The following is a 72,089-nucleotide window of genomic DNA, read 5'->3' on the forward strand; positions in this document are numbered from 1 at the left end:
CCTCACTGCTCCATGTTGCATCCCTTCCAAAGCTGTACACTTGGTCGAAGATGACGAACTTCCCGGAATAGAAGAAGATCAGTCTTCGGTCATGAGTATAGCAGCAGCTGCCCTTCCCTGTTAGGACCTCCAAACAAGCTCTAAATTATTTTTATTTTATGTGTAAGGGAGCTTTGCCTGCATGGATGTGCCAAGTACCCCGGGAGGTCAGAAGGGAGCATCAGATACCTTGGGACTGGAGTTACAGACAGTTGTGAGCTGCCCTCTAGGTGCTAGGACTTGAACCTAGGTCTTCTGGAAGGGTAATAAGTGCTCTTAACCATGGAGCACCTCTCCAGCTCCTGAAGGCTTCACAAGATGACTACTAAATCACTAAAAAAGGATAAATGACATAAAAAGCGCAAAATGAAAACTTGCAAACATGAATCCCAGTGCCCATAAGCAAAGCCAATGCTAGGATTGACCATCGACGAACATCTACCCTAGCACCTGGAAGGCTGAGGCAGGAGGATTACAAGTGGAAGCCAGCCTGGGTTCCCACCGAGATGCTCTCCTGAAATCTGGAAAGGAAAAATCAGCAAAGCATGAGTCTAGCTAGAGGAAGCAGAGATTAATAAGGATCCGTGCAATTAAACGCATGTCTGGAAGAGTGAGGATTATGAAGAGAACTCAGTTTGAGAACGGAGTCCCAGTGATTTGGGAAAGCAGTTTCAACTAGATTTGAGTGTGCTCCTAGGCGGAAAAGGAACCGTGACTTCTAGAAGTTTTGATTGAGAAAACTTGAGAGTGGAAAATGAAGAGGTGAGGTTTGGAAATGATACATATGGCTGCATATGATTCTGGCAACTGTATTTATAGATAGAGGGCATTGGTGACCCTATCAGAACGCAGAAAGAGCAACAGCTCTCAGACCCAGTGACAACTGCGTCCCCACCTCCACATCGTCCAGTCACGTGGAGCCATTTACTTTTCTAATAGGAAAAAAAAAATCTTTGGACACATCTGTTTACCTCTGGTACACAGCACATGAATGGAATTCCTGGTAAATGCCGGGTCATCACACTCAGATAAGAGGCTCTCAACCTGTGAGTCATTAGCCTTTGGGGTCGGACAACCCTTTCACAAAGGTCGCATATCAGATATTTACATCATGGTTCATAACAGTAGCAAAATTACAGTTATGAAGGAGCAACGATAATCATTTCATGGTTGGGGGTCACCCCAGCATGAGGAACTGGACGAAAAGGTCGCAGCATTAGGAAGGTTGAGAACCACGGGTCTAGAGAGTGTTTAAAAACAAACGAGCGCACAAGCAAAAGGGGACTTTGAGCTCTGTATTACGGAACTTTGGTTTCCAGGGCTGTAATGAGACACGGAGGCTGGGCACTTACAAAGAAAAGCAGTTGACCTCGTGGTTTGGCATCTGAAGGACATAGAGCTGGCTCTGGTGAAGGTGGCGGAGACCGCCACGGTGATGGGAGCCAGTGTGGGGTCACAGGGCAAGACAGGACACCGGAGCATGGGGACGGCTAGCCAAGCTCTTTGAAGCAACTCTCCTCCGTGGGAACTAGCAGGTCCCACAAGAACGACTGAATTCCTCCTGAGGATGTCCGCAGTGACTCAGTGTCCTTGTACGGGGCCCCACCTTTTACAGACTCGCCCCCTCTTATCGTACTCAAGACCAAGCTTGCAACACACAGGCCCTTGGGGACAATAATAGATCCCACCCATATCACTTTCACTTATTTGCTTTGGTTGAAATCACCTTATTGGCACACAGGTGCTTAGTACTTGTCATGCATCCCAGATGGCTTCAAGGACAGCTAACTTTCCTGTGGTTCCTCACGGTGGCTCAGGAGCAAGAGGGGAGAAAGGCCTACCGTGCTTGTGATAAAACCACAGGCTCGGCCCTGGAGAGGCCTGCCAGGTGAGTGAGGAGGAACAACAATTGGGGAGAGAATTATTTGTGTCCAACCTAGGAATTCGAGGGAATATTTATTTTAAGAATAAATATTTAGCCGGGCAGCGGTGGTGGCGCACGCCTTTAATCCCAGCACTCGGGAGGCAGAGGCAGGCGGATCTCTTTGAGTTCGAGGCCAGCCTGGGCTACAGAGTGAGTTCCAGGAAAGGCGCAAAGCTACACAGAAAAACCCTGTCTCAAAACAAAACAAAAATAAATAAAAAGAATAAGTATTTATTTTAGAATAAATATTACGGGGCTGATGAAGTGGCTTTGCAGGGAAAGGCGTCAGCAGAAAGGCAGTGCGTGGACACTGTGCTGAGGCTGGTAAAAGCTACAGCGTCGGAAGATGGACAGTGCTCTGGGGAGCGGGGGACACGGGTAGAAATGATAGCGTCGGGATCACCTAGTTATTCTGTAACTAGGACTTAAAGTTAACCACCCGAGGGTTTTAACAGACACTTATCCATTCAGATCCACTTTAGAAAGGTATTTCTGAGCCGGGCGGTGGTGGCGCACGCCTTTAGTCCCAGCACTCGGGAGGCAGAGCCAGGCGGATCTCTGTGAGTTCGAGGCCAGCCTGGGCTACCAAGTGAGTTCCAGGAAAGGCGCAAAGCTACACAGAGGAACCCTGTCTCGAAAAACCAAAAAAAAAAAAAAAAAAAAAAAGAAAGGTATTTCTGGTAATAGCGAAGACAAGGGACTGAATAAAGTAAGGAATGAGACCTGCTACGCCACCGCTACCAGAGACAGGTAAGAGCCGGAGCTCCAGGCACCACCGTGGGATCCCAGGAGACCTTGAGAAAACTCAGGAACGGTGATGATGGACAATGATTAAACAAGGCAGAACCTGAGCTGGGATTGCGCTGGGCAGGTGGATACCCAGATCCATCAGCCTCAGTCACCCTGCTGCTCCAAGGTCATGTGACACTCCAGTTTGTTTGGTAAGAACGCAAATGTTTTTAGATACAAATCCAGTGCCAGCCACAGAGGCTCACTGGGCAAGAAAGAGTAGCGTGTGACCATGCCAGTTACATAACTGAGAAACTCCTTCTGTTCACTGATTAACCTGGGAAAAATACAGAACTATGTACATAAAGTTGGGCAAATGAGTGGGCTGCCAAATTTCAGCTCTGATCTGAAGACAGACCAAAAAGGCCATGTGTAGAAAAAAGGGACCGATCACTAATGGGCCCAGGGATGTAGCTCCCTGGGAAAGCACTCACCTAGCTCAGTTCAGTATTTCAAAACACACACACACACACACACACACACACACACACACACACACACCTAACCAAACAAGCAAATAAATAAAAAATAAACAAATACAACAAACAAAGTTACTCTGCAAAAACATGAAAAACAATAAAAAGTAAATAAACCAACTTCATGAAAACCATGGTAATAACCTTATTATGATGTTAGGTGCTTTCTTCAAACTGGACTTAAGACATTAAGCTAAATAAAACAAAGTCAGTCATGAAAGCCCAACAAAGATGCATGAAAAGGAGAAAAGAATCATAGACAAAACCTAAGAACTAGCTTGTAACAGTTGTGGATGACTTTCATTTTTAAGAATCTTTAATAATGTAAATGCAATAAAAAGCTGCATGAGTACCGGTTAAACTTTTTCTTCATTCGTGGATAGATGATATGGAATTTAAGATCAAGCATCAGATCCCTGGTATTAAGTGAAGTGAGTAGGAAAAAAAGTGAACCTGAAATTTTTACAGTAAGGATGGATTTGATCAATTATATTAAAAAAACATCAAAATATCAAAATCAATTATCAGAAAATGAAACTTTTTGCCAAAGATACTCTGTCCAATATCAAATTTCTTAAAGAATAAAAGAAAGACAGGTGACTCCAGATACTGGGATGATTCTGTAAATGCATGTGTACACACCCTCTAGTGAATCTATTAAAAGATTGTACCAATGGTTTTTAGGTCACATTTGAAATCTCCTGGAGCCCGTTACCATATCCTTGTGTGATGCAGATTTAATGAATGCCTTGCTAAGAAAGAAAAGTTGTGGTAACTAGATATTTCTGGAGTCATTCATGAAGGAGTGGTCCTCTCTTTGAAGACTGATTTTGTTTGGGAGGAACAGGGCACTGTGTTCTTCAGTGTGTTAAAAATTACAAGTTCCCAATTATCCTATTGCACAAGTCTCATCATTTCGGATCCTGAGATCAGGGGAGACAGAGGGCATATGCTGCCATGACATTCAGTTCTCAGATTCCGAGACATCGCATCACAGCACATCTGTGATACTGGCGTCCAGTCCTTTCTCTCCCATTACCGAGAGGGTGTGGAGACCAAGTCGCTTTCCATTTTCTACCAATATTCGAAAGGTACTGTCCAGCCCTGCTCTGAGAAATCATTTGTGCCTTTCTTCTGTAGGAAGACAATGAAAACCACACATCTAATTGTGGATGCTCTTGAGAGCTATCCCAAGATCTTACACAGGTCAAGATCACACATAATAAATCTCTTTAGCATCAAGAGTGGGATGGACAAAGAAACCGAAGTTCTGTGAACGTCTATGAAGATATGTTTGTATGAGAAAAAGCTATGCTGAAAGTTGAAGAATTCTACTTAGAAGTTAACCAAACCTTAGGATGGAGGTTCAGTTCAGTGATAAGGCACTTGACGGAGGCCCTAGGTTCGACCCCCAGCATCACAAAAATAAAATGGGCAGACCAAGGGATTTAAGATTCACCCTTACCTTTATATTATTTTAGAACTTAATATCTACATATTTGTTCATCCGATGGGAGGTATCAACACAGTGCACACTCTTTTCTTGCTGATTATCAGAGGAACTGAGTTCTCCTTTTTCTAGACAGATAAGATTCATATCCGATCCACAAGTTTGGCCAACCAGCATAGTAAAATTACGTTGAAGAACCCAGTTTTATCTTGTGTTAAGAAAGACTTCTTTTTATTTCCTGTGTGAGTTTGCCTACAAACACGTCTGTGCACTGTGTAAGTCTGGTGTTTGTAACACTAGAAGAGGGCATCAGACACCCCTGGAACTAGAGTTATAGACAGTCGTGAACCGCCATGCGGGTGCTGGGAACTGAATCTGGGCCCTCTGTGAAATCAACAAGGGTTCTATCCTGCTGAGCCGTCTGTTCACCCAATAATCCAGCATTTCAGCTTAAGGTGTTGACTTAAACTTTTCTACCAAATTTTGAAAAAAAAACAAAAAACAAAAAACAAAAAACTTCAAAAGAAGTTCATAATTAAGAAGCACATGTTCGGAGCATGTCGGGTTAACAATGTGGACAAATTCACAGTAAGGGTTCAAATTTTATCTGAGTTTGATAAGGACAAAGCACAGGAAATCAATTCTTCCACTGCTCGCTGGTTGTCCAGGGAGGGATGTACTTCCTGTCTTTGATTCCAAGGTCTAAATGAAAGGGGAAGCTTCCTGTGACCTAGGTTTGGGCTCCTGACTCTCAATAGAGAAGGACACCCAGCAGGAAGATCTTACCTCCACTGCGTCCTCGCAGAAGATCCCGCTTTCCCAAGTACTATTTTTAGTTTACTTAAAAAAAAAACTGCAAATGGCTGAAACCCACACGTCTTCAAGTTTTGATTTTTTTAAATTTGGTACTGCTACACTAACTCCCGGCATGGCAACTTATCTTGGGCCGGAGTGTTTTCTTTAAATGGCACGCACTAACTAGAGTCTCCTAAGGATAAAAGTCCAGTTTTATCCCCAGAGACGTCAAGTGTAGTAAGTTTTATCTGTTCTGTTGCTCTCAGTGAGGGTAGTGTTGAAAATCTCCCCTTCCTTCCTTCCTTCCTTCCTTCCTTCCTTCCTTCCTTCCTTCCTTCCTTCCTTCCTTCCTTCCTTCCTTCCTTCGTGATTGAGCTTGGGATATAGCGTTCTCCCTTCATACTGCTTGAGACAAAGACCTTAAAAGACTGTAAGTGTTGAGGTGACAGGTTCAATATCTTAAATTTCAGCGAAGTAGAGTTGGCATATGACAAAGTCAGTAAAATATGTTCATTAAAAAAAAAATAAAAATGCTTCAAAATACTTTAGAAGCACTGTGCACAGCCTGACCACGTCACTGTGTGTACACCAACCACAATCCCGTGGAGACTAGTAAGGGCAGGAAAGGGTGGGATGACATCCCACAACAACTGTGGGTGAAAGCTCACCTTCCCTGTGGCCCTTTCCACAGCAGAGACAGGAGATAAAGAGCCTTCTGGCTATAACACAAGCCATGGTGGGTGGGAACTCCTGCGACAGACATTAGGTACTGGGCCACAAGGCATTAGCATTATTAAGGAAACATGGATTGTGGAATCATTTGAGCGACAGTTGTGACCGGACGGCTGCATCCTCTTCTGTTTGTGACGTTAGGGATACGCTCCTGATGGCTGCAACTCCTTCTCCTGGAGCGTGCGTGGCTGCGAATCGCGTGACGTCAGTCTCGTAACCATCCACGGGGTGGGGTGGGCTGAATGGGTCCTCTGGCTGTACTTTAATACATTAACTTTTAATTCATTTGACACGTGATAACACAAATGAAATAGGTCCAAAACGCATTGAAAACGGTAAAATCTATTATTGTATAAATGGGGCTTGGCACCAAATGATACATTTTATTAAATGTAATGTGCAAAATAGAATGAAGTGGCCTCTATCCAAAAAAAAAAAAAGGGGGGGGGGTAAGGCAGGGTTATTTAAAAGGCTTCAGTACTCATTCTCAATAAAAAGAAATCTGGCTTTATAAAAATACATAAAATAGTCATGGACTTACGCCATTAATTTACATAAGATATTTTTCATATAAAACGAAGTTATAAAATACTTTTTAAAAACGCATTTTTATATGAAAGTTATTCCCAGTATAAAATTTTTATAACTTTTTGTAATTTTGGTTCATCTGTATAAATAAAGCTTTTTTTTTTCCTTTTTTTAAACTTTGTAAGTCCATTTTAAAAACATAGGATTCGATTCTGTGTCTCTTAAATAGAAGCCCAGATGAGGTAGTGTATCGATTCCCCTTGTTCCCGTCCAGTCTATGTGCCCGAGTCACAAGGCTGGCAGTCTGGAGTCCTGTAAGTGTCTGATATCTGTGGATAAGTACACCTGTGAGTCTCCTCCCGAAAATCTGTCCTGTCTTTCTCGTCCTCCTCTGACTCAGAGTCCAGCTCGGGAGAGGAAATTGCTTTCACATGAAAGGGCCTCGGCTGACCGTCCGGTGGCTTCACAAAGCTCGAAAATGCATCCAGGTGAGGTCTCCTCAGAGGTTTCCCAAAGGTACCTGCAAGGAAAGAAATTCCCATGAGCACGTGGGGCCTTTTGCCAGCATAGAAATGAACACACCGAACAAAGAGCGAGCATGCTTCCACGAACGTGAATAAGTTTGTTTTCCCAGAGTCCTATGCAGGTGTAGGTGTTGCTGTGGATACACTATTTACAGAATATTAGACTACCACAGAATACTATGCACAGAACACCCGCACACCTGCTTATTCAAAACCACCACATAAATCAATCCATTTTAATGTTTTCTCGTGACCCTTAGTAACATTAGTCACTGAACACTGAAGTTCTTGAAGTCTCTCAATTGAAAAATGGTCCCGGAGCCCTGGCTTGAGGATCTGTGAACCCATGAATCTCCAAGAAGGGCGATTGCACAATACTCAGCCAGTGTCTTTCCACAGACTCTTGTCTTACCCTTTTTTTTTCAACTGCAGCAAAACATCAACAAATCAACTAAAACTTCTACCCTAGTTCTACAAAACATGCTTTCATTTTTTTCCCCTCCCCTTCGGGAAGGTATATACGTAATCATACTGGAACAAGGGGTAAAATTTCTTAAACGCTGAAGGAAAATGGTTTGGAATTTTCCTTTTAAAAACAAGCCAAGGACACCAGAGCACACCGGGCATGTGGAGGCCTGTTTTCTGATTGCTTTGCTCAGTAAAAAGAGCATTCACTCTCAGTTCTTCCCTCCAACTGTTCCCACACACAAGACCAGGGTGGGGGTGGGGGTAATCACAATCTACCTGAGGTGCTAGTTGTTGTTTAATGGCCCTGGCTTTCTCTGTGAGCGTTGCGGGCCTCTCCCAAAGATTATCTCAACTGTCTGAAGCCAGGCGAGGTAGGGTGCCGCGTTCCCGGCTTCCACTGTGAGTTCAGTTAGAAGCCACCAGACGTACGAAACCACAACCATGCAGAGAATACAGCTCCACCCCTCAGGCTGCCGGGACCCAAAACCACTTTTTCCACATGGCTGACAAGCTCAGCTCCTAAGTCATTCCCCTAACTCTTGTCTCCTACATGCCACACACAGCATAACCCAGAAAGCTCCCGGGGCTTAGGTACAGATTAAATACATAACCACACACAATTCCCAGCCCCGAATGCACTTCAGAAACATCTGCAATCCAGAGGATACCACAGGAACATTAGAAATGAAACCATTGTCCAAAGCAGGATGGAGTTTTGAGTCAGAAGAAGCAAGGCGATTCCCAGCTTGATAAACTTACCCATGAAAGAGTTACTTGAAGTAACTGATCCCGGTTCCTGACTTGCACTAAAATCCAAAGAAGACTTGTTTAAACACAGGGTCTGAATGGCAGGTCCCTCATTCTGAGAGTACATGGAGTTCATGAGCTTTCTTGAGTGTGGCCACGGGATGCTATTGAGGCTCCGATCACAGGGCTCCTCTGAGGGATGAGCGCACGGGAAGCAGTCCTTCTTCATGTAGCTGGGCTCACAGTGGTCCATCAAGGCTATCCTGGGGTCAGAACTGCAACCTTTTCGAGTTGGGACCCACAACAGAAAGAGATACAGTTAGCATGCCTCCAAGTCTTTTCAGAGAACAGAACTCCAGTCAATCAAGAAAGTCATACCTGGAAGATAAACTTCAAATGGATCTGGGCCATAGACACTCCCCTTCAAGTACACAGGGCCTGTGGAGCCCACAAAGGGGCAGAGGAACGGATCGGGGGCAGCTTCCACATCGGCCTCACTGCTGTTGTCAATATGGCATGTCCCTTTAAGACACAAATCTCAGTCACTAAACTGTATTAAATGCCATTCAACCTTCTCTCTGGTTCTGATTTCCCAAATTTACAGAAGAAAACTTGGCTAGAATGTGATAAGAAAGAAAAAGTACACACATACATAAGATTTTCTTTCTTTCTTTCCTTTTTTTTTTTTAAGGCCCATGCAGCTGGGCTCAAAACGGTCCACTTAAGCTATCCTGGGGTCCAGATGGTAAATGTTTCAAATTGGGATCCACCCATCAGGGCTGCTAAAGTAAGTCCTGATAAGCCTTTGAGCTAGGTACGCCAACGCTAGCCCATTTGGATTCTAAGGGAAAAGGATCTATGTGTAGAGCCATAGTTTGAATGCTCAGCACTGCCGCCTTCCTGTAAAATGTTCCAGATGACCGGACTCAGGGATTGACATTTGACTAGTAATCTCTCAGTGTCCCACCTCAAAGCTGAGTCACAAAAACCAAGGTGAACCAAAATATCTCCTGCTCGTTCAATTAAACCACACGCCTTTAATCCCAGCACTCGGGAGGCAGAGCCAGGTGGATCTCTGTGAGTTCGAGGCCAGCCTGGTCTAGAGAATGAGATCCAGGACAGGCTCCAAAGCTACACAGAGAAACCCTGTCTGGAAAAACCAAACCAAACCAAACCAACAACATCATGGAACCATACAACAGTCAGCAGTGGATATAGCAGTCGGGAGGATTACAGACAGGGTCTCCTTCCAGTTGCCAAGGAGGCAGAGGATGGACGCCCTGTGGTCTAAGAGAGAAGTGCCCTGTGGCCCTTGGAGCTGCTCTGGGAGGGTGCCACCTTCCCAGGCCAGCTTGTCACTTCGGTACCTCAGCCCTGTCCCTTAAGGAGTTCTCAGTTAGCCTCCCTATACCTGACTGAGGTTGGGTCTCTGTTCTTGGCCAACCCTGACACTCACTCTGTGCTTGGGCCTGCTGCCTCTGCTCTGACTGTCTTTCCTAGAATATCTTCACAGTTGGCTTGTCTTTCTTTCTTTTATGTTCTTTGGGTTGAGTATCCATCTCACCAAGGACTAAATTCTGAAGCTGAAAAACACATATGCTTCCTTTCCAACTACGCAGTCTGGTACAGAGCAAATATAGACGCTCCATAAAGGACGGTGGTAAAAGATAAAATACTGAGAAAAGCCCCAGGAGCTTTTGCCATGCAGAGTCCAAGCACTGTGTATGCAGTATTTTTCCTTCAAACCACCTGTCTGGGAAGTGCTGCACCTGCCTGTGAACGCAGGGAACCGGTCTGGGCTGGGATGCTCCTGCATCCGGCCTCCTCCATCTTTAGTCTCAAATACATAAGGCACCATGTATGACACCCGCTTTCCCCAGTAGACTTGAAGCCACCTGGCCTCTGACACTATGTAAGAAACTCCCAACACAGGACATTCCGATGTAAAGAAAATATGACACCCTCAGGGAAATTAAATTTGACCTAATTTGCCTCCTCTTCTTTTACCATTTTAAAAAAGTGTTTTTCAAGAATTTAACAAAAGGATATAGAATGGGCGTGTATGTGTACATGTGTGCGTGCGTGTATGTGTACATGTGTGCGTGCACAGGAGCTTGCACATAAGAGAGCAGATTTCCCTGGAGCTGAAATTACAGGTAGTTGCGAGCCACTGGGAATCAAAGCTAAGTTCTCTGGAGGAGCAGTAAGTGCTCTCAACAGCTGAGCCATCTCTCCGGGGCCCTGACACTGGGATTTTGTGGGGCTACCATGCATCTGTAGATAGCTTCTCACAGTAGAGCAATTTTCCTCAATATTGATTCTTCCAACCCATGAGCACGGGAGGTATTTCCGTTTCCTACTATTTTCCTCGCTTCCTTTCTTCTGTGTTTTAACGCTTTGCTTGTATTGGTCTCATATTCCCTGAGCAGCTATAAAAGGACTCTGTTCCTACTCAGAGGGGGCGATTCCCTTTCTCTGAGAATTCACTCATGTGTGTCTTTCCACAGTATCTAGTCTTTAATAAAACCTTAATATCCACTCTGGAAAAGCAGAAAGTGGGGAGGAGGAGGGGGAAGAGAAGAAAAAGAGAAGGAGAGAAGGGGGAGGGGGAGAGAGAAGAGAAAAGAAAGAGAGGGAGGGGAACGGGGAAATGGGGGGAGAACTAATAGTTTTGCTACTAATCTTGAGCTAGGCCCTCATCACTGTTATCAGTTTCTTCTGAAATTACTATTACATCTAGGGACCCCCCCCCCCCCCGGGACTTCAACACAACTGTCCACGGACGTCTCAGACACTCACCAGCACCGTCATGTTGCGGTAGGAAAAATCCACCTCCTGAAGACGTCACGAATTGGTGGTGACTTCCGCTCTCTGAGGAGATGTACCCATCCTGTCTGTCAGCTAATGTTCCCTGAGATGACAGATAACTGGGGATATCGGCCGGCAAATTGGTCTCATCTGTGATCAAACAACAGCACTCGCATCAACAGCCTTGCCCCACAGCTTCCGGCGCTGGCAGGATGGAGACTACAGACTGCTCTGGTTTCTGTATCATCCATAAAGGAAGATCTACTCCTGGAAAAACCAGGGATGGCCCACGACTGCTTCTCAGCTCTGGGCCATGAGTTAATTTCGACTTTACTACCCACGAAATACACCCCTGCCCAAATTTGAAAACCACATGTTCAAAAGGTGATGCCTCAAAAACACTAACCCAGCTCTTGGATCATTCTCCATTTCATCAGTGGCAGAGTTTGCCGTCAACCCTCATTGCAAAATCCACTGCGTGTGCATGTGTACACAGGCCATAAAGAACTTCCACCGAGGGTGAGCCAGCCCCCTGGGGGCTCCTGCCTCCCTGTGACCATCCTGGAGGAGGGCTATTTCACTCTGCACTTCGGATTTTTCCCTCTCAGCCATCAGGATTTCCTGATGAGGTTTTAATAAAAAGACTGATCTCTGTGCATCAGCGGTATTCCAGGCTGGGTCTAGTTTTTAGCTACCCGTATCCCTGCAGCTTGTAGCCCATGAGTCACCCTTCTGAGACAGGCTCAGACTGGGACACAGCCGAGAAGGGAATGCTTACAAAGCCACAAACACACATGACTGCCGCACCCCGGGCCAAGCTTGTGTTTACACACCTGTGTTGGTAATACTGCAGTCCTCATTCCTGCGCCTTGTGTGGTAGATGATGACCACCCACACGAGGGATGTGCCTACCACACAGCAAACCACGGCTATGATCACGACGCCCACGGTGGCCCATCCGTCATCGTCTAAGGATGGGGCGGTCATGTGAGGGGAGTCGCAGGTCGGAGTAGGAATCACGCTGAGGCGCATGTGGCCTCTCTCGGTGCCCAGGGTATTGGACATTTCACACGTGTACTTTCCCGCATCGCTGACGTCCGAGTCCACGATAATCAGCAGCTGGTTGCCCGCCGCAAAAAAGTGCCTCTCGGTCACCACCAATGGGCTGTCATCTTTTGTCCAGTTCAGCCTCGGGGGTGGGCTCCCACCGGCGATACACTGCAGGACCGCTGTTTCTCCCTTGGTGACAGTTCTGTCTAACAGAGGCCGCAGAAATGATGGTGTCTCTGAAAGGACAAGGTTTGGATTTCCTAAGTGAAAACCGGGTTTCACAGAAGACCTAGCAGGTGAATTTATTTAAACTGTGTACTCCTACAGCTCCTCAGAGAAGCGTATTCAAGAGCCCCAAACAAGGTAACCTCGGATCACACCACTCATCCCACGACTTAAGGGTAAAAGTTATGAGTTTTTTTGTTTTTTTTTTCTTTTGGTTTTTCAAGACAGGGTTTCTCTGTGTAGCTTTGTGCCTTTCCTGGAACTCACTTGGTAGCCCAGGCTGGCCTCAAACTCACAGAGATCCGCCTGGCTCTGCCTCCCGAGGGCTGGGATTAAAGGCGTGCGCCACCACTGCCCGGCAAATTTATGAGTTTTTAAATCTCAATCTTCCTCATTCATGCCAAGGTTAGTGAATTGGTAGTAGGAAGATAAAACAGTTTTTAAAGTCTAGAAAATGTGTGAAAAAAAATTATTAAGTTCGTGCACAAGACTGTGTTGATATGTGGACAAAGGCAAAGAACGCTCTAGAGATTTATTTTTATGACTTTTAACTATGTGCACGATATGCACGTGTCTGTGTGTGGGAATGTGAACACAAGAGAGATTCCTGAGGAGGCCAGAGGCGGTGGGTTCCCCGGAGCTGGAGTTAGAGGCAGGTGTGAATTGACAGTGTGGATGCTGGGAACCAAATTCAGGTCGTCTATAAAGCAGCACACACTCTTTAACTACAGAGCCACCTCTCCAGGCCCGTGCCGATTTATTATTATTTTTTTTTAATTAAGTTTCTCATGCCCGATACCTAGGTCTGTACGGAAATCTTGGCAGGTCCTCCTCTCTGGCTCTCGGTAGGTTATTGTAACTCTCTCAAAGACACATGAATTATGAACGTGTTCCAAATCTGACCAACACCTCCTGTTTAGGTAGGCGGTAAGAACCGGGACTTCCGGGAGGTGGAGCCAAGAGAATGGGTCTTCCCTGTCTGTCTGTAGACATTTTCTGACATGTTCTTTACAGCACTGAGATGACCAATGGCTGTGAATAATCCCCGCCCACAAAGAGAACACTGGAGAATGTACTCCAGAGTGAAGGGGGCAGATTCACCTCCCTGGCCACAGGCCTGAATATGTCCAGTGACGCCTAGAGGTCAAAGCTCCCCAGAGGCTCTTTGTTCATTTGAAGGACCGAACTCTCTGGGTCTTCATCCGCCCCTTTTCCCCCAACAGCTGCTAACATGGAGGGTCTCTGGGTGAGTTGGGGGCCTTCAGGAGGGACTCGGAGCCTTAAGAAACCCCCGCCCGTCTCACCTAGCACGGTCAGGGTCGCGTTTGCAGAAACGCTCCCCGCACTGTTCTGAGCCGTGCAGCTGTATACCCCGATATCCTCAATCTTCACGTCCACTATGAAGAAGACGTCGTCCTCCGGCATCACGTGCATGCGCCTCTCCCGGGCAGCTGGGAAATCCGTGCCTCCATCCTTCTGCCAGGCTATCTGCGGGGCCGGGTGACCCCCGGCGGCACACTCCAGGCGGGCCATGGCCCCCGCACGGATGGTGAGGTCCATGGGGGTCTTGGTGAAGGAAGGTAACACTGCAATCACAAAGGGGGCATTGCAGGTGTGACCGGGGCGGCAAGGGTCCACCCGCGCTGCTCCTCCCCTTCTAGGTGTCTCGAGGAGACACGTGACTCACGTAAGGCAGGGTTATTGCTCTAAGACAGAGACACTAAGCTTGAGAAATGAAACAGCTCGCTCTGGGTTAACACCCGGCGCAGGTGTGATGGAATCAGAGCGGCACACGGGTCACAGGACCCAGCCTCTGGCCGAATCTTAGTTTTCTCAATAATTAAGTGTGAGATCTTGGGCAAATCAATAAATCTCTCTGTGCTATGACCATTCACTTCCTCTACCCTACCCCCCCCCTTGGTCCTGCAGGACCTAACATTTTGTGACTTTATCCCGTTCTGTACTCTAAACTCTTCTATGCGCCAGGCCTTAGCAATTGCCTGCTCAATGAAATTCATTAATAAATCATATTCCAAATCTTCTCCTACCAGGCAGACCTTAACTGTTAAAAGTGGAGAGAGCATCCAAAATGCAGTCTTAGAATTGTAGAATCGTATACCTGCCACACAAATGATGCTACGGCACTGCCGTTTAACATCGGCTGCTATGAATGCACTTCCTGACCACTACCCAAGCTCCACGCTGCTGCGCCAAGCCACTGACATACGCCCATTACCTTATTAATGGATCGTGACATTTCTAGGAAGTGGCACTTAGCATCTATCTCTTTATTTTATTTTTATGTGCACTGGTGTTTTGCCTGCATATGTGTGTCTGTGTGAAGGTGTCAGATCCCCTGGAACCGGAGTTACAGACAGTTCATGTGGGTGCTGGGAATTGAACCCGGGTCCTTTGGAAGAGCAGATGGTGCTCGTAACCGCTGAGCCATCCATCTCTCTAGCCCCCCCCCCCGCCCCCATCTCTAAGTGGAAGACAGAGGTACGAAGGTAAGACACTTGTTGAGAGTCATAACTATACATCTGGAGTGACAGTATTCACAACCAGAGCTGAGTTAAAGGCAGTATGCTGTGTGGCCCTACCTATCACAGTACCCCAGAGGGAGCACAAGTATCTGGCTCATGTTCATTCTGGTTCACCCTGCCACATTCAGAGAGGTGAATTCAGTAAATCACTGCTTTAGAGACAAATAATAAAGAGTAGTGATTTTGTGTAGCTAGGTGGGAAACTATGAGAAAGAAAAGCAGGGGTTGCTGGGAGAGAGGGGGTAAGGGGAACAACAGACAGACACTGCAGCTGTTTCTAAAGGGTATCCCGAGACACTGGAGGAAAGGGGATCGCGTACTGTTTACGGTGAGCTTGGCTTTGACGGAGTACGACGACCCGAAGTGGTTGGAGATGACACACTGGTATCTCCCTTCGCTGGTGAATTCCACACCGTGCAGCCTCAGGATGGTGGTGTACTCCATCACCTCGCCTCCCTGGGCCCGGAGGTGTGCGTAGTTCTCCATTTCAGCATCCTGCAGCAGCTCATTGTCTTTTTTCCACGCAAACGTCATCGGGGAGTCACTGCTGCTGGCAGCGGAGCAGGTGAAACTCACGTTGGAGCCTTTTATCGCCGATTGCGTTTCTGGTTGAACCGTGATCTGGGGTTTGGGGAAATCGTCTGTTTAAAAGGGAGGAGGAAGAGGAGGAGACAAAGTCACTTGAAGGCCCCAGAGAACACCCGCGCTCAAATGCCAACACCAGGCAACACAGTAGAGAGCTAGCTCAGGGTTGACCTCATGCCTGTGTTTTACAGACACCTCCGCTGTCCCAGAGTGGAACGACAAGCTGGGAGAATGCTCATAGGCAACCGACTGGAGTCCAGTGGAGACGGAGGCTCCGTCATGATCAACCTGAGAGAAGTGTTACCTTGAAACGATCCTAAGAGTTTACGCCACGTGTCTGGCATTTCGCGTAAGCGTAAGAAGAGCAGTTAGGAAGGCACAAGGGAAATTAGACCGCATTTAAACCCGAGTGATGGAGTGGGGTAACGCTGGCTGACGGCAATTAAGTGATTATTTTATAAGAGCCTGTAGAGAGGATCTGCAATCTTGCCAGCACAAAGAAATGACTGAAGTTTGAGGTGATGGACCTACCGGGTAGCCTGATCGGCTCACAGGACATCTTCTGCGTGTACTGGACTGTCACAGCATACCCACACACATGCATAATTACCATAATTACCACATTAATCACCATAAAGAGTAAGAAGAATTTTTTTTTTTAAGGAAGAGAGAAAAGCAGTTTAAAAACTTCCAGGCTCACAGATGATCCCTGAATGTTCTTCTCAGCAACTACAATCTTTTGCTTAGGCTCTCCATTAAAAATATCAAGTAAAACACTGTAGTGGGTAGCCATTCCAGCCTTGATCTGGAAGTTCCAACCCCCATAGAGGCTACGGTAACTGTCATGCCTACAAGGTGGGGCCAGGAGAGGACCCTGAAGACCCCAGATCCGGATGAGCCGGCTCTCTTGGTTCCTGGACCCTGGACGCTGGAGGTAGACGGAGCAGAGTTCTCCAGAGAGCTGGACTGCGCTACACCTTTCCCAGACCCTGTTAACTATCCCTTCACTTGTGAGTTACCCCACAAAATAAACCTCCCTTTTAACTACGTGGAGTTGCCTTAATTTCGCCAATAAAACATACACAAGCAAACATCAACGGCAAATAATCATAAACCCCTATCATCAAGACAGTAACAAGTGGCTGGAGACCTGGTTGCTCTTGCAGAGGACCTGGGATTGGTTCCCAGCATCACACTGCTCAGCTCGTAACTGCCTGTGACTGGAGTTCTGATTCCTCTTCTAGCCCTATGGATACTTGAATACACACGAAACACACAAGCAGACAGACAGACAGGCACACACACACACATAAATTAAGAAAAGATGGTAATGAGCAAAAAGCAAACCAACAAACAAAAAAGCCAAAAATAAATCAAGCAGATGAAAAAGCATGTGCGAGCTAGCACCCTGGCTGGGGCCTGAAGTGGGACAGTCCATCAATCAGGCGGCTGCACAGCCTGTCGGGCTACATTATAATTAGAGCTGGGCAACTCTCTCATTCCGGGCAGCTATTTTTAGTTCTCTGTTACTTTTTGGAAGTAGTTACCTTTTTTGAACTTCAGTTTCTCAGAGATGGCCGAAATAAACCCTGGAGGAAACTACCAGATCTCCCAACACGGGTTTCTGGATAACGGAGAATCTGAAAACACAAGCTTTCAGAAGGACCCTGAACGGAAGCAGGGTGCTGCTCTGACCACGGCCTGGCTGCCAGCTTCCGACCCTATGCCTGTGGGTTGTTCAACAGGAGTTTCTTCTGTGTGACTCTTTGAAATTTCCATCCCATAAATCAGTGTTCTGATTCACAATGGAGAAGGGGAAAAAAAACAAACAAACAAGCAGTACAGATGAAGCACTTGGGTTTGTCTCACAGTACCAGGGTTCGTATATCTGGGTGAGGGAACCGTGAGGTAAAGAGTGTGGAGAAGAAGCAGAGTAGGCCTTGGTGGCTGACTGCCAAGGTTCCCAAACCTACACCAGAGGTTTTATTTCCAAAAATTGCTGGCACCATTAAACTCTGCAACCTGATACACATACATACATCAAAAAAGCAAAGCAGTGTGTAGCCAGGTTTTAAATGCCAGGGTAAAATGCTGGCCTAGAGTTTCTTCTCACACGTGCCTTAACTTTCAGCAAATCTTGATTTTTGTGTTTTAGACACACATTTGTTTTTATGAAGGCTTCCCTGGCAGCTAAGAGTAAAGAGCTGCCTGGTATTATGACAGAAAACTGTATCGGTGATGGGAACTTTGTTTGTTAACCATGGTCTGTTCCTCACTAGTCAGAGGAATTCTGGGCAAGAGGATTTCAAATACGGAAACTCTTGTTTGCTAAGACAATGGATCTTAAAATGATTTCACAATAAACTCAAACTTGCCTTTCCTCCTAAGGCTTTACCCACCAACGCTTCATGTCTCAGCAGTCCTAATTCCTTGGCTACTGAATTTCCTCTCCTCCAAGCCTCTCAACAAACCCCAGAGTTTAAAGAGCGGAAAGCAAAATGCACCACAAGACCCGGCCATCTTGGATGGGGGAGGAACTTATTGCTGGCCCCACCCCTCCCTAAGAGCCTATAGACAAGAGTTGCCATCTTGGATGGGGGAGGAGCTTACTGAGGACCTTACCCCTCCCTGAGAGCTATAGGTAGCCAGAGTTGCTGAGGGAGGGGGGGCAGTCAGGTAGCTACCGTGCTTTACCCTTTCACCAGTAAATACTGCACCAATCATGCTCACATAGACGATACTTACTAAACACAGTGGGTCACCAAAAAAGACATGAAAGTAGGAGATGGATTCTGGAAGAAGGGGGTTTGGTGGGCAGGGGGAAAAAGGCTGAGAAAGGATAATGGGGGAAGAGATTTATACCTATATATATGAATGGGTGAAAATAATTTTTTAAAACAGATTATTGATTTTTAAAAAGGGGCAAGCGGCAGTTAAGACGCCTTCAGTTTCCCTGGATTGGTAGCTATGAACCCACCGACTTAGGAAGCTGCACTGTGGAGTGAGTTCCAGGCTACCCTGAACAACTCAGTGAGACCCCCATCTCCAAAATTAAAAACACACAGAATAGTGGGGAGTAGGGGAGCTGGTGATGCCACTCGGTGGAGGAGCCCTTGCTCAGGGCACACAAGGCCCCGGGCATGATCTCCACCAACACGCAGAAGAAATGCAACGCCTAGGCTCAGGGACCGTCTTTGAAAGCTGCTACTAGGAACTGCCATTTTTTTCCCACGGTCTCTAAAAATAACAGCAGGAAAATCGAGAGAGAGCGGCGTCAACGCCACACCACCACAGAGGGCTGCTGATATGCCAACCAGCGTCAAAGGCCAGTAACACGCCTCCACAGCAGTGGACGGCCGGCGGAAACGAAGAAGAGTCGGGTCCAACTCATTCACGATCTGATTTCTCTCCTGCCACCAAACCACGCTGATGCTAAAACAAATACGAAGTTACACGTCGGTGAACTCCTCCAGCGTCTGTAAAATGCTGACAGGCAGCCACCTCTAGATCCACTTCGTCGACCTCAGCAGAAAGCAAAGGTCTATTCGGAGAACACGAATCTCTCCAAAACCATTATTTGGACAAATTAAGTGGGAGAGAAAAAAAAAAAAATGAATGAACATCAAGGGTGATCCTTGTACTCACCGCACACAAAGCCATCTGGGCTGACAGTGAAAATACTCCTCCCTTTCAGGAGCTGAGGGTGGGCACAACTGGCGTTAACGAAGCTCTGAAAGCTGTTCTCCACCACCCACTGCGGGAGCCACTTCAGCTGGCAATCACACAGGAGGCTGGAGGTGTTCAAGTGCCTGAGGAGAGGAATCACATTCCGTTGGCTTCGTATGAAATGCAGATTTCTTCCGCAAGTCCGTCAAACTTAAGTAAGTATTCACCAAGTGAGGACTTTGGAAACTCAATGCACGACGTTGTAAATATTCCACAGTCTGCCTCAGAAGGCGAGACACTGAGCGAGCGGGGCCTCTGGACTCCATTGCTCTTACTGTCCTATGGAGGCAGAAGTGCTGATACATCAAAATTCCTAACGAATGCTATATTTAGGTACCATACTATATATGGTCCCACAGACGTCAGCTGCAAATTCAAAACAGAGCGCAAAAGAAATTCCAGTCGCAACCAAGGGGACAAAGAACCCACGTCCCCTGTTTCCTGGTTTAAACATCAATCACGTCAAGAATGCGCTAGATACTTTTTTTTTTGATGACCTATCACATGACAGCTCCCCTGTGGGGCTTCCTGCGAAACCGGAGAAGAAGAAAAAGGGAACACTTACAGTTGCTGAAGTTTCTTCATTTGGGAGAACGCATTGCTCTGCAGAGACATGATGGCGTTGTCGCTCAGATCACTGGAAAACAGCCAGGTCAAAACACGTCAGGGTGAACCATGGCCAGGATGTGTCCTTAAGGTCTGGGCCACACCCCACTGCCCACACCCCCCCCCCACAAACACACCCCCCGCTTCAGCAAGCAAGTACTCCATGCTGAAACGTGTGGCTGGGACCATTGCAGTGGAATCCCCCAGCAAGCTCTGACCAAGGAACCCAGAGATGGGTTCAGTCACGGGGGAGAGAGTATCATTTCTGTCACCACGCCCAGGGCGTTGACTCCTCCAGGGCTCTGGCTGATCTGCCTGCTGTTTATTTCTCATTATTCAAATTTGCTGTTAATGAAGTGTGCAACCTAATGCTTCATAATTGCGCATTTAAAAAAAAAAAAATCTTCCCTAGCCCACGTTCCGCGATGTGTGTTTCGATATCCACGCATACAGGCATTCCTAAAGCGGCTCAGAGAACGATGGCCGACCTACGTAGCTTGGAACAAGTGGGGATTTCCCCCTCCAGCCTGATTTTGTCACACGCAGCTCATCACTGGCAAAAGCAGTGATGTTCAGGTGAGATGCCTTCATTAAAGCAAGTAAGATTCCAGGCAGGTCATCCACCAAATGAGAAGATACTCTGTGTTGACTTTCTTTTTAACTAGTACCTTAAGGCAGTCTGAATTAAACTACCAGCCACAATGGTTACTTTTTCTTTTGTTCTTTTTTTTCTTTTCTTCACAGTTCACAGCGTATAAGGGGGTGGGTTTTAAAACGAGACCCCGCAGACTAAGAAGCAAAGAACGGAGGTGCTGGACTTGGGTAGGGAGAGTCGAGGAGAACCAGAGGAGGTTAGAGAAAATTGAAGCAGAGGTTAATACTCCGCTGATCCACTAATTCCACTTTCCCAGAAACGGAACGGGCCAGTTGACAAATGCTTTGGCTAGCTTTCCTTTGAAAATAATCTGTTTCAATAACAGCCATCCTGGCTTGGCCTGGCAGCACTCAGTTCTGCAGACTCATTCTGCAATTCCCAACTGTGGCTCTGTCTGTGGGGCTGGGCCATCCGTGTCTCTCTCAGAACCAGTGGTACAGCTGGGAGATGGCCACGCGGTGGCTGATAGACACAGTCTTTGTGAGGTACAACCCAAGTGTGTATTTAAATGAGAGCATTTCTCCGAGTTAACATATAGGAGGGCTTTTGGCTACAAGCATTTCTCAATGGAGCGAGCATACTCTAAGTTCGACTGTGATCCGACTATCCAAATGTGAACCAATGTGAAGCTAACAGTAACAGTCGGCTGGGTCAGTTGTCGTAATATTTAAGCCATACTCCCCATGTTCAGAGTTCCTTTTATAACTGAAAGCCCTCTACCCTGAAATCTCATTTCAGAAATGTGTGCCAAAGGTGCCCGAAGACGGGGCATGGATTGAGTCGTCAAGGGCTATAGGGTCTTTCTGAAGCCAGAGAAAGCCTAATCTTGTGTTTTCCTAGCAATCCCCAACTGCTGTGTGGGGAGTGAGAGAAAGAGAGCTGGTTTGTCCGTTCTGCAGCAGTGGACAGCAGCAACAGAGGTTCTCAGGACAAATCTCCATCACGGCGGCCCTCTCAAGGACAGTTTTTTGATCTTTTTGAAAATTCAAGTCGTCCTAACTGTTAAAAAGAATCTTCCATGAATCTTCAGGAACTCTATTTAACATTTTAAAAAGACAGCAATGGTTGTCGAACAGTATTCCTGCACATACTAAATGGAACAATAGATACTTATATATTCAGGACCTGGCAAGATGACCAGACTATGAGACGTGCCCAATATATATATATGGTAGATTGTTTTAAAGTTGCCACCACTTATAAAGACGAATAAACATGGTAAACAGAGCGATGTTCTCAATGGTATCAGAAAACACAGAGGTGAACTCCAGAAGATAAATAGGAAGCAAGACTGACCGATGATAGGTAGATGTGCAAACGTGTTTTATAGCAGAGGGGAGATGTCGGCAGAGGCTGTTTGTTTCATATTTTAGGAGTCATAAACAGAAACTGTCTGGGACCACCCTTGGGGGGAACTCAATTCCAGGTACTCACAGGTGTTCCAGGGCGTCCAAACCAGTGAAGGCCTTTTTGGTAATAGATCGAATGCGGTTTCCCTGGAGTATTCTGGAGGATAGGAGGGAGAAAAGGTAACCATCACATTGTAATAAATTTTTAAAAAGCCATTTAAGGAGCAGAACTCTTATAAACGGGACCATTCTCCTTCGTGAACAACACTGTTTTCTTCAAGGAGACAATGTGACTTGAAATACCAGACCCCTGATTATCATGTTCAGTCACATGATTTAACGCGAGTTTCGAAGCATTCAACAGACACCTCCACGTAGGAGCTTGAGTGAGAAATGCCTCCACGGGCTCATAGACTTGAACACACGGTCCCCAGTTGGCAGTTCTGTTTGTGAAGGTTATAGGACTTTGAGGATTTGAAGCCTTGCTGGAGGAAGGACATCATTGGGGGCGGGCCTAGTGAGTTGATAGTGTCCCCCATTTCCAGCTCACTACCACAGAGACATGGTCTCCAGGCTTCCTGCTGCCGCTGCCATGCCTGCCCTCCCATCACGGACATAGAGCTGTCCAGAACAATGAGCCAAAACGAAACTCTTAAGCTGCTTTCGGTCATGGCGTTTTACCGCAGCAACAGAGGTAAATGGTTGACACACTCGGCAGACACAGGTGCTAAGCGGGTGCTTCTGGGAAATCACACTGCGCCACAGGGCAGCTTGCTCCCCTCTTCTCTGTGGCTACCCTTCATCACCAACTGAAAACAGAACAATCTACAAGACCCTTTCGGGGCTGACTGTCAAGTGTTTGCATCCTTTGTGGACCCTGATGCAGGGTGATTGATGGACGGTGGACTGCTTCCCTTGAGAGCTCATGACCATAGCACACTGTTGGCGTTTTCTAAAGGTTGGCATAGGCACACACACTCCCTTCAACATGGTGGTCATTCCTAATGGGTAGCAGTCAAAATAAATCTCAAGTTCTGATCTAGATATCAAAATGAATTAGACAAATCCCAGGACTGAAATGTCTTCCTTTCACTCAAGGAAGAAAAGCTAATTAATACGCACGCATCATGGGCAATAGCACACACCTGGAGGAAGGACTAGGGTGCAGCCAGATGACATATCTACTTCTAATGTCTCTATGATGTCAGCTTGTGGATCTGACTTCAATTAAGACAATAATCTTAAGTCACAGAGGAGGCAAACTAAGAGGCAAATTATACTCACAGTCGCCTCAATTTGTCCAGCCCAGAGAAGGCTCCATTCATGTCTTCAATCGTCCATGAAATTTCATTGTTTTTCAGATCCCTAATGAAAACACAGTGTTCTCCTTAGACATACTTCTCAGAAACCTCACACCACCACCCAGGTGGTGTGCCCAAAGTCCTCCTAATTGCCCCACCAGCTCCACCCACTTCAGAAGGAGGATCGCAGCTCTCTAAGGTGCCTCTTACATCCTGAACTCTGCAGTCAACACTTGCAACACTTTCCCCGAACCAAGACAGGCAACCCAGCCCTGTCAAATCTCCTATCAAGATGGCTAAACCCTGCAGTCTCAAGATGGCTAAACCCTGCAGTCTCAAGATGGCTAAACCCTGCAGTCTCAAGCAACTTGAAAAATACATTAAATTTTAAGACCAAGTTCCCATCACACAAACAGACATGCGCCAAAGCATGCAGCTAACACTGGAGAGATTTTTCAAGCAACCAGTTAATTCCACACTTAGGAAAGAAATCAGGTTGTGGTTAACCAGAAGAGCCAACATTCACCTTCCTATAACTTTTTTTTTATTTTGCTCTGGGCTATTTTTAATCTATGTTTTATAAAGAAAAATAATAGTGGACTTAAAATTGTTTCTCTCTTTAACAGTTCTGAATTTCCTAGTGATCCTGAGAAGGAAGGCTGCAATCACTGGGCAGTCTGATCAGTGTACTTTTTAATCCCTTTAAGAAAAACACACATGGATGAAATGGATCTATTCTAATCAAACTGCTCTGGGAAAGATTAAGACCCCCACTTTAGAGGCTGCACGCATTTCCTCAACAACAAAGGAAATCTGCTGGGAGAAAAGTGGGCGCATTTAGGAACCAATTAGGTTCATGTACCGAGAGCAAAATGTGGAACTTACAAAGTCTTTAAACTGGAAAGCCCCCGGAAGGCACAATCCGCAATGTAGCTGACTTGGTTGTGCCCAATGTGGAGGGTATTTAGCAGACTTAGGCCAAGGAAACTGGAATCGTCGAGCCTCGATAAGTGGTTGAAAGTTAGGTCCCTGCAAAGAACAACAACAACAAAAAGAGCTTTTCTCTTTCCATTCAATACAATAATCTGTTTTCTAAAAGAGAGGTGGTTAAAAAAAATGTTAACTACCATAATCCTGTTTTACCACTCTGCCCTCACAGTATCCAGGTAAGCATTCCTAATCATCTCAGCAATTAAAATTAAACAAATAGCCCATGAAACTGCTTTTATCAATGTGCCACAAAGCTGAAGAGAGAGGAGCTGGCTTCGACTTAATCACAACCAAAAATGCAGGGACAACAGAGGGCACTTCGGAAAGTGGCTGTCGCCTGGGAAACTTTGTTATGAAAATTTCACAGATCCGTGGTAAAGGACCTCTTGTTCCAGCACGATCTTCGCTCTCGAAGCCGAGGACAATAAAAGGCAACTTACAGCTCGCTGAGTTTCTGGCAGAACTCCCAGGCATCCTCGCTGATCCTGTTGATGGCATTCTGGCTCAGATGAAGCTCCCGCAGCATCAGCAGGCCGTAGAGCCAGCCTTTGGTGATCTCAGTGAGGTTGTTATGGTCTAGCTGCCTACAGGTACAACGAGAACCAAAGGCGGGATCCGGAGTCCGTCATCTAGTCTCGACATGCACGGCTGCCTGCAGCCCATGACGTCTCCCTCATGTGCCTAGATATCCGGCTCGGATATATAAAGACATCAGCAAAAGATTGATGTGCTTCTAAATTCTCAGCTCGTCTGAAACGTCACTGAGTCACAAATTACAGCTTTGTGATTGTCAAGTATGAGAATTTAATGTGGGTTTTCAATGAGAGCTACCGAGGGTCTCACTCTAGGGTCATTCCATCTGAGTGGGAACCGTGATAACCCACACTTACAGGATTTCCATGTTGCTCAGACCCCAGAAAGCTCCATCCATAAGCTTTGTTACTCCATTTCTTTGCATTTTCAGAGACTTCAGTGCCCCAAGCCCTTGGAATGTGAGTCCGTCCACGTTCTTAATCTTGTTTCGGTTCAGTTCTCTGCATTGGATGTTACGATTAAGCAGTTAGTTCATATGACAATAAAATTCTAGAGGTAGTAATAAAATGTGTCATATACTACTACAATATATTTAACCCAATCAGTGCTAAACTACACAGAATGTTTTTAAATTTCACAGACTTTTTATTGACAAGAATTTCATTTTTTTCCCCTCAATTTATTATGGGGAGGTAGGAGTGGTGGATGTCTGTGTAAAACCGCACGATATATTTTTGGAATAATATGGGAAGTACATTAGATTTCCATTTCTACACTGTTGTCCACTAAGGGTAGCAGCAAACCAACTGGTATTCATCTTCTGTGGATGCAGAATTAGAGCGATCATCGTGCCAGGAGGTCTACCCAAGAGCGGCACGGAAATCCCGCTCCATATGCATGCAAAGTTGGTTACCGTCATTCCAAATTAGTTTTCAGATTGGTGCTTCCCTGCATGCTGCAGCTCTCTAATTCTGCTCAACACTGGAACCACCTAGGGAGCTTTAAAAGTCCCCAAAGCCCAAATTGAAACCCCTAGAGGTTTTAGTATAATTGGTGCAGGGTGCAGACCGGGGCGCTGGGGCTTTGAAAAGCTCCCCAAGTCTCTGAAACGGCGCAGCCACGGTTGAAAAGCGCCACTGCGAGAGGGAGCCCGTTCACAAACCAGTCTACCGTCCTTAACAAGCCGGTTCTCTACCACCACTTAGCTATCAAAGCGTCCTGGAGTTGTTGGCATTATTCTCACCAACCACAGCGATTGAGAGACCCTGTGGTTTCCCCAGGTCCACAATGACACCTTTGTGAGGGGGCCGCTCAGTCATCATGCGGCTTGCTCCCTCAGCAGCCCTCCAACGTGTCTTTTCAGGCAGCGGCTGGCACGAGATAACCGGGAAGGCCTTTTCCCAATCTGGAGATTCCACCGCTCTCGCCATGGGAGGGGAAGGCAGTTACCTGCTTCTCCCCTGAACTTCTCCCGCCACACTGTGGGCATCGGAATAAAGGACGCCCAAGGTTTAGAGGTGAGGAAGTGATATCCAAGAGGCCACCGCACTTACAGATGCTGCAGCTGGGGCAGTTTAAACATCTTGGGGGGCACGGCTGAGATTCGATTCCTGTTCAGCTTCAGCACCAGGAGGGTGCTTGCCAAGTTGTCAAAATACCCTGGTTCCATGGACATAACTCGGTTGCTATTGATATACCTGTGGAGAGTTTGAAGGTCAGAGGTTTGCTCGGGTTTCTATGGGAAGTCAGAGTGCATTCAATCTCCCCACTGCAAAAGCTCTCCAGAGAACCTGACCACCAGGGGGTACTTAAAAGTTTTCAACACTGAGGTCCCTGTAAACAAATTAAGGCTTATTTATTCACATGGGCTGGCATATTGGCTCACTGGCAGGATCCTCACCTGGCATGTACGAAGAAGCCCTGGGTTCTATATCCAGTACCAGAAAAATAATAAATACAAATAGAAAGATCGACGCACTGCAGCTTTAATATAAAATGCGTGGTGCAAGCTCATGCACCCCAACACTTACTCTCCAGCACAGGTACTCTTTTAGAAGGCGATGAAGCCTTTGGGAGGCGGGGCCTAGCTAGAAGAAGTAGACTGCAGGGGGCGGGACTCGGGGGTCTTATGATCTGGCTTGACTTCCTGTCCACACTGTGACAGGGCTGCCTGCCACTTCTCCGGCATCATGCCTTCTTCCCTGCAAGGATGGACTGCACCCTCAAACTGTCAGTCAAATTAAGTCCCGCCCTCCTTCAAATGGGTTCTGGCCAGGAACTGAGAGACAGCCGCAAGAAAAGTAAGCAACACACACAGCCTGACAGGAAAGACCGACTGACATCTTTCAAGGTGACAAATGGCCATTAAAGATACATAGAGACGACGCTGTTTGGAATTAGTTATTAATAAAAACACAGCAAGGCTCTAGTTTGGGGCATATTTTTTTTTTTAATTGTGATACAAAATTGTAAGAAAGAAGACTGTGCCTAATTATGCCAATTTCAACTCAGTAAGAAAGATACATTTTGGGGGCTGCAGAGATGGCTCAGTGGTTAAGAGCACACTGGCTGTTCTTCCAGAGGACCTGGGTTCAATTCCCAGCACCCACGTGGCAGCTCACAACTGTCTGTAACTCCAGTTCCAAGGGATCTGACACCTTCACACTTATGCACATAAAATGAATTGAAATAAGTTTTTCTAAAGTTACATTTTAATCCAACGACAGTAAAATCAAGTTTGCTGTATCTTTTTTTTTTTTTTTTTTTTTTTTTGGTTTTTCGAGACAGGGTTTCTCTGTGTAGCTTTGCACCTTTCCTGGAACTCACTTGGTAGTCCAGGCTGGCCTTGAACTCACAGAGATCTGCCTGGCTCTGCCTCCCGAGTGCTGGGATTAAAGGCATGCGCCACCACCGCCCGGCCGAGTTTGCTGTATCTTAAAGCCCACCCCTATTCTAACGATATTCTCCCTGCGGGTGAAAGGCTTTGGTAATTTATACTTACAGATACTTCAGTTGTAAGGGTGGAAGCGCAGTTCTAAGTTCTGAAATATTGTTGTTGCTCAGGTCCAAGGCCTCGAGGGACTGAAAGGCTTCCAGCTGCTCAGGGACGATTTCATCAATGCTGTTCCCGGCCCTGGAATGAAAACACAGCCCGGGGAACAGGTCAACCGCACAGACCAGCGCGAGAAGAGCGCTGCCTCTTCCTGACCTGTTCTTCAGGAGTATGAAAACCTAGTGGAGGTAAGCAGTACTTCTCAAAGGTGAACGAACAGGAACCCCATGGCCATGCATGCTCTGAGTTCATACTAGAGCGGGTGAAGAGCGGTCCCACGCAAATCTGACGGCCATGCATGTAAACACAACTACCTTTCGTCTTTCAGATTATTTTCCCAATTCCTCCAGTTTTATTAGATAGTAAAGGAAATGTCTAGGGCCGAGTGGGCACACCAGACCACACTGCCCTCATTCTCCATTCCATATATATATATATATATATATATATATATATATATATATATATATATATGTATATATATATATAACATATCTTCCTTCCCAATTCTTAATATATATAATATATATACATATATATTTAAACTTACTGCATTTATCACTACTAGTGGGAGAGGGCTACACATGTTGAAGTCAGAAGAGACTTTATGAAGTCAAAATTTCTCCTTCCACTTTGATGCGTTTCCATGGGATCTGGTGACCACAGTCAGCTGCGTGGGTGAGCATGGCAGGTACGTCTACCCTCAGGACCATCTAGCCAGCCCTATTTCTTCTTGATTCCCAGTCTGATTCTTTCCTTAGAAAGTGTCCTCACACCACGGTGCCATTCAACTTCCAAAAGGCATCACCCTGTGGCTGCCTCAGTGCCCGGCTGGAAAGATCACCTAACTGTTTTTACAGCAAGTTACTAAGCTGCGAGAGACTTCCATACCAGAGAAGAGCTACGAGGCGTTCTGCCTTACAACTGTATTCCGGAAGAGCAACCAGTCTGAACAATCTCTAGACACAGGTATATTAAGACATGCTTGACATTACCAGTCCTCAATACCAGACCAAAGCAGACCACACTGGTAGTCACTGGCTACAAATAACTCTTTACATATAACGTAAATGTACACACACACACACACACACACACACACACACACACACACACACACCCTGCAACACTCACACATAAGTAAATGTTCCTGAGCACGGGGCACACTCTCCTAGTTCCCGCACTCAGGAAGCAGAGGCAGAAGAACGGGGTCAGCCTTGGCTATATATAAAAAAAAGACCACGTCTCAAACAAAAAGTGTTCCTTCATTACCGCACCTATATTTCAAGAGCGCAATAGTCAGCGTCCCTGACTGCATCGGAAGACACAGAACATTCCCACCATTTTTTTCTATTGCGTTTCAAATGGGGAGAGAGGGTGGGGTGCCCAGTCAAGCTCTTACAAACGGACACAGGTACTAGAGCTTCCAAGGGGGAATTTAGCCCTAAGTGACACAGTGCTTGAACTTGGGTGACTGTTGAGCTGGCCTGTATATTCAGTTCCCTCCTGTTTTCTAACAAAACTGTCACTTACAACACGTTAAAGTAAAAAAGCCGGAAACAATCATAATAAGGGTTTCTCCTTACAACCCCCGGAACAGTGTGATAATCTGAGCATTGCACACAGGATTCTGCATTTGATAAAACCCTCACCCCAGTACTTCTATGTGTGGTTGGTAGTAACTCTTCCCAAGGAAATTAGGAAATATATCTCATGTGTGTGTTCTCCTGAGTGGGAAAACATCTCTCGTGTGTGTTATGTCACTTAACCAAAAGCTGGATTTTGGCAGTGCTTTGGGTTTCTTAAACTTTTATTAATACCTCAGAGACATCTCTCCATCTCAGAGGTTAGGGGGATCTCTTACATGGGCTCCCAAATCCTACGCTGCACCACATCATCCCATGCACACCCCTGGTCTCTGCCATACTGCAGACTCCTCTGAGGCAGGAATTTGTGTTCACGACACTGCGTTGAAATGTGATGAAACCAGAAATAATGGTGAGCACACTTTAGGTGCCCCACGTTAAACGCATTCCGTATGTTAAGCCGTTGAATGATAAAATAATTTCTCTTTTACAAATAATCTAATAATCTAATGGTTGGGAAACTAGAGGCTTTTTGTATAACCAGTGCGATCACTTCTGGGCCACCTCACGCAGCAAGTCTCAGTTGGTCCCTAGACAATCCCAGGGCTCTGTGTTCACAGAACACAGAGCACCAGAGATATTTTGGAAATTCAATTCTCACTGCACACTTCCCTTCAGAAAGAGCTGCTACTTCTTATCTTGACAAAAATTTAAAAAAAAAATAAATAAAAAATTAAAAAAAAAAAAACAAACTCAACTTCTAGTTTCAAACTGATGTGGAAATCCAAATGGCCCCCAGAGCCCTCATCAGAGGCACAGCCAGGGTCCCTTTTTTTAAAATTTTATTTTATTTTACAATGCAATTCAGTTCTACATATCAGCCACAGGTTCCCTTGTTCTCCCCCCTCCTGCCCCCTCCCCTTCTCCCCAGCACATCCCCCATTCCCACCTCCTCCAGGGCAAAGCCTCCCCCGAGGACTGCGATCAACCTGGTAGACTCAGTCCAGGCAGGTCCAGTCCCCTCCTCCCAGGCCGAGCCTAGCGACCCTGCATAAGCCCCGGGTTTCAATGGTTGAGAGACAGCCCAAGCTGACCTACACTGGTGATGGGATGGCCAAACACCCTAATTGTCATGCTAGAAACCCCATCCAATGACTGAGGGAACTGGATGCAGAGATCCACGGCTAGGCCCTGGGTGGAGCTCCAGGAGTCTAATTAGTGAGAAAGAGGAGGGTTTATATGAGGGAGAATTGTTGAAACCAAGGTTGGATAAAGCACAGGACAAATAGCCAAACGAATGGAAGCACAGGATCTATGAACCAAAGGCTGAGGGGCCCCCAACTGGATCAGGTCCTCTGAATGGGTGAGACAGTTGATTGGCTTGATCTGTTTGGGAGGCATCTAGGCAGTGGGACCAGGTCCTGTGCTCATTGCAGGGTCCTTTTCAATCACCTCTCCCAGACAGGTCGGGCCTCCAGGGATTTGAGCGCCCCCCAGGTGGAAGGCTGACTTCCTGATGCTGCAAATACCAGATGCTGCTTTCTCTACAACAAGCAAGGAGGAGGGAACCCCACAGACACTGGCCTCAAAACAACACATTCAGTAACTTCCCAAAGGGCAGTTAACAACCCTTAGCCTATTCCTTTTCAGGACTTTAGGGTATTGTCTGTTTGATCTTCAAGACCCAAATCATCAGAGAGTGTAACTCCACCAAAAGCAATCCCACATGGGGTAACCAGCTCACAATGTGTAGTACACCTTAAAAGCCTAGATGATAGTCAAGTTCAAAGAGAAAAAAAAAAAAGAAAGAAATCACCAGTCCTACACACAAGTCACAAATTACAAAGCCCCTTGGATCCCCATAAAGCCTCACAGACTTTGTTTAGAGTCAAGTCAGCCGTGACCTCTGGTTTTGACCGTTTCCCACATCTGGATTTCCCACATCTGGATCTGCCGGGGGTACAAACTCCTTGATCTAGCTGTGAGGTACAGTCAGTCAATTTCTAGGTCCTGGAGATGGAGGCAGTCCAAGCCAAGCCAAGAGGCCTTCGGGTCAGGGGGATGGATAGGGGCAAAACAAAACCACAGTTTGGGGGAGAGAAATTTTCTCCCCAATACATAGCCTGATGTTTCTGTCACCAGGATGTCCTTCCTGAAGCTGCCCAGCAGCCGGGAAGTGCCCAGACCCAGCCTATCTGTCTCACAGATCCCTTCAAGTCTGTCCCTGGTTTGGGCCTATACTGTCTGGGGCCAGCCTACCGAGACTTAAATAGTATTATGCAACAACAGAAAGAACACAATAGCTGTAGTGTTTGGTTTTGTTATTATTAGATTTTTGTGTGTGTGTGTGTAATAAATGGAGCAAATTAGTTTTTCGAGGCAGGGAGAGGGAGGCCCACAGGTGTCTATCATGTTAGTTACATAAAGGCTGCAAGTCAGATAACAAGCCATACAATCTTTGGTTTATATATATATTCGTTTGTTTATAAGGTAATTATGAACAAGGTCTTAAAACTGCCAATTACTTGAGTGACGAATAAAATTTTCCTTGCAGTAAAAAGTACGGTCCAGCCAAAGCCGGCAATTTCCTGAGCTGCACAGCTCCTAAATTGCAGTGTGAAAGTGTTCCCTTCTAGATGGAGCATGCACAGTGTGGTCTTTGTCAGCCTCGACGCCCAGCACAAAAATCCCTTACAACCACCAGGATAATAGCCCCTGTTTCACAAAAATGTAAATCTGCCCTAATGGAACTGAGTCCAATCCAAATTTGAGTTTCTTATTACCTTAGACTAACTGGCAAATTACCACCTGATAGGTACCAGTTTAAAACAAAAACAAACAAATAAAAAAGAAACAACTTGCTTTGTATCATGAAAGAGGGTTTTAAAAAGAAAGAGAGGAGTAGAGAAAAGAAGAGAAGACGATTTCTTATCACCCAAAACACTCAAAATAAATGTACTTCGGTTGATTGGGTCCTAAACAACCACTTGCAGAAGACAAAGGTTCAATTCAGTTTCAGCTCTAGCTTTTCTCCAAAGATGGACAAAGGCCAAAGTTTATCAACACATTCAAAAGCACCACAGCCAATTCCTGCTGGGGCAAAATGTGTGCCGTTCTTGATTAAAAACAAAGTCCTTATCCACTGCTGAAGTTACACGAACATGGCATCTGTCCATCGCCCCAAATAACAGGGCCTGGAGGGCGTTTGGGCCCTGCACAATCCCACTGGAGAGGAGGAATATTTGGTCCTGTGTTTGTTGATGGTACAGAGAGTCCCCTGGTCAAAAATCGCTGCCGCGGTGACTTATAATTAGTCCCTTCAAGACAAACAGACCTTTGGGGCATGGCTGTTGGGGAGCTTCCTTCTTAGCTTCTGAAGCAGCCGCAGGAGAAACAGTCGCCCCAGGTACGCCAACCTTGGCTCCCGAGGTCCAAAAACAATGGCTTCATTTTGTTACCAATGCCATCTTCCAGGCAACTTCGCCAAATACCATAAAAAACATAGAGGCAAATATGACCTTACCATTTTTTTTTCTCTGATGATATTTACTCTAAGAGTGCTGGAGGGGGACCTAAACATGAGCAAGATCAAGATGCCTCAAGCCTCAGGTCTAGTGGAGAAAACGACAGACAGACAGACAGACAGACAGAGATCACTAGCAGGGTTGGTGCTGAGAAGGAAGGAAGGGACATCAGTGAAAACACGAGGGTCAGACTCCTCAAGGGCATTGGGAAGGGCATAGGAAGGTGAGCAGGATTCGCCAAGGAACTCACTGCTGAGACCCCAGGGACGCTGAGTTCTCCCAGTGGCAAGAAGGAGAACAGGCCAGTGTTGCTCCAAGAAGAAGCAGGGGCCAAGGGTTCAAACAAGAGAGAAGGAAGCCCATCATCTTCCCAAGGAAATGGAAGTGGGCTTGGCTAGCCGGGACGTAGCATTCACAGCTCTAGATAGAAAGGCTGACATTCGAGAGTGAGGAAGCTGGGGCCCAAAGAGATGATTCCCAGGTGAAGAGCATTTGCTGTTCTTCCGGAGGACCTGAGTTCAGAGCCAAGCACCCACATCAGGTGGTTCACAGTCACCTGTAACTGGAGGTCCATGGATCCAGCATCCTATCCTGGCCTCCGAGGGCACCTGCACACACGTTAACAAATATCTGCACATCCACATAAATAAAAATAATATATCTTTAGATAAATAACGAGTAAGGTCACTGAGGTGGCAGTAGGTGAAGTCGAACCCTGGGAACCAAGTTAGGTCATGGCTTTCCTATCAGGATCGCTGGTGGGGAGAGGCCGGAGGTTTCTTAGTGAAGGGACAGATGCGCTGGCAGGCATGGGTAACAACTAGGTAAAAGGCAGCCAAGAACAGATGCAGGGCATCCTGTGTGAGGCTTCTAAATCAACCATGAGGACCGAAGGTGGTATTCTGGTGTCATGGCAATGACCAGTGTAGACGTTACGTTTGGGGGTCATGCACCACGGTTCTTCTCGCTTCCAGACCACCTCCAAGGCTTTGTCTTCCCCTGCACACAGGCCCAGGTCCCCTGCTCTATAGCTCTGACTTGGGACCAAGTTCAACTTGAGGAGTTTAGTTTCCCTTCACTCTATTACTTCCGTGTTTTGCGTTGGATGTGAGGTACTTCCTAAGACGCGGGACTCCCCCTCTTGCTTGGCAGGTACGAAGTGTGACAGATGCAAACAACCAATACCAGCACTCTTCATGTGTCTGGAGCTTCCGAGAACATGGCTGACTACACTCTCTCCACATATTAGGAATGGGCTCCTTTGATCTGACACCCAGAACACCTGCTGTGGATGTAAACATGGTGGAATCACTCAGAGCAGGAGACAGCCAGTGAGGCTAGAAAGGCCACTTGACATGGTGAGCATGCCTGCTTTCGACTCCCTGTGATCTCCAGAAAGTACAAGCTTCTCAAAAGCTCTCCTGCACTGTTAAGTGGATTTAAATGGTGATAATTTACTTCCTAGGTGAGGAAAGGGGCTTTCAGAGTGGGAGAGTCTCTGTTGGCGAGGAGCAGGAACAGCAGGTTTTTTCACACTGGAATTCCTGAACCAATCAAGCTCCTGCTCCTTAATGAGTAAGAAACATCTGCCAATAGTTTCAACTGTGTCCCACCTATTGCGCCAGATAAAAGGCACCTCAAGGCCTTGCAGGCGTGATGTGTAAGGGCATGCAACTCTGGCTACTTAAGGATGCTATGTGGAGGAGGCGCTCTCCTTTTGAGAGGCTGGGAGACCATGTTTTAGGTCCTGTGGTTCCCTTTCTATTTGGAATGTTTCACCGCACTTATAACCCTCCAGTTCTATTCTTCTGTAGCACTAACAGCTGACTCTGTGGCCATCCCGTGCAAACCCTACTCTGCAAATGTATTATTGACTGTTCAGGTTCAGGATGGCCTGGCCATAGGGAAATACTGATCTCCATATAAACTTACAAGCAACCAGCGTAACGCCATGTATAAAGAAATCACAGACTCTTAATGAAAACACAGCATGGTATAAACACATGAAAGGGCATTTATTTCCAACATTTGGCACACACACACACACACACACACAAAAAGAAAAAAGTTTCCTTGAGCCATCTTGAAAACTACTTTGGCTGAAACAACTAACTCCCCTTAATATCAGACTTCATTTGAAAGAAAGATCTGGCAGGCGAAAGGCCTCTCCCATACAGATAAAAAAATAAACAGCCTTGGCTCACCTCTGTGAACAAGATAATGAGGAAGTTTCATTAAGAGAACTCACGTGTTTGGACTGGCCCACCAGCAATGTGCCATCCAGTGAGAGAGCCAACCGTGGAAACGTCTGAACGGAGACAAGGGAGCCAGGTGAGGAGGAGAGTGTCGGCGCTTTTCAGCTAAAAGCCAGGTCAACACGAAGTATGATTATCTCTCGGATCACAAGCAGGATAAAGATGGCTACATCACAGTATTTTAACAGTGGTCCGACAATAATCAGGGCTCTGTATGTCTGCCAGTTATGACCCATGTTAAATGAAGAACGGAACCGGGGTCAAAAGCCCATTCATACCACATACAATACAACCCTTCTTCCCTGATCCCGGGTATGTAAGTTAAGGTTGGTCCTCTGTGTAAACAGGAACTGACAAGTTCTCAAAGAGGGCGATAAAGCAGGAAGTTACTGAAAATTGATTTTAATATGAAATTATTACGTACAATAAAAGCTAACTCTGCTTTGGCAATAAAATTTTAAAATTCTGGGGTTGGAGAGGTGACTCAGCAGGTAAAAAAACACTTGCTGCCTGGTCTAAGGACCTGGCTTTGAACCCTAGGACCCACATGGCGGATCTATGGCTAGTCCTCTGACCTCCACACGTGTGCAGTAGGCATTCATGGGAATGGTGATCCCAGACGCTTGGATATACCAGAAAATGGTACACCTCCCTGTTGGCAACAGCTGCCCAGGAGGGCAGGAAAGCAGACAGAGATGACTCCTTACAGGGTTCAACTTGCTCCAAGTTGAGGTTCTTTCATACAATAATTCAAACCGCCGTGCCCAAGAGGGCTTCACTCTCTTCCTGGTTCAGTGTCTTGCTTTGCTCCACTTGGTGAATCCAGCCAGACAGAAATGGAACAGAAAGGTCTCGCCCGGCCATCACGAGCCGGAACTCAAGAATCGGATGATGGGGTACCACCAATAACGGGCTTTGCAACGGAGGCTTCAGGGAAGAATTGCAGAACCCCTAGCACTGTGCCTCCCTCCGAGAGACTTCTGTGACAGTTTGTCCCTGTGCCCTTGATCCTTATTGCTCTCAGTTTACGCTCCCCTGTTCCTGGACCTCATCTCCCTTTAGCTTCTCTACGTTTGGGAATGTTTTTTTTTGTGAGTCTGACAGGCAGGTTAGCTGTGCACCGTGTTCAGGCAAGAAGCAGTTGTCTTCTCAGACTGGGGAGGCTTGGTGCTCACAGACGAAGTTTGAGAAGCTAGGTTCTGCTGTGATCCCTTCACCCCAGCGTTGCTCAATCTTGAGCCAACAAGGAGAGCATTCTGGAGGCAGGCTTGGAGAGCACCGCACCACTGGGGGGGGAGTCCTTCTGTTCAGTGTGTGTGCAGAGGAAGGGAGACCTGCCTGAGCGTCTGTGTTCCTACCAAGCTCTCAGGAGTGCCCTGCTGTCAGGAGGACGGTGGCAAGATCCACTGCCTGCATTCAAGTTTCCCTCTGCGTGGAGCTTCTTGCAGTCCCAACATCCTGAAATTTCACAGTAGTGTACTGACTGGAAGCCTTCTGCTGGCACACAGTCGGCCTTTTCAGGAGAGAAAATGTGGCTTCTCAGTTCTCAGATTGTTTTTCTTCCCCCTCATGTCTTTGGTAATCTCTTCCCTCCAACGTCTACCCGTGTCTTTTGGTGGAATTCAACTCACAGGAGCCGATTCCTCGGCAACATTCCCATTCTTCCTCTCTCCTCTCTGGAGTCTCCATCCCTTGGCCCTCTGGTTCTTTCTGGTAGAATTTTCCAACTTTCTCCCAGCACTCTTTATTTCTGTGGTGAAATGACTGTTTCTTCACTCTTAGCTTCAATTTTACAATCTGGTGAATATTTGCATTTTTAACTTCCAGTCTGTTCCCTGCTTGTACGTTTTTTTTCACGGGGCTCTTCTGTTTTTCTGGCTTTCGCTGTTCCTCTTTCCGCCCCAAAGACCAGATTTGTGTCTCCATCTAATGCCTCCAAATCCTTTTTTTCCCCCCATTGGTTCAGACTCTGACTTTCGAAAGTATTAGATATCCATTCATATTTTCTAAGTAAGTTCTTTAAAAAAAAAAAAAAACTTACTAAAACTAGGCAGGGCAGCAAATACATGTAATGCTAGCATTCAGGAGGCTGAGGCAGGAAGATATTGAGTTCAAAAACCATTCTGAGCTACGAGGCAAGACCTGATATCAAAAACAAACAAAACAAACAAACAACACCAAAACAATCAGAAGGAGGTAGGCTGTAGCTGTCGCTAAGGGGGCAGATTTGTGTCCCACAAACACTCGGCTCTGGATTTGGTCTCATCACATACATCAAGCACAGTGGTGCATGACTTAAATCCCAGTTCTCAGAGGATGAAAACAGGAGGGTCAGAAGTTCAAGGTCATCCTCTGATTCACAGTGAGAGCATCCAGGAGCACACGGAAGAAGGAAACTTAAAGAAACCAAGGGAACAGGAGCTTCCTAAGGACTTCAGGTGGCGGGGCTGTTGACCTGTAAGCAACCACCCACGCAGGTGACAGAGGGGAGCTGTTTTCTGCAGGGATGCTGTTTTTTTCTTGAAAACCCTCAACCTCTAGTCTACAGGTGTAAGCATGGCTGTTATCACCTGAGAAACTTAACCGAAATAAGATGAGAGGATGTAACCTCAGCATCCACATGTTTGACTCGGTTTCCCTGACTCAGAGACAATGCCCTCTATCCCACCCAAACTCCAAAAATATTCTGCTCAAGTTATCCTAGAAATAAACTTCCAGTCTCCTGAGTCAGATGCAAGGCAGTCACTGGGCTGTGAGTCTGGAATGAGAACATGGAGGTCACGCTACTTCTTATAAACAAGTTTTAGCTAAGTCTTTATTTATTTTTTCTTTCCAGTCGTATAGGGTACCTCCACCTTCATAGGTTTTAAATTCCTGAACTCTCCTGAGGATCAGCAGCACATGCACATATGTATACACACACATGCACACACTCTCTCACACACACTCATACACACGTACACACACTCACATTCTCACACACATACGCACATAAGCACACACAGTAACACATGAGCACACACACACATGCACACATAGGAACATACACACATGTACACATACACACATGCAAACATACGTACACACACACACACACACACACACACACACACACACACACACACGAGTTTTCACTTTCAGGGATGTCCTCTACTTTCCCCCTACTTAAGTTTATAATTTATCCATCAGCCTGCAAACTTTTTAATGACGTTTTCATTTGGCCTGTGATCTTGTCTTGGTTCTTGTTGGTATTTACTTTGGGTGTTTCCTTTTTCTTTGTTTCAGCCCTTTTACTTTAAGGTGGTTAGGAGAGAACAGAGCAGGAATGAATGTGCCCAGTGTAACACGCTCAACACAGGTCTTCTGCAGTAATTCAATCAGTGACACCACGTTTTTCTTAAAAAGCAAGCAAAGTATTTACCATTAACTCACTCCTTCCATATGAATGAACTGTTTTATTGGCCCAAACAAGAAACTGTCACTTAATAATTAAAAACCAGGGAGTACGGCTGTTCGAGACCACAAGCAAATAACCAGATAGCGTAGAAGGATTAACTGGCATGTATACACCAGGCTAAATTAATTCTGTTTGATTTGGCTCGCAGAGCAACAGGCAGGGGACACGGCAGGGAACCCTGGCCTCTCTGGTTCCTCTGAGGTAGAACAGAGTATGTGGTGGTTGTGATCCCACAGAGAGGGGTGCCACACCCCTGTTCCGTGTGCACACGGGCACGGAGCTTGGGATTCTTATCACAGAGGAGTCACTGAGCAGGACTGGTCAGGCCTGCAAGAAAGGAGGCAAGAGAATCTAAGCCTAGAGATGGAAGGGGCTGTGGATGCTGGGGCATGCCTGGGGTCCAGCGCTGAGAAGCTGAGGCGGCGGAACTGAGAGAAGACTAGGTCTGCAGAGTGAGACCCACCCTGTCCCACCAGACAAACAATAGCAAAACGACAAATGGCAGACAGCAGCTGTATTTAAAAAACTGTATGTTTAGCTGGGCGGTGGTGGCGCACGCCTTTAATCCCAGCACTCGGGAGGCAGAGCCAGGCAGATCTCTGTGAGTTCGAGGTCAGCCTGGGCTACCAAGTGAGTTCCAGGAAAGGTGCAAAGCTACACAGAGAAACCCTGTCTCGAAAAACCAAAAAAAAAAAAACAAAAAAACCTGTATGTTTTAAAGCATGTAATGTCCAAACTGGAAGTTTCTTCCCCACCACAGAGAGGTAAGTTCTAGCAAGTACAACCACAGAGCAGGTCTCTCTGGGAAGGGTGCTCACCAGAATGACCTCCTGCACTGGATGTGCTTCGTGGAGAGAGGTCCAAGGATCTCTCTTTCAAGGATTCTTCCCTTCCACAGAGGGAAATGCCTCTCCTAATCCCAAAATTGTGCACAGGCACTAAATAAAAAATGGGCCAACAGTTGCATAATGTATCAAACTGTTTCTTATTCTTTGCAAATAATTCTCTTTGATAATTACATGGTGTGGTGGGTAAGAACAAAGACACCCATTCAATGAGCTGAATGTGTGCCCAAATCTGAAGCATTTTTTTCATTGGAAGAATTCTGCCATCTAGTCTAGACCAATGTCATGTGTGGGATTACAAAGAAAACTGACCAAATTCAAAAGTGCCTCTCTCTCTCTCTCTCTCTCTCTCTCTCTCTCTCTCTCTCTCTCTCTCTCTCTCTCAATAGACAGACATACACACATATACACATGTTTGTTTATATGTATACGTGTGTATTCACTTTGACTAGTGCATGTTACATTTCTTTGCTATGAAAAATTTTAATTGCCCACACATAATAAAATGGACAGTTCCCAAATAAATACCAAATTTATCCTATGCTCTAAAGTACCTGAAGTCTAACTATTCCCTTCAATTTCTTTTGTCTTCAACCTCACTCTACAGACTGCCAGACTGCTCTACCTTCTGGCTGAAGTGACAGAACAAGGGCATGAGACAGCCAGGCAGGTGGTATGAAGCGACAGAAAGGAGGCATTTGTGTTTATGACTGCCTTCCCTTTCATGTGTTGAATCTACTGCTTAAGCACTTTCATCCAAAGAGAGGAGAGGTCTGTCGGCTCCAACCCTCTTTCACTGTTTTGGTCTTCAACAAACCAGAGTCCTCAACCTCTGGCCTTAGGAAGCCATCAGAGAAACTTAAGGAAGGAAAGGAAGAGGCAGAAAGCAACTAGACCAGAAGAGAGGTGTGTGTTCAATCTTGCCACCCCAATCACGGAAAGCTAACTGGCTGGAACTCTTGTCTTGTCTGTCTTGGCAGAACGAGCCTCACTTGGCACAGAGATGCTTCCTGGTAGAAGTTGTCCCCAGTGCCGCAAAGCTGCACTTGAAATGGCTAACCCCCAGTGGGGAGGAACGGCGAGGCCCTGACAGCACAGATGTTCTTCCGCGGCAAGCATTCTGGTCGGACAAGCTCAAGGGAGGGGAGGTCAATTTTAGGGGCTTCGAGGAGGACCACTGCGGAAAGATGGCCCAACAGGTCCCTTCTGTGAAATCTACAACGTTGTTTTTTTTTTTTTTTTTCCGGGTGGTGGGGTGGGATCGAGTTTAATAAGTAAAAACAAGTTGTAGCAGATAGAGGAACAGAAAAGCTAACTGTAGGATTAACTAGGAGCAAGCCATCCATTCATGCCTCTATCCATCCAACAAATGTGCACTGAGTACTTTTTATGTACCAAACACCATCACTGCAAGCCATGTTCTCGTGGGGGATAAAAATCGAAATGATATCAGTTTGGGGAGGTTCCATTTGGAAGAGAGAAACAGAAACTTTAAAATCATGGATACAACTGGAAGATGTAGGTTTACAGACACGCTTAAAAAATGTAAAAGTGGCTGGGCACGGTGGCACAGGCCTTTGTCCCACCACTCACTCAGAAAGCAGAAGCACATAGATCTCTATGAGTTCTCAGCTAGCCTGGTCTACATATCCAATTCCAGGCCAGCCAAGACTGTAGGGAGACCCTACCTAAAAAACAACCAACAACAACAACAACAAAAAACCAAAACCAACCAGCTGACCAAACAAACAAGATCCCAGAAAGGTGGAGCCGAAGCTGAGGCACAGGGAGTGTGGAGAGCGAGGTGACCCGACCGTGCTGTGTACGGGCAAAGCGAATGTCCAGACACCTGAGACGGGAACAGCAGGGCCCATCCCGGGACCCAAGGAATGACTCCTGTTTGAAGAGGAACTGCAGAGCACTGTACACCGAGACCAAGATTCCACTTTTGACCTAACGAGCCACGTAAGGACAACCGAGAGCTCTCAAAGGCCACGCAACGATGACAAATACGTATTTCAAATCCAGTCATCCTAGGCAGAGGACGGAAAACCCCCAAAGTCTGTATTCTGGGGGACCGGCTAGTATAATGAGCCAATGAGATGGAAAACTCACAATGGGGCACAGATACAGCTCTGTGCACAGCAAATTCTTTTTTGTATGAGCTATATATATAAACACTGTAAGGCCCAATAAAAGAGTATCACGTAAACGGGATTAAGACGCTCATGTGTTTACTTTGTGGGACTTTCGCTCCATGAATGCAACAGTATCTGGTTTGCATACATGGAGAAGGGTAGGGGCCTCTAAAGCACGGCTCTTGGCATGAAGGAAGACACGAGTCCATCCATCCATCCATCCTCAGGACAGCATTCGTTCATTCGAACATGCGTTCGCTCAGGGAAGAATTTTGCAGTTAAGCTGGTCAATTCCATCAGCTCCTCTACAACCAGATGTGGGCAAGCGCTGGGTACGGTCTATGCCCACTTAATCAAAGCAAAGCTTGTTGATTCCCCTTAGAAACCTACGTTTTACTTTTGGCTCAAGTCTGATCCTCAGCTTTCTTAATTAATATGACAAACTGGTGACCTCTTTCCAGATACTGACTTAGGGGGGTTCTGCTTCAAACAACTATTTGTGCTTTTACCTCCTAGTTATAAAATTATGCGGACAAGTCACTACTTGAAATGTTTGTAATGCTTGTTTTCCCATATGCAGCTTGGTTTCTGAGCTACGAACCTACTAAAATCACTAGTGCTAGATTTAAAAGCTATGAATTAAGCTTGGTGAATTCTTCAGATAAACTCAGTATGACACAGCCAAGCAACGGTACCTTAAGTGAAGCCCAAACTAATACATGAGTCTGATTTTTGGAAAGCATGAGAACTGTATAATTAATATGGGTTGTATTTACTATATAAGTAACAGAATATGTATATATATTTCTCTAGATTTATGATAGGATGACACCCCAGAAAACACATCCTATGTGGAAATAAAAATGTGTTTAATAGCAAACCTAACCTGCTGGTCATCCAAGCTTAGGCTCAACCTATCTTAAACATGCTCAGACATATATTTACCTATAGACAGGCAAAACCATCTAATGGAAGCCTATTTTACAATTAGGTGCTGTCCCATGTAACTTGCTATATACCCTGAAAGCAGGAAGCAGGACCACTGTATGGGCACACTCTTAAACCATCAACCAGCCTAAATACTGAGTTGAAAGACCACGGTTAAGTTTTCGGGGTAATGTGCTACGCTCTCCTTTCTCTTCGGCTGTTCTGCTCCTCCCCGTGCGTGAACCAGAAGACATGCTTGTGTCCCTGCCAGGGAGGAACAACCTCTTTGTGTGGCTCTACCACACTCCAGGGCTCTGAATACAGAACAACCGTCCGACCTGTGGGTGACAGGCATGTCACAACTGTTGATTCTCAAAGCCACAAAGGACCCTTGATTTTGAAAAGGAACAGTATGTTGACTATCTAAAAGGAGGAGGAAGAGAGAGAGAGAGAGAGAGAGAGAGAGAGAGAGAGAGAGAGACAGAGACAGAGACAGAGACAGACAGAGACAGACAGAGAAAGGCAGATTCTGCTGCTCAGAAAAATAAAAAGTTAAGAGCTCGTCCATGACTCCTTCTTAAACCAGCCAGTAAGGAAGAACCTCCATGAGCTCATCCTTCCAACCTGTCAACACTTTCTCCCTGACATCAATGTTCTACCCAGGTAGCAACGGCTGCACCTCAAAGCCCGGGGTACCCACACCCCCCTGGGCATCACCTCTCCTTAGAAGTCATACCAGCTCCCCTTCCCACTGCGGGAGCCACTACAGAGCACGACACATGCCGAGTCCTCTTCTTTGCTCTCTGTCACTTAGCAAATGATCAACCTTGTTATTAGGCTCCAAATTTGCCCATAAACACAACATTTAGGCTATAAATTACGGTGATATCTTATTTGTGCTGAAATGTAATTTTATTTGTAGGTTAATAAATAAAAGTTGCCTGGAGGTCAGAGGTAAAAGCGAGCCATTTAACAGAAGTCAGGCGGTGGTAGCCCACGCCCTTAATCCCGATCACATGGCAGGCAGAGTCTCTGTGTGGTCAAGGACACAGCCAAGTGTGGGGATCCAAATCTTTAATCCCAGTACCAACCATAGAGACTTGGAGGTCTGTATAGACAGGCAGTAACGAGGAAGTCGTGTGGTTGGGTTCAGAGCCAATGAGAAGGCAGAACAGAAAGGCAATAAAAAGACAGGTCACACAGGAAGAAGGTCTCTTTCTCAGGGGAAGGACGGCAGTGATTGGTAAGCTAAAGGTGGTCGTGGTTCTTCGCTCTGATCTCTTGGGCTTTTAACTCGGCATCTGGCTCTGTGTTTCTTATTTAATAAGACCGCTTAGAAATCCGTCTACAATAAATGTTGAGTTATTTACTATTATCATGTTGTGCTGCCCCCCCCACTTTTTTTTTGACCACTGAGAGGAAGTTCAGGTTTTACTGTTAATTTACTCTAAATATAAAGTGACCACTACTCTCCCCCTCATCTATTGCTGCCAAGATAATTTTAAAATATTTTCACCTATCTCCTGTGACCTTCATGTTCAAGCGATCACATTGGCACCCTCGGCCTCTGCGCCTGAGGCTAAACCCACAGCAGGCTGTGACCGCTGCAGCTGTGGCTGCTGGAGCCCCTTGGAACCCTTTCAAGTATGGAACGCCCCTTGATCCTCGTCTGGAACAGAGGAGGCAGATGGGCAGACATCTCCGACTGTTTGTACAGATAAACAAAGAAGAATTCATTACGTCTGCCTCAGGTCAGGCAGGCCACAACACTGAGCCAGACACAAACCTGTGCCCCAACTCTAGCCCCAGGCTCCCCTATTTTAGAGGGTTCTATGTGTCTCTCACCCACTCATGATTCCTCATGAACGCTTTCCACATGAATGGAACTGCCCTGGGCTGCTGCTGCTGGAAGGACTGAGACCTCAGGAAGACCTGAGACGTGTGAGACGTGACAAATGCCCCCCTAGAGGCCACACGCCCTATACCTGTAAGAGTTTCAAACACGGAAATCAAAGAAAAATCTCTGTGCTGGATGGCTAGTCTCATCAGTCAACTTGACTGGGCTGAGAAACATCCAGGAGGTTAATGAGGAGCACTTCCGGCTGCCTCCGAGAGGATATCTCCAGACAGGGCTAACTATGGAGGAAAACCTGGGCATCAACGCAGGCAGCGCCATCCCATAGGCTGGGGCCCACACTGAATAAAATGGAAACAGAGAAAACCCTCTAGCGCGGAGGCCTTGTTCCTTTGCTTCCTGGCTTCTAAAATATCCCCTGCTCTGCTCCCCCAGGCCCTCCTGACAGGATGGACTCAAACCTTAGAATCTGAATTAAAGGTGACTTTTTTTTCTTTGTCTTCCCAGGCATTCTGCTACAGGACAAGACAGACTGGCTAGCCACCACCACCCTTCCAAGCATTCTACAGAACCTGAAGATCCGGTGCCCACCCCCAAGATCCACACACATCCAAGGCTGACACCCCCCGCCCCACAGTGCTATTTTTTGTTGTAGTGTCTTGGCAGCTCAAGACCCCACCCCAAGGGAAGGGTGTGATTCGCACACTTTTCTGGGCCTCCAACACATCTCAGGTACAACGGGACAAGGACAGGACCACGTGTCACCCACAGTAGTTCGCAGGTCACCAGTGGGGACAGACACCTGCTATCAACAGTCCTCATACACAGCCGAGGACTTTGTACAGCGTCTCCCTCCCTCACCGCAGGAATCCAATAGGGCTAGTTTTCTTCTGAGGGAGGCAGCTCTGTGTATGTGTGTGCACTGTGTGGCTGTAGGTGTATGGACATGTTTGTGTGTGCACGGTATTGCTATAGGTGTATGGATGTGTATGTGTGTACATTTTGTGGCTGTAGGTATATGGATATGTATGTGTGCGCATTTTGTGGCTGTAGGTGTATGGACATGTATGTGTGTGCATTGTGTGGTTGTAGGTATATGGACGTGTATGTGTGTGCATTTTGTGGCTGTAGGTGTATGGACATGTATGTGTATGCATTGTGTTGCTGTAGGTACATGGACGTGTATGTGTGTGCATGGTGTTGCTATAGGTGTATGGATATGTATGTGTGTACATTGTGTGGCTATAGGTGTATGGACATGTATGTGTGTGCATTGTGTTGTTGTAGGTATATGGACGTGTATGTGTGTATGTTGTGTGGCTGTAGGTGTATGGATGTGTATGTGTGTGCATGGTGTTGCTATAGGTATATGGATATGTATGTGTGTATATTGTGTGGCTATAGGTGTATGGACATGTATGTGTGTGTGTTGTGTCTCTGCTGTGGATTCCCACTCAGGACTTGACAACACAGCTCACAAAGTGAAAGGGACGGTCACCATGAAAACCTGGGTTTCCGAACACCACGCTGCGTGACTTACAGAGACATAAGAAAAGGGGGCCGTGGAGTCCCACTTGTCACTCTGGGACAGGCTGTCACTGCAGAGTCATCTAATGAGTTCGGAGCTCCTTAAATTGCCTCTCTTATTCTTTTTAATTTGGTCTTTTTAATTAGCGCTACTGCGGTTGGTATAATTTAATATTATTATTATTATTACTCTACCAAGTATGCATAGTTGAACACTGTAAATATTTAGCCACAGGTTTGGACTCTGTGTATACAAGATCTGTCTGCATTATGCTAAGTACACATGGGCTTTCTATAAATACTCTCTAATACGCATGTTAATTAAGCACGAACTATACATTATTATATGCCTGCAACAGGGCACTGAGCCACAGGGGTCTCCAAACACAGAGGAGAATGGTGGAAATAAGGTCATTTGATAACCGGGCATCAGCCGGACACACAGGGCGAGGTGGGTAACGCAGGGCAGACTTAGAGCTGAGCCCCAGCCTCCAACATACACTGTGAGGCCATTGCTGAAATCTCACCTTCTCAGGAAATCTTTTCTCTCTGCATGCCCTTTTCTGTTATTACATTTTTTGTTTTGTTTGTTTTTACATTTTTACTTATTTATTGTAGTCGGGGATGCATGAGCCACAGTGCACTGGTGGAACTCATGGGTCCATGGGTGGGAGTTGGTTCTCTCCTACCATATGGGTTGTGGGAAATGAACTCAAGTCCTCAGGCTTGGCAGAAAGTGCCACTGAGTCATCTCGAAGGCCTTCCCTTCTAAACTGTCCGGTCTTCTTCGGCCATGCCCACTGCATAGACCTTCTTCCCTGCTTTTTTTTTTTCTCTCCAAGATCTACCCCACTCTGTAGGCAACTCTTATTTGATTTTTATCTTCCCGCTTCCACGAGAAGGTGAGACATTCCTGCTCCGAAGGCAGGGATTTTCGTCTGTGTTGTTCAATCGCTGACCTCTGTCCTTAGAACCTGACACATAGTAGGGCTCTGTCAGTATTGGCCTTTCCTGAGCACATCAAAGGACAGCCGCCAGGGCTCACTAACCACACCTCTATCGGGAGCCCAAGCCACCTTTTCCTTTGAAGTTGGCGTACCCATCCGTTTCTCCTCTCCCTTCCCGTTAGAATGAAGTTCCACCGTAAGAGGCAGATTGTGAGCTCTCTGCTTGAAACAGATCCTGGCACATAACAAAAATTCACTGCTGGGCTCTAGGCGAATGAATCATCTCCCTCCCCATCACTCCTCACTTGCGCGTACCAGATGGCTTTTCCTGCCCTGCTCTCCACAAATCCTCACAACGACTCTGGGAAGACAGGTACTGTTATTATTCTCGTATTAAAGGAGAGAGAGAGCACACACGCAGAAAGACCCGCCGTGGGCAGGGCTGGTCATGAATCCCAGGCCCCTAGACAGAGGCTTTGCTTCTTCCTCTCAGTGAGGCTGGAGGTGCAGGGTCTTACGACTCGACTGCTGCCCCACACGCCCACCCTTGAACTTGACTTTCAATGACCGTTCTATTGGCACGACCCCTCCCTCCGTAGACGAGGGCAGTCACCACGCTTCCGCTTCCGTCCTGCTGAAGGGACAGTAGCTGTCTGGCACCTCCGAGCTGCTCTCAACACTGCAGCTAGACTGCTGTTTCCGGGTCTTACCTTTGATCCTCACACTGTCACAGATCTCTTGAATGGCTTTTTACTGGAGCCCGTGCTTTGACTTTAACCAGTACTTAGAAGAACATGGCTGGAGGGGATGGCCCAGTCCATACAGTGCAGGACAGGAGGACCCTGAGGCTTGCTGGTCAGCCAGTCTAGTGGAATCAGTGAACTCTAGGCTCACTGAGAGACCCCATCTCATGATGATGATGATGATGATGATGATGATGGTGATGATGGTGATGATGATGATGATAATGATGATGATGGTGATGATAATGATGATGATGGTGATGATGATGGTGGTGATGATGGTGATGATGATGGTAATGATGATGATGAAGAAGGTGGAGTTTGAGGAAGGCACCCAACATTGCCCTCTGGCTTCCACATGGGCACACATACACCTGCACACTTGTAAAAAGATGACCGTGGCATCTTGATGGTGACACTGACCTAACTGATATTTCCAGAAATGTTTACGTCAGAGCTGATCAGAACTCCAGAGGCCGGATGTGTCCCAACAGATGTCCCTGGCCCTGCCCAAACCCTCCAACTGGGACACTCTAGGAGTGGGGTCAGAGAATGTCCATTTTTAACGCCACAAGCACTGCTGGCAGCCGCTGATTTAACGCTTCTCATCTCTAGGACACTTGGCGAATGTCCACAGGTCAGGCAGTACTATTTAAACCATCATCGTCAAGATAAAGACTTGACCAGCCTCTTTTCACAATTAAACCACCATGTCTCACAAATGAAACCCCTGCCCCAACTCATGTTACATGTTTCAAAAGTGCTTGGACCAAGCAGTGGTGGTGCACGCCTGTAGTCCCAGCACTGGGGAGGCAGATCCAGGTGGATCTCTGTGAGTTCGAGCCCAGCCTGGTCTACAGAGCGATATCCAGGACAGGTACCAAAACTACACAGAGAAACCCTGTCTCCAAAAACAAAACAAGAACAAAACAACAAAACAAACAAACAAAAAAGTGCTTTGAACCTGGGTAAGTCACGCCATACCACATAAAGTGTATGGTCAACAGTTTTACTTTGAGATATACTCATCTCAGGATTTTTCCATTTCTAAAAAAACAAAGCAAAAACCAAACAAACAAACACTATCTTACCACAGCTTTGCAATGATTTGAGAGAAAGAAAAAAAAACCAATCAATAACACGCACGCACGCACGCACGCACGCACGCACAGCCCATGCCTTACCCCAGCACATCAGTGAGTTCTGAGCCTTCTATTTAGGTCTTTTGCATCGTAAAAGATCCGTTATCATGTCAGAGATAAGCTTTGTTAGAGGCTGGCCCGCTGACTTTCCAGCCAGCATCCCAAGTCCCTCATATTTTACCAGGCTTCAGAACTGTCTGTCTTGTCTTTGGACATGGGATGCCATCTGACCCCACATTAGCTCCTGTCTCCTACAATTATAGGCAGAGACAAATATTTTACCAGCTAGTCATCTCTGAAGCCAGCTACTCCAACTGAGAGGGTCCCATGGCACAGAGAAACAACAGCATGAAGCTGGAGTATTAAACTTTTGTCCTTAAGATGTATAATATACACAGAAGATATATACCACAAATATTTTATATAGATTATGAGATATATATGTATATAAAATGTTTAAAACTCCAACTAATTTTTCCTTATTATAACATATAAATAGCCCAGAAAAATATTTTCTTCCAAAAAAAAAAAAAAGTAAAAAACAAGCTAAAAAAAAATAAAAAACCCTGATAACAAAGGTCAAATGTTTTTAGAAACTACTTTGAAAAATGAAATTTGAATATAATGCTAAGGCAAGTATGGAATCTGAGTCATGTCATGAAGTTTAATAACTTTTTTTTTTGCAACTTCAGAAATGTATTTAAAAGTAATGATATTTAGTTGAGATTACTTCCCAGGGTCTCTCTATAAAGGAAAATAAATATTCCATCTACACAACAGGATACAGAAGATACTGATGTTTTAGAAATAATAACTATATATTACAATATCCAGGAGAGCCTTCAGGAGAAAATAAAATATTTGTAGTAAGAAACCACCAAAGAGGTAAGGTTTTCGAGACCTTTCACGGGCATAAAAAAAAAAAAAAAAAAAAAAAAAAAAAAAAAAAAAAAACAACGATTTTTTACTCTCCATACTGCATGAGCAGACTCCTCACATAAATCACCCCCCACCGGGGCTTCCTAAGCTAAGCAATAATTGGGCCACGCATTATGTGAGAGGAACAAAATAAGACTGCCCAGATGTGCTCTGACCGATGAAAGGGAAAGGAAGTGAAATTTTGGAGGCTAAGTTGACACACAGCCTCACTAAAGCTAAGCACACCCAGGAACAGCATGGAGACCATTCCTAACTCCCCACCCCCCACCCCCCCCTGCGCACCCCCCCCCATCATTCCAGCCTCTGGCTTTCTAGTTGTAAGTAACGGCATTCAAAGGGAGGGTGGTAGCTATTCAGTTCCAAGAGAAATTCATAACTTCCTTGCGTGTTCTCAGACTTTCGACTCAACGACACGAACTAGAGGCTGTCACACCACCCTACCCAGAGCAAAAGCCACCGCAGACCCTCAGCCACCACGGTGCCAGGAGGCTCTTAAGCATGTTCACAGAGTCCGCTGAAACACAGGACGAAGACGGCAGGTTAAAGAGAAACATTAACAGGCCCCCTTGGCCGGACAAAAATAACTCCCGAGGCCGTAAGATGCCTTCCGCTCGGACACCAATAAGACACGAAGAAAATGGGTATTAATACTAATATGAAAACTCTTTAAAAAAAAAAATTTAGTGTTTATTTGACAAATACCAAGTGTCTTTTCTTTCGTGCCTCTCTGGTTCTGATCTTTGGGGAAAGCCACGTGAGTATCAAATACCACTCAGTTCTTATTCAAACAGGAGACAAGCAGACTCGGACGGAGGATGCGGGGTGACTTGGCTGACCAGGGCCCTCAGGAAAAACAAACCACTATAAATCACCAGATGTAAGCAATTGGAGAGTGATCACTTTAATTAATTGACCAGCTCGCCTGAAATTTACTATATAACAACTTCAACCTTCCCAACACCTTTACTAGAAAAAAAAAAAAAAAGAAGGAACAATGGTGGCATTTAATCAAGCTGTTTGAAGAACATGTTTTAACTTTGGAGACAAGTAAATTTTTAATTACTTAAGATCAGGACAGGAAATTGCTTAATTTTCTAAATTAAACCAGGAAAATACAAAATGCCACTTTTACATGCTGCCAAGACAAGATGGTCCCCGAAACTGACCTGAGTACATGAGTATACACATATTATCTGTACTGAAAATACAGAAAATCTGACACGATTTTAATTGTACCTGAAAAACTACAAACTCACGTTTTGACTTCACTTACTGATTTAACTACCCTATGTTGACATTTTCAGTTGGGGTTTCTAATCCTGATCCCCATGCCAGGCGGCATACTTAAATGGTGATGCCAGATGACTCACTGATTAAGAGCAGACTCTGCTCTGGAGAGGACCCTAGTTCAGTTCCCAGCACATACATCCAACAGCTGATAACTGATCCAGGAGATCTAGCGCCCCCTTTTGGACTCCAAGGATACCTGCACTCACATGTGCACAAACCCACATACACATATAACAAAAAATAAAAAACGAGACCTCAATGGCATATTACCAGTTCCTATTATCCTCACAGGAAGTCTGAGCATTATTGACAAATATTACATAACTCAGCATCCACAGTTCTCAGGCCTGCCTGCCAACCGCTGAGCACTGTCAGAATTTAATTTCTAGTCCACAGAACATAACCAAAGCTCTAAGTAACTTCTTTTGAATCCCGGCAGTCAGGTTAGCACAGGCAGTAGAGAGTAAAGTGTGTTGTAAGGATGCTTGAGGGCTTGGTAGTTTTTAATGGGTTGCCTAGCAAGCAAGAAGCTCTGGGTTCCACCCCAGCTCCAAAACAAACAAACAAACAAACACTTGAGATTTAGAAGTGGAAACAAGTTAATTTAAAGGTGCCTTCTTTCTTATGCCCTGGAAAGGGTATTCAAAGTTTGCTTCTAAGAGGTACGTGGCTAGTTCATATAAATCAGTGATTCTCAACCTTCCTAACACTGCAATACAGTTCCTCATGTTGTGGTGACCCCCAGCCATGAAATTATTTCATTGCTCATTCATAGCTGTAATTTTGCTACTGTTATGAATCTTAATGTAAACATCTAATAGGCATGATATCTGATATGCAACACCGGAAGGTGTCCACTGATTGAGAATCACTGACACGGATGGTACCTGCCGCTCTTACACACATACATGGGAACCATGGGAATGACGCCGACATTCACTTACAAGGAGAGCTGTCTAATATTTGCTGAGACTGGTCCCAGGTTTGGAATGGTCTCCAGTTCATTGTTATTCAGCTTCCTAAGAATGCCAAAAAGAACAGAAAAGGCTAATTAGGTCATCTGAAATCCAAAAATGTGAAAACACTATACATTATTTAAAGCCCGCCCACTTACAAGTTTGAAGGAATGTTTCTATAAACCAAAGGTTCATCCCGTGAAATGGTCTGAGAGGGGGAAACATTTTATGCAACCCTCAAATAGGAAGTGACTGGGACTCACACTTCTCGAAGGTTTTGGAGGTGGCTCAGGGAACTTGTCTGGATAGAAGATAACCTGTTGTGACTGAGGTCCCTGGAAGAAAACAAAAAGTGGCATTACAAGCAGTTTCGTAAAAGTTACTAATATCACTTAATGAAGTGCCAGGCAGAGCGGGGGTTCTGAATTATCTCTCTCAACACCAGTGGCAAGAAGAGAAATAATCGGACCACTTTGTCCACAAAGTAAATGGCAACCAAATGTCAAACTTGAAATGACAAACTCTAAGGGCAAATTTAGTTTAAGAGGCTGGCAGATTCAAATACTTGAAGCCCACAAGCATTTTAAGAGCTGTTTTTTTGGCACATGGTGAACAGACCTTTTATGAACTGCAGCTTGCTTCACCCTCTCATCTCTCTCCCCACCCTCAATTTGATACAATGACATCATAGACTATGAAAAGTAGCTAATTAGACAGGTTACTGAAACAAGGACTCTGAAGAAACATTTTGATTATCACAAAATTAAGTAGCGATGTCTTTATGGCAGCCAGAGAGAGCAGAGGTTGGCATCCATGGGGAGTTATTTCAGCTATTTGTTTCTCTGTGTGAGTTAAGGGACTAGATTACTAATACAGGGTGTGTTGTGTGTGTGTGTGTGTGTGTGTGTGTGTGTGTGTGCGCGCGCGCGCAATTGCACACGCCCCTGAATGTACATGCTCAAAGGGATACACCACAGCCTGAATTCCTCTCCTCTAAGAACTCTTTGAATTTCAATATCCAATAATGCAGCACACCATTTATGAACCACACCAACCATCTGAACATGCAGGGCAAGCGGTACAAGCATCTTGGTCACTAAAAAGAAAGGTGCTTCTTGCTCAAAGGCCCAGTACAACTTAACAATTCCCACAGGCATCCAAGTATTAAAAGTAACCAACTCCTTGCTACACAGTGCTCTGGGTTAGGAAGTCCATCCAGCATCATGATTTTAAAGAAAGGAAAAACACAATCCAACAAATGTTTCAACATCCCATCTACATGCCTCCAAAGTAGTACCAGGAAGACAAAATGGTTGGAACGGTCACCAGGAACAAGGTTCAAGCCCAGTGTGGCTGGAAGCTCCCCTTCTGGGAGAGGCAAGCCGATCCTCGGCTAATTCCCCGGTGTTGAAAATGAAGGCTTTTAAATCATCCAAGTTTTAGATAACTAAAGTTAGCTGCTGACAAGCATGAGCCACGCTACCTCCATCAGAATGTCCTCCCACAAACAAGAGAAAAACAGCAATGGCACACCCCGAGAAACACTGTTGCTGTTTGCTCAATCCACAACTGGCAAATGAAGGACCCTGTCCTTCTCCTTGCTTTTTGTTTTGAGAGTAAGCCCTGATTTCTGTGTTTCACCCCAAAAGAAAATTAAAAAAAAAAAAAAGGAACTCGCAAAGATTTTTTATTCAAGCTCTGCTTGCCTAGAGACCTACCAGACAGTAACAGACATGAGCAGATTTGTTCTGGTGGAGTTATAACATGAAGGGGTGGGGGTTGGGGGGAGTGGGGGGGGGAATCTGGCTCCCATTTCAACTATAAAAATCCTGCAATTACAACCACTGCTGTGCACGCTCACCACGCTGGCTGGAGCCAGACACTTTCCCCTCACAGTCCAGCCCAAGTCCATCTGGAGTTCATCAAGGAAGCAGAGAGCCTAACAACTCACGTTAGCAGTCAGACAAAAACCTGCGTGCCTTTAGCACCCCAGACAGTCACAGATTGCCCACATGGTTGAAAACACAACCCAGAAAGGAGTCTTCCACCTGGGGCTTTAGCCTCACCCCACAGACAGTCATTTGGACCTACTTAACTCAAGAATGCAGAGCCTGCCCCCACCCACCATTGTTTCCTGTGTTTGAAAAGCATGGGGAGGGGGGCAATCTGGTATTTACATTTCATCCAGTTGATTTTCTTTTAAATTAAAAGAAAAGAAAAGCTCCTTGTAAGGATTACTATTTCACAGGGAATCCTGGGAGAAATGAGATGTAGGGGCTCAAAGTTTCCCACCAGTCATGGGATGAGGTCCCCCTCCCTAGCCCCTCCCCCCAACAAAAGGTCTTTAAACTGGGAACAGCCTGCAGCCCAGTGTACATTCTGGGGACACTGGTTTCATGTCTTCCAGCAGGAGCTGGCAGCCATACGTATTTCAGTTATGGCCAATGCTTCCATCCTGAGATCTGTATACTATTAAAACCATATTATATGTGGGAGACGAAAAGAAAAAAAAAAATCTTAAGTGACTTTTACTGCTAAATACTTAAAGCCATGGAACTTTTAATTTACCTAAATTTAGATTTTTTTTTACAGTAATATACATTTCAGAAGTAATTACCTTCTTTTCAGAGGATGTCACATTTTCCTACATCTTCCCTCTATTATTTTTATGGATGGAACACTGAGAGATTCCGGACATAAAACGCCAGTGTTTCCTTGAATCCAGGACAGAAACTATACCATGGGAGGGCAGATTGATTGTTATGTGAAGTTCCATAAAAGAACATCTTTCCCCGGGAATTTTTTTTTTTTTTTTAACAAGATTTGCTGTGATGAGGCCAATACTTGGGTTGGACAAGGCGTTAGCTATTTACCCAGAAAGCCACTGGGCAAAGGCTTGGGGAAAAAAAAATCAAACCCTGTGTATGGTAGAGTCGCTTTATCAAGTGAATGAGCATATGTGAGAACTATTGATTTTACAGCACTTGGTGCTAGCTAGTGTTTTCTTCCTTTTTAAACATTTGGAAATCTGGCTTCCGGCTCAAATTTGGAAACGCAAAGACAGCAGCGGTGTGTCTTAACCCCACAGGGGCCTGCCAAGCTGCTAACTCAGCAGAAATACGGAAAGCCGAAAAAACAAAAAGGCAGGCTTGTAGCTGTTTTTAAAACACGGATCCAAAGCGACTCATAAATCAGCCTGCTGGGCTCAAGCCTGGGTCTGGAAAATATAGACGAACAGCTGTGGAAACCATAAGGACTATTACTCCCTCCCTACCCCCAGCTGCAGTCAGCTCAGGAAGATTCCTAACAGGCCAACACCGAAGAAGAAGTCACACACCAGCACAAACTACCTTTCGGACTTTCGCCTCAGCCCTGTTAAGAGCTCAAACATGCCCACGTGGTAAGATGCATCATCTGAAATCCCAGCTAGAATCTAATGACACCAGAGGTTCCAGTAGGCAATCAAACCCTTTCCCCCCCTCTGGCTAAGTCACGTATTTTAACAACGCCCCCCCCCTTTGGGTTTCGAGCTCCGAAAGCACAAAGGTTTTCAAGCGAGGCTCCAAGCAGTGACTTTTTTTTAATAGCCACTTTCATTAAAGGACTGCAGCTTCGCTCTCAAAGCAGGAGCGAGCACAGTGTTATTATTGTTCAGCTCCAACTATTCAGCTTTCCACTCAAGGCGCTCCTGTGGCAATAAATGACAACTGGATAAAGTGGACGGACACATACACACACACACACACACACACACACACACACACACACACGCAGCACAGACGTTCATAACTTGCACGTTCCACAAAGAGAACAAAAGGCCCACAGCATGCTTTCCTGAACTTTCTCATCAACAACTGTTCCAAAGACAAACTTTTGCTCTTTTCATGACCCAGGGAAAGGAGAGCTGTGCCGCACAAGACACATTTTTCTACTCACTCCCTGGTCGTGGAAGTGAGGTCTACTTAAGAGCTTTTGTTATTATGTAAGGTTTAAGGAGCAGCAACTTACACCTCCTATTGCAATCCACCAAATAACAGGGGTGGGGGAACTCAACAGCACGTTGCTTTTTTTTTTTTGCTCTTCTCTGAAGAACAGACCTCTAGGGCTTTGAGGACAAACAAAAGAAACCCTGACAATAAAGAACTTAAGACCACATGGTCTGGTGACACCTAGGAAGATAGTCAGAAGTCACAGGAGAACAAGGACCGAGGACGGGAGGGAAGGCTGTCCAGATGAGAGGTCACAGCAGGACCTCTGAAAGGAGGCTAAGTGCTTATTTATACAAGTGGGATGTATTTTCACATACATTTGAGGAATGTGGACTTGTATTGAGACAATTTACTACTGGTGGAAATGTAATTAAAGACTGCGCAAACCAAATAAACTGTAATTTGTTAGGGTGCCACCAAATTATCTGCAAAACAAAATCCTAATTAGGTCAGCTCTCTTTAAGAACGTTTAAATAGGTAAAGAGTCCCCCTTTCGACTCAGCCCTACTTCCAATCCAGCTCCTCACAGTTCTCCGAAATGCCTCTAGATTCCAAAACACAATACCGTGTACTGACAGCATTTAATGGGCCACCTGTCATTGAGGAACTGAAGTTAGACGGAGTAAGCATTTCTAAAGGCACTCCAGGGAAGCGCCTTCTGAGTTTTCTCTCTCATCCCTCTGCTAGCCATAGGTGTCCACCTCCAGGCATTCACAGGTTCCATATGTTCTCAATGGAGCCATTCTGCTTCCCGTGAATGCGGCAGCGCGACCCCCCACCCCCAAGAGGCAATTGAATGGAATTAGCCACAACTAATTGAAAGTCTTCCTGCTTTAGGCTCAAGGCTTTATCTTCCCTTTCACGAGTAATAAAAGCTGCTACATCAGACATTCCATAATAAGCCATTAAATATCAATCCAATTCTCGTTAATTCTATTTCCTTATTAAACTCCTTCTTAAAACAAGGCGTTTTGTTTGATGGTCAACAGTTTATAGCTGATGAAAGTATTTAGGTTGGCACACTGGTTTAAAAAAAAAAAAAAAAAAAAAAAACGACTTCTTAAGCCGCCTGACCACCAACTATTGTCAAGAGCTTCGACGATTGTTTAAGAGCTGAGAATTTCCACTAGGCCTAGATTTAGGAATCTTAAGTATGAAGTGCAATTTGATTTTTCTTTTAAGCAGGACAACTGTTTTTTTTTTAATACAACTTTTGAATTTTTTTTAAATGTTCAGTTATCTCTTTATTTATTTTGCTTATGGCTTAAACACCCCCTCCAATTTTAACAAAATTAGAGGTTGGGAGAGAATAAGGAGGGCTGGCATTTGTAAAAACTCGCATTTCCAATTAAATTACATTTTCTTCTGTGTTCTTCCACACGGTTGGCAGTGACTTCGGGCTTTCAGACCTCTCATCTTAAAATCCGCCAAACAGCACTCAGCGCGGGCCCTCAACCTTCACAGCGCTGCTGGAGGAGGTGTCGGTTCTGAAAACCCACTTCCTCCCCCTGCTTATCCACAGATCAGACTTCGCACCCAACTTCTCACCGGAACCGAGACGCATTACAAAGTGGCCCGGGAGGGAGGCTGATGGTCTGCTAATGTGAAATTAAGCACAGGAAGAAGAAAGGTCGGTGCGCCACAGTTTGAGGAGGGGGTTCTACGTGAAAGGCGCGCAAGCAGTGACTGGGGACAGGCAGGGGACTCTAAACCACTGGGAAGCCAAAGTTGGGCCGCTTTCCCAAATAATAAACTCAGAAGAAAACATGCAAAATCCAGGGGTCTCCCAGACTGGCTCCTGCGGTCGCGGGCGTCTGGCCCGGGAGTGGCGAGCCAAGCGCCCACCTGCGCGGACGCAGAGGGAGACTTGAGTTCCCCCAAGGGGCTCCACTCGCGGCCTAGGCACAGTGCACACTGCACCCTGCGCCCAGGCCTTGGGCAGACTGCGCTCGTCACCGCACCCCTCGGTGGGGCCGCCCCGTCCACCCCATGGGAATGATACTGATACTCACAGTCGGGCGACCCAGGCCGGGAGAGGATCAGGAAGGCGAACGAGCCGCCGGCGGCTGCAGTCTAGCAGGTCCCCGAGGCAGTGGCAGGCGGCTGGGCATGGGCGCCGTGCAGCATCCTCCGAGGGCTGCCCCGGCGCCCCGTGGCCTCCGCGCTCCTCCGGGCCCGTGCGCCCCAGCCCGGCGCACAGCAGCAGCCCCAGCGCCGCCGCCGCGGCCGCTCGGAGCCTGGGAGCACCCATCGCCGCGCTCCCCGCCGCCTCCGATCGGCCCGGAGCTCCGCAGCCTCGTGCCAACTCTCTCCCTCCTCCCCTCCCCCGACGAGCACCGAACTCCCGGGACCCGGCTGGACACGCCGATCGCGGCCGCGTGCTCCTCGCCCGCTCAGGGTCGGCACCGAAGGCCTCGCATGCCCGCGCACAGCGGGAGAGCCAGCAGCGAAGGACGGCCAGGCGCGGCGCGGGCAGCCCGAGCGGCGTCCGAGAGCTCGATCGCCTGCACAGAAACTTTTCCGCCTGCGGCGGGGCGGCGGGGGCGCGAAGTCCCGGCGCGGCGGAGCGGCGAGGCGGGGCGCGGAGGCCGGCGCTCGCCCATTGGCTCGCCGGGGCACCCGCGGCCACGTGACAATAACAAGGCTCCAACCCTCCCGGGCCGGCGCCGAGGAGAAAGTGGAGCTGAGATTGTAGGAAATTCCGAGTTACATTTTCCAGCGTCTGCAGCCAGAAGTCTCCGCTATGTCCTGGGAACCATAGATCAGATGGAATGGAAGGCGGGGGGAAAGCGATCCAGCGGAGGACTGAGCTCGCTTGCTGCTCAGATGGGGAGTGACTTGGAGGAACTTTAGGGAGTACAGTTAAAGTGGGTTCAGTGTGAGGGAGCGTCTCAATTGCAAGCGAAAAGAACTGTGTCGATTATTTTACTATTCGCGGATGAAACAGCCGCTTTGATGGGGGAAAAAACACTTTTAATATTGATACCAGTAGGGTCTTTTTATGCCCACAAATCGGATACATACATACACACATAGTCTGGCAGCCCAACCCTGGAAGACAGAGGCAGGTGGACCTGTGAGTTCCAGGCTAGCAGGACAACACAGTGAGACCCTTTCTCAAATGTCCGTCCATCCATCCATCCGTCTGTCTGTCTGTATATATGTATAGGCAGACAGACAAGACAGCACATGATTTTGAATCCGGTAGCTTGGTTTACAATGGATGGAGCTGGAGGAAATAACCTTTTAATAAACCCGAGTTAGCAATCAGATTTCCTCCAATAGCTAAGAGCATTAATGTATTCTACGACCTTGGCAGAAAAAAAAATACACGTACCTTGGTCTACCTGGCTTTGGGGTGCTGACAGATCTTGAATGAAAAGGTTATCAGAATTAAACATACTTGCCTGTTTGTGGGGGTTTATCGGGGCAGTGGAATCAAACGACAAGACTTCCCAGTGAAGTCTTGTCTGGACACTCCTGCAGGTAACCTGGGCAGCAAAAGTGATGGAGTCCTCAGAGATGCTCGGCCATCCCCCCCCCCCCGCCTCCTCGGGGAAAGCTAAGAGGTCCTAAAGAGATATCTAATACTTTGTGGGGTGGCCTGAGCTAATTTGAAGGCTCTATTTCTCCGGGCTGTGTGCCGCATGGTTTCTGCCCACGCATGTCTGTGGCTAGTGCTTGCTGCTTAACATGCCAGTTGATGCGCAATTGAAATACCTGGTGGCGAGGAGACTCGAACCCCATGCCCGTTCGTTCCCACTGTAGCAAATCACCTGTGTGAGCGCTGCCGTTCTTGGGGGAAAGGGAAGACTCTAACGCTGACACACCCTAGTTAGGTGAGATCTTTCCATCTGCCTGTAGCCCTGTCCAGCTTTAGAACCACAGACAAGAAATAGTTACAATTACAGGGCCTCTGTGTAGAATTGTGTTCGCTACAGTCGGGCTATGGATTTTCCCAGGCTACTGTTGCTTGAATAACTTACATAAGGGAAACCAGGTTTGCTACACTAAAGTTTCTAAACACTAGGGAGATCTCAGTACACTCACGCTGGTGCTGTTATATGACGTGAGTGCCTCCGCACGCTTCTGAGATGTCAGGGACGATCAGAAGTCTGTCATCATTTTGGCAATATAGGGTTCACTTTTCCTGTGTACACTCAATTTCACTTTCTTTGTGAATTAAATTTGTACTTCTGTATGTATATTTACATCTCACCCCGGTTTCCAGTCCAGAACTTTCTCCTAAATAGCACACACACACACACACACACACACACACACACACACACACACACACACTTTTACCAACCACCCACAGGTCACCTCATGTTGGGTATTCAAATGTGACGTGTCTAGAATCGTGTTTCAGCATCCCCGAAAGTTCCCTCATTTTTTTCCTGTGTCCACTGTCTCAAACAAGGTTGCTTCACTCCATCCAGGTGACTACTCTAGACCCTGAAGAGCCACCCTTCATCCTTAGCTCCACCTCCATAACCAACAGCATGTTCTGTTGAAGCCAACCAGGACAGGACCTTGTGTCCATCTCCTCAGACATCACGCAAACTCAGACTCCACCGGCTCCTGCTTAGATCCCTTCTGATCTGGCACTCTGGCAAAGACCTCTCAAATCAGGGCCTCTCTTGGGTTCCATTGTCTTGGAAGTAGAGTTTGAAATTCCGAGAGTGACCTATACAGTCTGTCTTTGTGCGTGGCCTCTGATGCCCCCTTTAGTTGACTATAATCCCCTAGTCCGCAAACTCTCCCGATTCACCTCAAAGCTGTGTGGTTTGCTCTTTTGTCCTGACACTTCTTCTATGTCCAGATCACTCTGTCCCTCCTCAGCCTGGTCCGTTTGCCCTTCTGCTTTGGAATCCCCCCTAAACAGGCTTCCCTAGCTCTGCTTAACTCCCCCATCCTCCATGCACTCCCTCTGCATTCTTAATCAGCTAGTTGGGAATACAATCAAAGCTTAATCAGTCTTCCCTCTATCAGCTCCTTGGATAAGTCCCTGTTGTGCTCTGTCCTCTCTGAAATGCCTACTGACTGTGGCCTAGGCCTCCTCTGAAGGCCACCAGATTCTCCCTATTATACTCTTTTGCCTGTGTGCTCCTGACAGTTAGTAGCTAGCTGAGCTGGCTTGTATTTATAATTACACAATTAAAAGGCTTTGACTTAACCAAAGAAATATGAGCATAACAAGAAGAAACACACTCACCGGGCAGTGGTGGCGCACGCCTTTAATCCCAGCACTTGGGAGGCAGAGCCAGGAGGATCTCTGTGAATTTGAGGCCATCCTGGGCTACAGAGTGAGTTCTAGGAAAGGCACCAAAGCTATGCAAGAAACTCTGTCTTGAAAAACCAAAAGAAGAAGGAGGAGGAGGAGGAGGAGAAGGAGGAAGAGGAGGAAGAAGAAAAAGAAGAAGAAGAAGAAGAAGAAGAAGAAGAAGAAGAAGAAACACACTCATTTTTATGATGACTTGAGGGCATAGGAAATATCCTTTACAGGTAACCACTTAAGCAATGTTATCAAATTAGATTAGAAAAAAAAAAAAAAAAAAAACAGTTGTCCAAATGGGAAGGAGGCTTCTACTTCATTTTATGCTCCTGTAACAGAACACCTGATGCTAGGAAACTTATAATGAGTAAGGTTGCAATTCCAAGATGAGGGATCCATATCTAGTGAAGACCTTCCTATTGTACCACCCCATGGCAGAAGACATGCAAGAGAGGAAGAGGAGGAAGGAGAGAGGAAGAGAGGATGAGGGAAAAGGAAGGCAGTATTTATCCTTTTATTGGGAACCTGCTGTGGCCAGAATAGCATTAATCCAGTCATGAAGCCAGAGCCTTCAAGATGCTGTCAATGTCAATAACATTGAGTTGGGGTTCTGTCTGCAGGACACCAACATGAAGGGACACATTCTACCAACAGGGAGGGGCATTCTGAATCTCTAGGAAAAGTCATCCCACAGATGTCTTCCCAGGCCGGTGTAAGATCCTGTTGTGTGTGGTTTAGAGTAGTGGCTGGGAACCCAGAGTCAGTCAGCAGCAGTGAAGGAAGCTTTATGGGCATGGTCTACTCCTGCACTGAAAGTCACGTCATGACTGAGGGTAGAAGACATGGCATGGAAAGGATCTGGAGTGTTGTCCATCTCAGCACATCCTTTAGTCACACGGTCAATAGGAGTGGCTTCTCCTGCACAGAAATGTAACGCAGGGCATTGCTTTTCACAAACTCACCGAAGCCTTCATCAAGCAAAGGCCGGAGAAAAGTTTTACTGGATACGTATCTATCTAGGATGACGGGGCCCAGCTGATTTGAGGTTCCCCACAACAGCTCTGTGTGGATTCCTTTGTATTCTGTAGGAAATAAAACTGAAAGCGAAGTCCCTGGGAAATTGATAAAGAAAAGCACCGTGCTTCTTTTTTTTTTTTTTACATGGAGAGCAGATTACATCACAGAGGCTTGACTCTGCTTTTCTGGGTGGCGGTGGCCAGTGCCACCACCCCAGTGGGAGCGCATTTTCCGTGCTGTCAGTGGGTTGTTGCAAAGTTGAGTTTGGCTCCCTTCCCCGCCCCCCTTTCTCTCCCACATCTTCCCTCTTTCTGTTCTGCCTTTTACTATGGGATGATTACAACAGGAAGTCCTCCCCAGGTGTGGGTGCCTTGGGCTTGGACTTTGCAGCCTCAAGGACGGTTAAGAAATACATCTTTGTTCTTGGTTAATTACCAAGCCTCGAGGACTCTGTTACAGTAGCACAGAGATGAAGGAAGAATTCTGTGGGTTTCCCAAAATGAATAACAGAGACCCCTGAGGCTCCTTAGCCAATGGTTGGTCTTCTCCCGTGAGTGTCCTTTCCTATCTGCATGTCTCACCTATGGCTGATTGAGTTGCTGTGGCTCATGTCTAATCAATACAGCTTTAGGAATGAGGTACTGACATCCATTCTGACTGGGAGTCACTTAGCATTTCTGCTAAAATGAGACGAAGTGTTGGATTTCTTCTTCCTTCTGAGAATCACAGGGTCACCAGGTAGTTAAAAATGAAAATTGACTTTCCTGTGGAAGATGCCGAAATCATACTGGTTTCTCATTTACACCTCCCCTCCCCCGGGGAACTAGAAGTGTGACTATTTCCCAAAGTGCCTACTACTGCCCATTTTGTGACTAGTACGTCCCATGCCCGGTGGGTTGGGGTTTTTGTTGTTTTTACTGTTTTTTTTTTTCCTTTTGCCTCTGACAAGCCTTTGACTTGGTTGGCTCATTGCACACTCATGCATGTGCCTTCCTCTCTCTTTCCACCCCCCACCCCACCCCACCCCCCAACAAGTGAGAGACTTTCTTATCTTGAGCGCTGGCAAGGCCAATGACTCAGAGATAAGAGGTAATAGAGGTGCTAGGTTGTCAGTTTTAACATCCAGGGACAAGCGTGAACTGCACAGTCCCTTGGCTTATCGTTACAGTGAAGGACACGGTTTGTGTACCTGTGAACTATGGAAAGGGGGGTAAGATAAGCCCACGGAGGAAGAAAGAAAAATGCAAAAGTCCCTGCTAGTGTTGCCAAAAGGAAATGCCCCTGCGTTCAGTCACCTGCCTGGGCTTCCCCCTCACTCCCTTTCCCCACACTCAGGCACACACAAAATGCAGTTTCAAATAGAAAGCCTCATCTTGCTCTACACAGATCTGCGTCTGGAAAGAGGGAGCTGGCGACAAACACAGTTATCTGAACGTTGACTTAGCTACAAATTAAATACATGCTGCTTTACCTTGTATTTATTTCTCAAATCGCCCTCTAGGAAGAATGTGTGCTCTGCAACGCATACTGTGGATAAAAGTGGATACCCAGGATACCACCTGTCCTGCGCTCCTGGGTGTCTAAAGATAGACCTGGGGAGATGGGCGAAGGCAGGCCCATTGCGCTCACCGGGTTCTCCTCAATGTAGCATCCTTTGCCAGCAAGAGCCCCTTAGGGGGTTTAGTCCTTCTGGTCCTTTCACTCTGCTCCTAACCCCCAGCAAGCCTCAGTCCTCAAAGTTCACTGGGACATCCCAAATGCTAACGACTTCTCTAGAGCAGCCCTTCTTTCTGGCGTGCAGAACACAGATTCATGACAAAGTCACTGCAGTGGAAGTGGAGAGGTCAGAGGTAAGGTGCCACAGCCCTCCACACCCTGACGACTGCTCACTCCCCTTTCCTCTTCTAGAAAAGTGCTCAAAAACAAGACTGTGCTTCATAGTAAAACTTCAGAACTTCAAAGTCCCACGTAAAGTCAGATTCTTAATATTAATATATAATGTGTTTTAATAAATACATAATAGTAATTATTAATAATATAGGATATATAATGTAATACATACTATAATATGAATAACTTAATAAAATATAAGACACATTATATAACATATAATTAGATAGATAGATAGATAGATGGATGATGGGTGGATGGATGGATAGATGGATGGATAGAGTGTCTGTTTGTATATGTGCACCATGAGCATGTAGTACCTGAAGAAGTCAAAAGAGGCATCAAATTCTCTGGAACTAGACTTGTAGACAGCTGTGAGCTACGGGGGTAGGGAGGGCACTGGGAACCTGGGTCCTCTGCAGGAGCAGTAACTGCTCTTAACCACTGAGCTACCTCTCCAGCTGCAGCCATACCCTGTAACCTCCAAGTTGCCACCCTCTTTTCATTGTTGGGAGAGGTCAGGTGGGTGAGCCACAGAAACCATTTGCTGCTGGAAGAATTTACTAATGTGGGTGCTGGAATTCACTGATGTTCCAGCTGTTAAATGATAACAAAATAGAGAATAGGAAAAAAAAAAAGGTATTTTTGTGACCTCACATAAGGTCCTAAATCTATGTGCTATGGTAGCACACTGTATGCATTTTATTGGGAATTGTATTATGCCATCTGAAGAAGTTTCGCATTAGCTCAGTTTGCTATGATATATGCCATGAGGTCAAAAAGAATCACTAAGCATATTTACTGAAAAGGATTCCTGTGTGCCTCTTGGGACCTTCCTGTAAAATGTTTTTCTCCTACATCTTGGATGAACAGTTAGTCTACATAATTCTAAGAATTAATTTGCATTCCCAAATCATGGGCGTGTTCATAAATGGTTTATTTATTGCTTTTTCATACAGCTGCATCCTCTTCACCATTTTACATTTACTCAGGCCTCTCCAGTTACTAAGGTGACTTTATGTTGCACATTCTCAGGATCAAGTGCCCTGTATCACACTCAGCTTCCGCTCCTAAACCCGAGGACACATACTATCACACTGTCCCTGTGAGTGACCAGTCCCAGGGATACACACAGTAGAAGGAACAAACCTACCCCCAAAAGTTGTCCTCTGACCTCCACACTGGCTTACACACACACACACACACACACACACACACACACACACACACACACACACATGCTAAATATAATAAAATCATAAACTAGTTTAGCAAAAGGTCTTACATACTTCTGTGGTGTTCAGACATGAATACAAAAGATTCCCATTGAAATGTTGGTGTAGAGTGTGAAGATGCCGGGGGAAGCTTGCGATCTGGCCTTCTCATCCAGGCACACCTGTCCACTGCAGGCAAGGTCTGCTGTTGCAGGACAGTTCACTCAGACCTGGGTGGCTTTGTGGGGCTCGGGAGACACGGACCCTTTCAGTTCCTGGAAACGAATCCTGCCTGCTGTCTGCTGCCATTTGAACTTTCGGTGCCCACACCCCACCCCCAACTCCCAGACGGAAACTGAGATGTTGTTAAGCCAGCAACATTCTTGCACGTTTTCTATGCAATTTAAAGAACTGCAATTATTTTGAACAGTGTCTCACAAACACCACTCCTCTGACGCGCCCATCAACAGATGGGACACTCGGTTTCAGCGTCCATGTTTTACGGAGATAAGCGTGCAGACGTGGAGGTCGGAGTCCTTTGCAACTCCTGGTGTTAGCATTGTTTGCAAGCACCTACAGCTCGTTACTACCGTCACCATTATTAATCCTACAGTGCTGGCGAACGGACCTAGGGCCCCACGCATGCTAAATGGGTGTTCTGCCAGTGAACTCTCTTCCCAGAGTTCTCTATTGACTTTTGAGCAGAAGTCTTACTAAGTTTCCCCAATAGGCCTCAAAGTTTTGATCCCTCTGCCGCAGCACTCCAGTGCCGGGAATATGGATATTTACCAGCACAGTTGGCTTCTCAACGTCTCTAAGTGTCTGGTGTGTAGTAAACCATTTATTTCCTACAGCTCCCCATAGAGTATCCATGTAGTTGTCAGGTAGAGAAACCATGGTATGAGATGCTGAGAAATTTACCTGTGTTGGAGTTGGGATGCCAACCTACTCCATCTGACTCCACAAGTTACCCCTTACCCACTGCACTACATACTTTCACTGTAGAGTTGGAAGAGGTGGGTTTCCAAAGTCTCCCTTCCTGCTCCAAAGAAGAACTTCCTAGTGGGCAGCCTGGGAGCAACAGGTGAAACATGGCGTTGCAACCACTGTTCCTCGGCCCCTCCTTTTGACATTGATTAATGTTTGAGAAGATGGCTTGGGCCTATGCACGGCTCAGTCGCTTGAGAGTCTGGTTTGTAAAGGTTGAAGGTTGCTGCCCTTGCCTTGGTATCAGAAGGAGGCTTGAGATTCTGAGGACAGTAGAGTCTGCAGAAAGATTTCTTCTACTGTCTAAACCCACCACAACTCTCGAAGGGCTGCTGACATGTCAGGGATATTTTAACCATCCCTTCTCCCTATGTGAAGCTTGGCTAGGAACCTAGGCAGTTGGTTATCAGAGTTAGGAAAAACGTGCTAAAAGAGAAGGATGCTTCATTTTCTTTACAAGTTTGTCTAAAAGAGAAGGATGCTTCCCTTTCTTTACAAGTTTGTCATGGGGTATGCTTAGTTTGGGAAACTGTGAATGATGCCCATGTGCTCCCAGCAGCCCAGACAGAAGATATGTTAGTGCTATAGTTGTATTCCAACTGTTGACAGTCTATACATGTGGTAACAGTATTTCTTTTCCTTTGGTGTAGGGGCTAATGATAATCTTTTTGCTTCTCTGACTCCTGTATGGTATAAAGAGAACGTTTAAAACAGATAAGATTCTCAAACTGGCTCAGTTTCCCAATCAGCTTTTGTTTGAGGTTGCCCTTGAAGCTATTTCCCCAGAAGCATTGACGAGGCTTCCCTGAATTGGGAGATGTTCCCAAAGTTGCTCAATGATGTTATGAGTTAATGGTTGCTCAAATTCAAAGACCAGGCCTGGGAGTATAGCTCAGTGGTACAGAACTTGCTCAGCATTCATGAGACTCTAGGTTTGATCCTAGTACTGTTAAAAACATCCTACCCTGGGATCCAGTAACCAGCACTATTAAAATAGGAGTCATTGACCTAATTCAAATCATAACTTTTTTGTTTTTACTCTATATGTCAGTTATTCAGCACAGTGATAATGATTTCTACAAGGAATAATATAGCCATATGAAATTGAGCCTTCTAAAATTCTAATACAAATAGACATGTCCTACTACTATTAAGAGAAAGTGCTAGAGGCACACACACCCTGGGTTAAAACTTGTAAATTCATTTTCATCATCTAATATTATGTGTCCTCATCTATGATTTGAACCTATGCAACAAAGGACTTCATATGAAAGTACATTGAATTTTCCAGATATTTTAAAAAAATACATTATTAAAAGTGAAGTTTATTTGACCATTTGGTCCTGGCACATTAAATTATGTAATATAGTAGTGCCTTGTTTGGTTAGCTTTAGGTGTAGGATTAAATCCAGGACTTGACTTTGCTGAAAATGTGTTCTGCTGTTGTGCCACCCCTCAAGCCCTGGTGGCCATATTTTTAAGCAATGGGCCCCATCAAAATTTGAATTAGGAAGAGTTATTTATTCGTAGTGATGAAAGTGTACCATGGGAAATTAGAGGAGATGTGAATTATTAAGTATATCAAATGCCCGGGGACCTGTCCCCAAAGAATTCAAGAGCATTGGCAGCATCGGAGTGTTTCCCTGAAGTCTGTGCTTGGTCATTGAGACTGAGACCTAGGAAGGAAACACTGAGGTATCCTGCTCTGGGTCATTTCCTGTTATGCCGGTGAGCGCACATGAGAACTGCCTCAAGGTGAGGGATGGCTTCTCCATCTTGTTAGTAATTACCCTCGCCTTCCTTTGATCCAAGGATGGTGACGACCAAATTATGCAGAATTTGGATACCCTGATTGTGGCTACAAAGGCATTTAGGAAAACAGCTTTTTAATAAAAACCATTCAAATATAGCCTATCTGTAGACAAAAGTTTTCCTGTGTCCCGTAACACTTCAGTCCCAAATAAACACACAGAGGTTTACATTAAGCTGTTTGGTCTATGGCTCAGGCTTATTGCTAACTAGCTCTTTTATCTTAAATTAACCCATTTCTATTATCTATGTATCGCCACTTGTGTCTCCAGTCTCTTCTGACTCTACCTTTCTTCTCCCTGTCTCTCTCTTGGATTTCCCACCTGGCTAGATATCCTATGTTGCCATAGACCAACACAGCCTCTTTATTAACCAATGGGAACAACACATATTCAGAGTACAGAAAGACAACCCACAGCATCTATCTGCTTAGAAATATCTTAATATCCTAAAGCAGTCTATATTTGGTAACTACAGCTGTATCTTTAAGACACATGTTGGATGTCTAAATCTGAGAGCAAGAGTCGTCAGCTCCCAGAAACTCCGATATTTAAGAGAGTGAATGGTTTAGGGCAGCAACTCTTTGAAATGCCTTTCATCTTTCATCATAGCTAGTTACACAGCTGGTACCAAATCGCTTTTCCAACATCTACAGTCCACAGGGCACAGAGAACACAGGATAAAACTGAAGGACTTGGTAGGTGACAGTCTTTCCACTGGGCATCAGGGTACTTCAGGCATCAGACAGAGAAGGTGTCTTATTTTTTTTTTTAAATTTTATTAAGAAAATATTTTCATTCATTTTACACACTAATCAAAGATCCTCCTCTTCCCTCCTACCACCCCTCCCAGCGTCCCCCTCCCAACTTACCCCCCACTCCCACTCACAAGAAGGCAAGGCCTCCCCTGGGGAGGCACATCCGGTAGAGACAAGTCTAAGGTCTTTTTCCTCCTGCCTCAAAGCTGCCCGAGGTGTCCCATCATAGGTAGAGGGCTCCAAAATGTCTGCTCATACACCAGGGATGGATTCTGATCTTACTGCCAGCCCATCCATCCCCCAAGCAGATCAAGCTACACAATTGTCTCACCATGCAAAAGGCCTTGTACAGTTCCATGTAGGCTCCACAGCCACTGATCCAACTTTCATGAGTTCCCTCTAGTTTGGTTTGGTTGTCTTTGCAGGTTTCCCCATCATGATCCTGATGCACTTGCTCATAGAATCCCTCTTCTCTCTCTTTGACTGGACTCCTTGAGCAGCAGTGGAGAGGGTACTGAACTGAACAGGCTTGCCCCGGAGATCAGACCGGTGAATACCCTAACTGTCATCACAGAACTTTTCTCCAATGACTGATGGAAGCAGATGCAAACATCCACAGCCAATCACTAGACAATACTCTTTAACGGTGATACTCTTTAACTGTGAGCTCATGAAGCTCCTCTTTCTTCCCACCCAGCTCTGTCAAAGAATGTAGATGGAAGCTAAGGAGTAAAGAAAAAACAAACAATGGTTTTATCTTAACTGTGGTAACCTTGGACCAATGTGAGAATTTAGGGTAGAGGGGACATATGGAGGGTTACTTTCCAATATGCTTACTTAGCAAGGAGAATCATCTCTATCATATATTCACATGCTAAACAACTATAAGGAAATTGCTATGGTACAAACTAACTTGTACAATCAGCCAGCATCAAAGTATTAGATATCCCAACAGTCCACTCCATTCAATTGTCTATTATGTGAATGGCAAACAGAAATGCTTATTTTAAATGTGTGGCAAATACATGGGTCAGGGAATCTCCACGTGTGTTTCTATGACCACGCCCTGTGTGTGTGTGTGTGTGTGTGTGTGTGTGTGTGTGTGTGTGTGCGTTCTGTTTTTGTGAGGCTCTTGCTCCACTTATTTACCTGTAGATTTTTAGTCACAGACACTTTTATACATTTATATACTGAATTTCAGTCATTTCCCCCCACAACTCATTATTCTTTTCCATCCCCCGCCCTTTCATGGAAACCCTTCTTTCTAACAGGTCTTCCTCCTACTCTCCGATCTTTTTACTTGTGTATGTGCGGAGGGACCGAGTTTAAGTAGAATTGCTCCCATGAGCATGTATGGGAGGTTATTTAAGGGACCGCGGGCAAGTTGTCAGAGGCTACTCTAGTGAAGGAATCACGGACTCCCCCTACCATAGCAACCAGTAACAGCCAATAGTCACCAGGAAGGGGGTGTGTGGTTCACAAGCCCTTCCCCTGTCCATGATGAAAAGTTGACTTGCCTAATCGTGTTCAGGTTTGTACAGGTGACCACAGCTGTTGTGACCCATGTTCTGCACACAGTGTGCTTCCTCATCCTCTGGCACTTACATTTTTTTCTACCCCCCCCCCTTAGCCTTTGAAGGAGTGTTAGGAGTCTTAGTTAGGGTTTCTATTGCAGTGAAGGGACACCATGACCATGGCAGCTCTGACAAAGAAGACATCTTAATTGGGGTGGCTAACAGTTTCAGAGGTTTGATCCATTACCATCATGGCAGGGAGCTTGGCAGCAGGCAGGCAGACATGGTGCTGGCTATATCTTCATCAGAAGGCAACAGGAAGTGGACCGAGACACTGGGCAGCATCTTGAGCATATAGGAGACCTCAAGCCCGCTTCCACAGTGACACACTTCCCCCAACAAGACCACACTTACTCCAACAAGGCCACACCTCCTAAAAGTGCCACTCCCTGTGAGGTTATGGGGGCCGATTACATTCAAACCACCACAGGCTTCTTACTAGAGATGTGGTGTGTGAGTTCCCTGTGCCCTGGAAGTCAGGCCCTGTCAGTATCTGAATACTCAGCCTCAGAGGTTGTAGAAGCTCTCGCCCTCCTTTGCTATAACTCTTACCCACGTGCCTCTCACTCCATCCCAGTTTGCCGCTCACCTCTCACAGGGTCAAGTCCTGTTAGTGCTGCTTTCAATATCCATGGCTATTCTAACCAGCCTCTGCTCTCACTGCCCGCCTCCAGCTACAATCTTCTTTATGTGAGCTGATGAGACCCCTCTTCACCCACTGCTGGGGCTGCTGTGAGATCCCTGTAACCCTCCACAGAGCAGCCCGAATCCTCTTCCCAACGTAGATCCCTCCACATCCCTGCTCAAAATCCTCCCGTAGCTGTTCTCTCACACTTGTAACAAACACCACAGGCTTCGTGGTGATCTGTCGGGTTCTCCTGGGACCCGCCTTCCTCTCCAGCCTTACGGTGGCCAAAAACCTTGCTTGTTTTCCTTTCCTTTCATGTTTAGGATATTTGTACCCAAGAAAAGTTTCTATTGCCGTTAATTCTGCACAGTCTCCTAATAGCCTCCTGCCCCATTCTTTTTCTTGTTAGAATCCATGATCAAATTCATCTCCCGGAAGCTCTCACCTCCACTCCCTCTACTCTTTCCGAGGCAACCTCTTGTTCTTACCCTACTCAGTTTTCCTTTGCTCTACTATAATTAACTGTAACCACGACACACATGTATGCATATAGGAATGTACTTTTTTACTTCCTATGTCCTCACTGGAATGTCATAAATGGAGCTGGCGTTTGGTCCTGAAACTTCATATCCAGAATGAGACCTGTTCCTCCAGGTGGTGGAACTTTACATCGTACCCGCATCCCAACTGCTGACACCCAGAGCTCTGCACATCTCTTGTGAATGTCTGGGTGAGCTCGGGAACTTGGCCGCTTCGGGTGGGAATCACGGTGGACCAGTCTTTCCTCATGCGCACTAAAGGATAGCTGCTCCTGCCCAGACCTCGTCTTTTCTTTAACTGTATTCTCACACCCCAACAAAGCTCTGCCTTTCTATTTGCAGACGGACACCCAAAGCAATCTCGTTCTGATTAATTGAAA

General features: G+C 46.1%; 1 protein-coding gene across 1 annotated transcript; it reads right to left on the minus strand.

Annotated features, from left to right (window-relative positions):
- Nucleotides 1-6,568: 6,568 nt before the first annotated feature.
- Lrig3 (leucine rich repeats and immunoglobulin like domains 3) lies at nt 6,569-58,541 on the minus strand. The gene is made up of 19 exons (XM_028886295.2): nt 58,029-58,541; nt 52,291-52,362; nt 52,016-52,090; nt 27,846-27,977; nt 26,398-26,541; nt 25,201-25,344; nt 24,751-24,894; nt 24,206-24,349; nt 23,304-23,384; nt 22,105-22,176; nt 19,975-20,046; nt 19,329-19,492; nt 15,419-15,739; nt 13,860-14,141; nt 12,114-12,566; nt 11,272-11,430; nt 8,851-8,994; nt 8,485-8,754; nt 6,569-7,253 (listed from the first exon to the last, which is right to left on the minus strand). Exons 1-19 carry the CDS (start codon nt 58,265-58,267, stop codon nt 7,009-7,011), a joined length of 3,357 nt encoding a protein of 1,118 aa, XP_028742128.1. The 5' UTR covers nt 58,268-58,541; the 3' UTR covers nt 6,569-7,008.
- Nucleotides 58,542-72,089: the final 13,548 nt, after the last annotated feature.

The sequence above is a fragment of the Peromyscus leucopus genome, chromosome 18 (assembly GCF_004664715.2).
Source record: "Peromyscus leucopus breed LL Stock chromosome 18, UCI_PerLeu_2.1, whole genome shotgun sequence".
NCBI lineage: Eukaryota > Metazoa > Chordata > Mammalia > Rodentia > Cricetidae > Peromyscus > Peromyscus leucopus.

Coding starts and splice junctions, on each gene's coding strand:
- Lrig3 (XM_028886295.2), bottom strand. CDS start 58,267: ATGGGTGCTCCCAGGCTCCGAGCGGCCGCGGCGGCGGCGCTGGGGCTG. Junction 15,740..19,328: donor CCCAGATGGCTTTGTGTGCG/GTGAGTACAAGG, acceptor CCTTTTAAACAG/ACGATTTCCCCAAACCCCAG. Junction 14,142..15,418: donor AGCCAAGCTCACCGTAAACA/GTACGCGATCCC, acceptor TTGTGATTGCAG/TGTTACCTTCCTTCACCAAG.